This window comes from Lepus europaeus, chromosome 10, assembly GCF_033115175.1.
Source record: "Lepus europaeus isolate LE1 chromosome 10, mLepTim1.pri, whole genome shotgun sequence".
In the NCBI taxonomy this organism is placed as follows: domain Eukaryota; kingdom Metazoa; phylum Chordata; class Mammalia; order Lagomorpha; family Leporidae; genus Lepus; species Lepus europaeus.
The window spans coordinates 65,571,139-65,643,227 of record NC_084836.1 but is presented as its reverse complement, the minus strand read 5'-3'; the positions used below and the strand labels follow the sequence as shown (position 1 = coordinate 65,643,227).

Sequence of the window (72,089 nt, the reverse complement as noted above, 5' to 3'; positions counted from 1 at the left end):
AACTACTGTTAAGAAATACTTAAAAAGAAATTGTAATATTATCAAAAACTTAATAAGCCTTCAGACTAAAAGGTTGGTAGAATATCCTATTCTATTCTTTGTTTAAACTCTTTCTACTTAAGCCTAACAAATACCATGCCTCTGAAGGAAAATCGGGGCTGTAGACCATGACTCTGATGATAGAAAAACTGTTACTAAGGTGATAGACAATTGGTAAGAATAATGCAAAATGTTCCCTTTTCCTTCATTATCTTATTGTAAATATTCTTTCCGCTTCAGAGAAACCGAACAGTGAAACATCTCAAAACAGATGTGTGCTCTATGGATTTTACAAAGGTCATTTTTGAGCTTGTTTCCATACTGATAGAAGATGTTTTGATACACGCTCTTTGAAACTGGCCTGAGATATGGTCTGTGAAAATCACACTAGAGTCACTGAATTCATTCTTCTCGGATTTACAAACAATCCCAAGATGGAAGTTTCCCTTTTCACCTTGTTCCTGGCCATCTATATGGTCACTTTGTTGGGCAACTTTCTCATTGTCACGGTGACCAGTGTGGATCCTGCTCTCCAAACACCCATGTACTTTTTTCTCCGAAACCTGTCCCTTCTGGAAGTCTGCTTCACATTGGTCATGGTGCCCAAGATGTTGGTAGATCTGGTGTCCTCAAAGAAAACCATCTCTTTTGTGGGCTGTGGAACCCAGATGTACTTCTTCTTCTTCTTCGGCAGCTCCGAATGCTTCCTCCTCTCTATGATGGCTTATGATCGCTTCGTGGCCATCTGTAACCCTCTCCGTTACTCAGTCATAATGAACAGGTCCTTGTGCTGGTGGATGGCCATAGGTTCTTGGATGTCCGGTGTCCCTGTGTCTATGCTACAGACAGCTTGGATGATGGCCCTTCCTTTCTGTGGACCAAACGCTGTAGACCATTTTTTTTGTGATGGTCCTCCAGTGTTGAAACTAGTCACCGAGGATACAACCATGTATGAAATGCAAGCACTTGCTTCCACACTACTATTTATCATGTTTCCCTTCTCCCTGATTTTGGTCTCCTATACCCGCATCATTGCAACCATTCTGAGGATGCCATCGGCTACTGGCCGCCAGAAAGCATTCTCCACTTGTTCCTCACACCTCATTGTGGTATCTCTCTTCTACGGGACGGCCAGCCTGACATATCTACGACCCAAATCCAGTCAGTCCTCTGAGAGCAAGAAGCTTGTGTCATTGTCCTACACTGTCATCACCCCTATGCTGAACCCCATCATCTACAGCCTGAGGAACAATGAAGTGAAAGGGGCAGTCAAAAGGGCAATCACTCAAAAGGTCTTGCACAAGTCAGATGTGTTTTGAGTCCTGTGGTAGAGAGTGTTCTAAAATAGGAGCAGCAGAACCCACTGACCAAAGCTTACTAAGAGTGGAGGAGTTGCCATCAGTGTCACTTTATTGTAGTCAGTGCATCTCAGTGGGTCATTTTGGGTCTCAGGGAGAAGGAGACAGTACTCTCACACCGGGATGATTGAGAAAAAATGCCATGAGAGGACTATTTAAAAGTTGAGGACAAGGCCGACACTGCGGCTCAATAGGCTAATCCTCCGCCTTGCGGCGCCGGCACACCGGGTTCTAGTCCCAGTCAGGGCACCGGATTCTGTTCCGGTTGCCCCTCTTCCAGGCCAGCTCTCTGCTGTGGCCCGGGAAGGCAGTGGAGGATGGGCCCTGTACCGCATGGGAGACCAGGATAAGCCCCTGGCTCCTGGCTTCGGATCAGCGCGGTGCGCCGGCCGCAGCGGCCACTGGAGGGTGAACCAACGGCAAAAGGAAGACCTTTCTCTCTGTCTCTCTCTCACTATCCACTCTGCCTGTCAAAAAAAAAAAAAAAAAAGTTGAGGACAGGGTTCGGTGATATTGCCACCCAGGTCACACCGTGGAAAGTCCTTGGCCTGAAGGGGCAAGTAGAGGGAGTGTCAACTGTGTATTTATACAACTACAGATGCTGTTTGACTTACGGTGGAGCTTTGTCCTGATGAGCCCATTCTAAGTTGAAGTGTGACAAGGTAAAAAAGAATTGATTCCACCTAAGCTACTGGACATCCTAGCTTAGCAACCCAGTGCACTGTAGAGTGTTGCTTGATTACCTCCAGGGTCGTGGCTGACTGTGAGCTGTGGCTCACGGATGCTGCCCGGCTGCCCATTGCACAGAGTACGCTGCCTTGTACTGTTATATCAGCCTTAGAAAAGACCAGAATTCAGAGTGCAGTTGCTACTGAATGTGTATGTTCTTCACAAATTTATAAAGGAAAAATTAAAAAAAAAAAACAGACGTTGAACCATTATCAATCAAGAACCATATGTATTAAAAAAAAAAAGCCACCTATTAGGAGCTCTGTTGTTCAGTAGAGGAAGGTAGTCACCCCAGCCTTATTCTGTTTTGATTCTCTCAAATCTATTGCTGGCTTCTGCTCTTGGACAAACCAAATCTGAGACAGATGGCTTTAGGGCACAGGACAGGGTGGAAAGGGTAAGAGAAGTTATAGAGGGTAAATAAAAATCCCACTACAAATCACTATATGTATATTCTGCAACTGATACGATGCAAAGATGGAACATGTACTGTGCTTTAATGACTGAAAAAGTTGAAAGTGCAAGAATTTACAATGCAAATTCTTCATATTGCTTGAATGTTTAAATTAGATTATTTAATAAACTTACTTTGGCATTAATATTTGGTGACATGATTCTGCATAATTTTGGTCATTGGCTAAATTAGTTACTAATTAATTAATAATCAGCTATTCTTAGACATTATTTTATTCTTATATTTAAACAGGAGGCATTCTCTTGATATAGTAAAGCAAAATAGAAAACATGGTTTATTGAGGCACTACCTTAACACAAGCCATTATGACAATTTTAGAGATAGATCCTACTGTATTTTTATTTTGCATAAAAGTCAAACTAGGATCAGAAAATGTAAATAACTTGACAAGATGAAGATAAGTAGCCACAATAAATTTAACTGGGTGGGGGGGGGTGGTCAGCATTGTGGAGCATCAGGATAAGGGGCTGCTTTTGATGTTGGCATCCCAAACTGGAGCACCAGGTCTAGCCCCAGCAGCTGCACTTCTGATCCAGCGCCATGCTAATGGGCCTGGGAAGGCAGGGGATGATGGTCCAAGTACTCTGACCCCTGCCATACAAATAGAGACCCAAATGGACCATGCTCCTGGCTTCAGCCTGGCCCAGCTCCAGCCATTGTGGCCATTTTGGGAGTGACCAGTGGATGGAGGATCTCTCTTTCTGTCTCCTGCTCTTTCTCTTTCAATCTGCCTTTCAAATAAATATAAGTAAATAATATTAAAAATAATCTGGATTAAGATCCTTCTGAATTTGAAATCAATTATAATAAACCTTTACATTTTTGTCATGGTAAAATCCTAGCTTATGTGGGAATTTTGGCTTTCAAAGCAGTGGAGGAGACAAAACTGAGATTGAGTAAAATTTAATTTTGAAAAATATCTTGTATGTCCAGTAGCATGATATATTGGATTTGAATGTACAATGTGTACATAACAGTATATCTTCCTTTAAGTCTTCATTAATCAAGGTTTCCTGTAACTATAAAACTTCTTCAAGCAGTAAATACTCTCCATCATTCTTTATCAAATTTCAGGAATTTACTTATTTATTTATTATTTGTTTATTTTTAAAGATTTATTTATTTACTTGAAAGAGTTGGACAGAGAGAGAAGGAGAGGCAGAGAGAGAGAGAGAGAGAGGTCTTCCATCCGCTGGTTCACTCCCCAAATGGCCACAATGGCCGGAGCTGTGCCGATCTGAAGCCAGGAGCCAGAAGCTTCCTCCAGGTCTCCCACGTGCAGGGGCCCAAGGACCTAGCCCATCTTCTACTGCTTTCCCAGGCCATAGCAGAGAGCTGGATCAGAAGTGGAGCAGCCAGGACTCAAACAGGCGCCCATATGGGATGCTGGCACTGCAGGCAGCAGCTTTACCTGCTATGCCACAGTGCCAGCCCCAAATTTCAGGAAATTTAAAAGCCACCACAAGTGTGCAACTTGCAATGACTATTTCAGTTTAATTGTGATGTGTTGAGGTGCATATTTTTTGAGTGAGAGAAGAGTTTGAGGAAGGTTGTTTCTATTCCTCTAAATCTTTCTCCTTAGGGTGGCATTTGGCACAACAGCTAAGACGCCCTGTGGGACGCCTGCAGCCCATGTCAGACTGCCTGGGTTTGAGTCCTGGCTCCTCCTCTGATTCCAGCTTCCTGCTAATATGCATCCTGGAAGTGATGGCTTGAGTATTTGGGTTCTGACCCACATGGGAGACCTAGACTGAATCCCTGGCTCTTGGTTTCAGTCTGGCTTAGCTTGGCTGTTGCAGGCATCTGGAGATTGAACCAGTGAATGGAAAGTTGATCTTGTTCTCTCTCTCCCTCCCTTTTAAATGAATGAAAATTATTTAAAATTTTTATTTTAAATAAAAAAGTATTCCTCCTTTGTCTTTCAATTTTTAAAGCCTAATTCAAATATTCTTGAATTAATGTTACTAAGTTCAGTGATAACCTGGTGAAATTCTACTGCAGTGGTTTTCTGCTATCTGTATGTGACTCAAGAGCAGATTGTGGAGTTGCAAAATCAGTTTAGCAGTGCAGCTTAACAAACTAGTCCAGAAAAACATAGAACAAGCAGTACATGAAAAGCTGAAGAGTGCACGTCACACGTAGCTCACACTCTCTGGGAGCCTTAAAGATGTGTTACACTTTCACCACGTGCCCTGGTATAAACTGCATGGAGAAGATAACCACTTCTGCACACCCAGGCTGTCCGCTACGTGCTGGGGTGGATCCAGACACCAGTGCATTTTAAGGCTCCCAGCTGCCTCCCATGTGCAGACAGAGCTGAGAACCACAGACTCTGCTTACTAATGGAGAAATTGAGGTCCACAGACAATTAATCAGCAACCACCAATGTCACGTGGGCCCATAGTGGCAGGACCAGCCCTAGGACCCAGGTCCACTGCCTTCCAGGCATCCTGATACCCTGAGGGAGAAGGGAGGGAACTCACTTGGGATGCACTTGTGGCCATTGAACATGCGCCATCTCATTTAAGAAAGGCTGCTAGAGGGCCATCCCATATGGGTGCTGGTTCAAGTCCCTGCTGCTCCACTTCTGATCCAGCTCTCTGCTATGGCCTGGGAAAGCAGCAGAAGTTGGCCCAAGTCCCTGGGCCCCTACACCCACATGGGAGACAGGGAAGAAGCTCCTGGTTCCTGGCTTTGGATTGGTGCAGCTCCAGCTGTTGCGGCCAATTGGAGAGCGAACCAGCAGATGGAAGACCTCTCTCTCTCTTTCTCTGCCTCTCCTCTCTGTGTGTTGCTCTGACTTTCAAATAAATAAATAAAATCTTTTTTAAAAAAAAGAAAGAAAATTAAGCTGTTACAATCACAGACAGCACTCATCTTCCTGGTGAGAAGTCTTTTGGCTGGGCGTCCAGGCATGAACTCAGCTGGGATTCAAACCCCAAGCTCTGTGAGTACCTAGGGATGCTGCTGACTTTCAAGTGCACTCAGAGGCTCTCCCTTCCTGGGTGGTCCCTCGTCTTGGGTTCAGCTGTTGAACACATCCACCCACCTTGCCCTGTCCAGCTCCCAATTATAGCTGAGCTGAGACTCCCACACCCTCCCTACTTTTAGGTCCGTTACATTAATTTTACAATTTTCTGGAATGAGTCAAAAGCAAAAGTTTATGTGATATGATTGCACAAGGTGAATTGTTCTGGATCTGTTTAGTGAAACAGGTGCTATGTTTAATGATTCTGAGGGGAATTAAGTATAGCTGAACTTGGCCGGCGCCGCGGCTCACTAGGCTAATCCTCCTCCTGTGGCACCGGCACACCGGGTTCTAGTCCCAGTCGGGGCGCCGGATTCTATCCTGGTTGCCCCTCTTCCAGGCCAGCTCTCTGCTGTGGCCTGGGAATGTAGTGGAGGATGGCCCAAGTCCTTGGGCCCTGCACCCGCATGGAGACCAGGAGAAGCACCTGGCTCCTGGCTTCGGATCAGCGCGGTGCGCCGGCCGCAGCGCTCTGGCCGCAGTGGCCATTGGAGGGCGAACCAATTGAAAAGGAAGACCTTTCTCTCTGTCTCTCTCTCTCTCACTGTCCACTCTGCCTGTCAAAAAAAAAGTATAGCTGAACTATTAGTCAAGACCTGATTCTTCCCATTGACAAGAGGACGAAGTGGAGACTGGCTGACCTGTCCCCTGTTAGCTCACCTGTATGGCAATTCTGGAGAAGCCCGCATACATTACCCCTGTTCCATGGCTCAAGCTGCCATCACTACTTGATTTACAGGCAGCCAACGACCAGGAATCCTGAGCTTATGGTGGTTTTTACTTTAATTTTTAAAGACTGATTGATTTATTTGCATGTTAGAGTTACATAGAGAGAGAGAGAGGAGAGAGAGAGAGAGAGATTCCATCTGCTGGTTCATTCCCTAAATAGCCTCAAAGGCCAGGGCTGGGCCAGGTCAAACCCAGGAGCTTCTTCCAGGTCTCCCACATAGGTGCAGGAGTCCAAGCACTTGGGCCATCTTCTGCTGCTTTCCCGGGACATTTGCAGGGATCAGAAGTGGTGCAGCGGGGACACAAACCTGCGCCCATATGGGATGCCGACATCCTAGGCAGCAACTTAACCTGCTACTCCACAATGCTGGCTCCTGTTTTTAATTTTTATTCTTTCCAGGGAGGTAACTTAGGAGCTTCAAGTAAGAAAATTTTGCCATAGTGGGGAGGATGGATGTGCACCTGCTATTGAAACAGTTTTGGTGTCTAGTGTGTTTTTGGAGAGATGCTATATTCAAAATGATGGGGGAATGTGGGGTGAATCAGGAAATGTGGTGAAGTGGTTTTATCATAAATAATATTAGCAGGAATCCACACTTATCAAGCACCTCCTATATCCCAGGCATTGTACCAAGATCTTTGCAAATTTTATTCCATGCCATGTGCACACCATCACGAGGTAGGTCTCATCAGGATTCCCATTATGCAGATGGGTAAACTGAGACCAAGGATATCAAATAACATCCCCCAGGTCACACAGCTCATGTGGAGAGGAGCTGAATTTTGATTGCCCAGCAATGTGACTGCCAAGTCCTCTACGAACAGGCTCCATGTAGAACAGAGGAGGGATGGAGTTAGGTGGACCTGGAGCAAATAAGAGGGCCAGTGTTGACGGGATCAGGCATTCTTACAGGGCTAGAGCTGATGGGATCAGGTACTCTTGCAGGGTTTGTAGAGGTGTCAGGAGCCAAGCTTTGTTTAATGATTCTGAGGGGAATTAAGTATAGCTTAATTGGGGTGGATGTGGGAAGGGATTCTGCCTCAGACACACACTTTGTGGTTGTGGCCAAATTGCTTCATGTCCCTGCACCTCTTTGTCTCTGTGTCTCAAATGGGCCCAGACATTCCTACTCTGTAGGCGTCTAGAGATCAGGACATGGATCACATATGCACGGGGCCCAGGGTAGCCCTCGATGCCCAACAGGTGCTCAGGCAGCACACCTTCCCATCCTGCTCTTCAGACAGGGGAGCCTGGCATCCCGCAAGGCTGCAAGGACTCTCTGTCACCCCATCCAAGCAAGGGAACATGGAGGACACAAGGGACCCCAGTCTCCACACAAATCAGCCCTTGCTTTCTCTTGAGGGCAACCACAGGCCTCTTTCAGCAAATACTTGAGAACTGTGGATCTGTGCCTTGCAGATGCACATCTCCTGTGAAGGCCCAGCTGACCTGAATCGCCAGGGATGCTGGGAGATGATGCAGCAGTAGGAAAATTCTGAGCAAGTAGAAGATTGTACTCATGCTAGAATTTTTCTAATCATGCAGATTCATTTGTTCTAAATCCATTATAACAGGGCGAGCTCAAATAACCAGGCATATTGAAAATAATCTGTTTTCAGAATTAAAAATATCCTTGTCATCAGCATAAATATTTCCCAAACAGCAAGGTGTTCCTGGGGCGCATGGGAGGGCAGGAGTTCTTGCCACAGATTCTTATGTGTTTGCAAAGAAAGAAAAGGGACCCTTGATCACATTTCAGTTTGGTGATTGGGGATTTCACTTTTGTTCAACATCCATTCATTGAGCCCATGCTAAGCATAAGAGGCTCTAGATCTAGATCTTACACTGTCACAAAATTTAACTTTAAATGGATTACAAACATAAATGCAAAATGACACCACGTGCAGAATATAGGAAACATAGAGATGATGTTGGGTGTGCTGAAGGCCTTTTAGATATGACCCCAAAAACACAATCCCTGAAAGAAAGGATTGAAAAGTTAAATTTTTTTAAACTTGAAAATTTCTACTCTGTGAAAGGCAGTGTCTGGAGAAAGGAAAGACAAGTCACAAACCAGGAGAAAATATTGGAAAAGAACACGTCTGACAAAGGACCGTTAACCAAAATATATAAAGAACTTTTAAAAGTCAACAACACGGGCCGGCGCCGCGGCTCACTAGGCTAATCCTCCGCCTTGCGGCGCCGGCACACCGGGTTCTAGTCCCGGTCGGGGCACTGATCCTGTCCCGGTTGCCCCTCTTCCAGGCCAGCTCTCTGCTATGGCCGGGGAGTGCAGTGGAGGATGGCCCAATTGCTTGGGCCCTGCACCCCATAGGAGACCAGGAGAAGCACCTGGCTCCTGCCATCGGATCAGCGCGGTGCGCGGGCCGCTGCGGCCATTGGAGGGTGAACCAACGGCAAAAGGAAGACCTTTCTCTCTGTCTCTCTTTCACTGTCCACTCTGCTTGTCAAAAATAAAAAATAAATAAATAAATATAAAAAAAGATGGTAAAAGTCAACAACAATAAATAAGCAATGCAATTAGAAAGTAGGCTAAGAGCGTAAATCATTGGTGATGCCTCACAGAAGAAAATATATGGATGATTTATACACATATGAAAAGATGCCAAACATCACAAGTCTTAAGGGAAATGCAGATTGAAGCAACAATAAGATAACAATAACCTCTTAAAATGACCAAGTTCCAAAATGTTGAAAATAGCAAATGATGGCAAATATGTGGAGCAGCAGGAACTCTCACTCATTGCTGGTAAGGATGTAAATGGTATTGCCCATTAGGAAGACAATAAGGTTGTTTCTTAAGAAGCCATTTCTTTACCAAAGAAGACAAAACCATAAAGGGAAATACCTGAGCCTTAGTCAGTTTTAGCAGCTGGGTCTTCAGCCAACAATAGACTGAAGGCTATTTCCAAATAAGGCAAACACTGACCTGAAGCCAATCTGACCATTTCAGAATGACATTTGCAATTCTTTTGCTATAAACATAGCCTGCACACAGTTGCAGGAGAGATCGTTCTGTTAAGACCTGATCATTAACTGGTTTATGAATCTTTTGCTCTGCTCAATTAAACTCTGTTACATTTAAGTTCTCTAAAGTTTTCTTTAAACACTGTTCTTCCTATCTTTCTCCAGATATCACCTGACTAACTTCCTCAGGGGACACTTCCCTGAAAACAGATACAACATAACTACTGCTCCCTCTCCACTTGACTCTTAAATTGCATATTTTGTACATGACACTTTCACACCATATGTTATACATGGTACCTTTAATTATTATAATATTTCAATTATATTATTTCATTAATATGTGCTTATTCTCACTGAATTATAAGCATTATTATGCAAAGAACTTTATCTAGCACTGTATATTTAAGACTTAAGGAATGAAAAGCACATATTTGGAATTTTATGAGTATACATTGAGTGAATCCCATATTTTATCTGAATCTTACGCTATATCAGCTTTCTCTAGGCTTGAGTTATCTGAGCATGTAATGTTACCTTGATCATGTTTATAGGATCAAAAAGACTTGAATGAATTATTTCATTTCTCAAAGCAATTAAGAGATACTTTCTTACAGAAAAAGATAAACTTGACAAAAAAGTGATTTGACCAAACTTTAAATAAATACTTTATATGTATCAAGCTTTTCAAATATGCTTAGCTGAAAGGTCCTGCTTATGGGTTCAATTAAGGAAAGATTTTACTTTAACATTTCCTACTTGCAATTTGTTTTTCTTCCAGTTTTGCTCATACTGATTGATATACTTCTGTGTTTCAGAATTCAACAACTTCTAAAAGTAATGATGACCATGTAGGGAACACAGCCGTTGGTGGTGACTGGAAATTTCCAGCTCGTGAAGTGGATTTATCAGATGGGACAGGAAGATATTTCCAGACCTGAGAGAGGCAGAGGCTGTATCCATGGTCAGCAGGAAGTAGACACAGAAGATATGATGACTCTACATCCTTCAGCATCCTCTTGAGATTAGGGATCAGAATCTCTGAGGGGGAATGATGTGGGAAAAGTCAGGGAGATGGATAGTTCATGAGCTGGAGGCTACACCTCTCCCACCTCCGTGAAATCCTATTAACACATATGTCAATCATATGACCCATCCCAGGATGAACCTCCTCTTACCTGGAACCAGGGGACAGTACTATGGAACCACTCTCCCTTTTCAAAGCTCTTAACAAGCTTGCTGGAGGAGGATGCTCTCTCTCTCTCTCTCTCTGCCTCTCTCTCTCTCTCTCTCCCTCGTGGACCTAGGACAAGCAGAGCAGGGCATGAAATTCCATTTTTAACTTTCTTGGCCCACTCTCCCTAAATGAAATGTGCTCACTTTGTAAATACAACTTATGCTGAAAAAAAAAAAACAAAGAAGAAAAAAGAAAGAAAGAAAAAGAAAAAGAAAGCTTTCTGGGTCAGCACCGAAGCATAGCTTGTTGAACTGCTGCCCATGATGCTGGCATCCCACATGGGTGCCGGTTTGTATCCCAACTGCTCTTCTTCTGATCGAGCTCCTTGCTAATATACCTGGGATAGTAGCAGAAGATGCCCCAAGTGCTTGGAACCCTGCCATCCCATGGGAGACCAGGAAGAAGCTCTTGTTTCCTGGCTTTGGGCTGTCCTAGCCCTGGCCACTGCGGGCATTTGGGGGAGTGAACCAGTAAGTGGAAGATCTCTCTCCCTCTGAATCTCTCCCTCTTTCTCTGTAACTCCGATTTTCAAATAAATAAATAAATAGGTTTTTAAAAAAGAAAAAGCCTTAAAGGAAACTTATAATTTCTGCCTAAAAACATTATTACTAACATTTCTGCTTAAATCATGAGGATTCTATGCAAAAAATCACAAAAATATTTAATCGCAGAATAAGCATTTCCAGTTTAGACATTATAAATAAAACTTCTATGAATATTTTTCAGATCTTCTTGTACACAGATATTTTCATTTTTCAATAAGAGTAAATTTATTTAAAAAGTTTAGAAATCACTGTTGAGGGTCAGGAGTTGTGGCACAGCAGGTCAAACTTCCACCTGCAATGCTGGCATCTAATATCAGAGCACAGGTTTGAATTTCAACTGCTCTGCTTCTGATCCAGCTCCCTGTTAATGCACCTGGGGAAGGCAGGTGCAGATGGCCCAAGTACGTGGGGAACCAGGATGGAATTTCAGTCTCTTGTGGCTTCAGCCTGGCCTAGCCCAGACCATAGTGGCCATTTGGGGAGTAAACCAGCAGATGGAAGATCTCTTTCTGTCTCTCTCTCCCTCTCGCTGTAACTCTGCCTTTCAAATACGTAAATTAATCTTTAAAAAAATAGAAGTAGTCACCAAAAAAATAAATTGCTATTGATAATATATTGAATAAATTGCTATTGTTGATAAATGATAGTAAACATTCCTGTCTGAGATAGAAGCCTCCAGACGTATCTATTGGTGCAGTCATAAGTGTCCTCTGGTCTATTGGAATTAAGGATGGTGTTTAACATTAAAGGATTAATGACACGAAGGGATTAGGAGCAAGTATTTACAATTACTGGTTAATATTCTGTTTCTTCTTCTGAGTGCTATTCACATGGGTATGTTCAGTTTGTGAAAAGTGACCATGCTGAATAAGTATGATCATTGCATTCCCCGTATGCTCTTTTAACTTCATGACATTGTTTTCAAACTGTCTAGTGTGTAATGCTCCGATCACTTTAAAATTTATCTTCCATAAGTAGCTAGTATTACTTTAACCACTCAGCAGTAGAAATGTCGAAAGATAAATAAATGCACTTGAAACATCATTTTTACGTGGAATAAATTTTAATATTTTTTCTGAAGATTAGATGTGACCACTTGGAGAGCAGAAGCAAACACCTGTGCCTCTCATGTATCTTCCTGAGACTCTCAGCACTGTGCCTATTTTCCTGACGTTCGGATCTCTGATTCTAATTCTTAAATGGAAATGTCATCCTCCTTACTATTGTCTTTGACAATGATGATTAAATTCTCTAAATCTCACTCCGTGAGAAGATCTTCAGAGACTTAACACAGAGAAGCACACTATGAGCCCCTTATTAAATCAATTTGAGTTAGAAATTCTAGCAATGTTTGTATTTCCAAACTCCACCTAGGATTGCTATATTGGTCTATTATGCTATATTATATGTGTGTACATATTGTATGTCCACATGGGGAAATTTTATTAAGAGTTTTATTTTAAATGGCTTATAGATAAGATTGTCCATAAATTTAAGCTGCTAAAATCAATCAAAGATACATTTTAATTTGTGGGACTTGAATCTGTGTATCATATGTTTTAGACTTGTTGGTAGAAAGAAACTAAAAACATTTTAGATGGTTGTGCTTAAGTTTACTGGCTAAACAAACTACACCATGTTAGATATTTAAGAGGTGTTTTCAAATACATGATTCTTAAAATTTATAGAAGGCATTGGACCTTCTGGTAAATGTTTTCTTAAGTTGTTATCTAATGGTTGAAACGGTTTGCTAAGTATTCATGTGATATTGCTATTGTCAGCAAGCGATCTAGGACTTGCTCCCTCATTTCTCTATTCTAAGCCCAACTTGTTCTTTCATTTCTCTATTCTCTTCAAGGTAGGAAACTAATTCTATTATGAAGGAATCTGTAGGATGCACAATTTAATCTTTAGACCTTATAAAAGAGATGGCTAACATTTTTCTGCAATAGCATAGCCAAAATAAGAACTCAAATAATAATCTCATAGCTAGATTCACTTCGCCATCAGCGAAGTATACAGTAAGTAGAAAAAACCTCCCTTTCAGACCAAAGGGAAAGAAAGTTTTAAAGTGAGAATATAATTTTCCTCATGGGCATTGTCTACCTTAGAAAAACTACTACAGAACATGCCTGTGACTATAGACTTGTAGTTCAGGCCACCGAAGATTAGAGATGGGAAACGGGCACTCCCTTGACTTGCATCCTCTGGTCTGCTTTAACACAAACCAGGAGGAAAAGAAAGCTCGGCATCAGAAGCAATGGGTGGCAGGCCTATTAATGGCTGATCTGTACAGTGATCTGCCCTCAAGGAGACCCAACAGGCCAGTCCACTGCAGTGGCTTTCAATGTGGTAAGCCTGGGCTTCAGCAGAAGTCAACTTGTGAAGAGCCCTGGCAGCTCTGCCAAGAGTTGGATCACTGGAAATGGACCTGCCCTGGAGTCGAAGGATGCCCAGGTGAGAGCCACAGATCTTATTGGCTCTAAGCTGAAAAGCCCTTCACTCAGCCCAACTTCCAAAGTGACCACTGCAGCTGAGGGGATGGTCAAGTAGGGTCAGCAACATTGCAGGCAGAACTGTAAATTTCTTGTTAGAGATGCCACCTGCCTTTACCTGGCCAGCTCTCCTCCCAGGCCAGCCAAGTAATGAAAGTCAACAGAGTGCCTTCCCCTAGGAGGTTCACACCTCCCTTAGGATATACCCCATGTGAAGAGATTGATAGGTCTGGGCCTCTTAACTTACAAGGCCTAAAGCCCACCAGATTATTATCAAGCCCCTTCTGTCAGGTTCTATTTGCCTCTCAATCAGAAAACTTCATTGTAGCTTAGACAGCACCTTTCTTAGCTCCTCTAATAATGACTCTGTCCTTTGTTCTAGGCCCTGTCTAGTGCACTTGGGCCTCATTCCTTTGTAATCATAACCTCTACTCTACCACCAATGGCTCTACTCCCAACCTGTGTGTACTGATGGTCCTCTTCCCCACTTAATGCTGTATAATTGTTCAAACCTGGTAAATGCCACTCTTAGGATCATTGGTTACTATCCTCACTCTGTCTTTTATGACCTTGTCTAAATATGATCAGAGTTGGCAAACTTGGAAGGCTTCCATAGCCTTGGCAACTCATGACGACAGCCTAGGATGGTTACTGGCGCCATAAACTAGAGTGTCAATTTGTTGGGTCAACAACAGGAGCCACTGTGCACTTGCTCCTCATGTGGGATCTCTGTCCTTAATGTGCTGTACATTGTGATTTAATGCTATAACTAGTACTCAAACAGTATGTTTCACTTTGTGTTTCTATGTGGGTGCAAACTGTTGAAATCTTTATACTAAATTGATCTTCTGTATATAAAGAGAATTGAAAATGAATCTTGATGCAAATGGAAGGGGAGAGGGAGCGGGAGGGGGGAGGGTTGCGGGTGGGAGGGAAGTTATGGGGGGGGAAGCCATTGTAATCCATAAGCTGTACACTGGAAATTTATATTCATTAAATAAAAGTTAAAAAAAAAAAAAAACTCCACCTAGGTGAGTTTCATTTCTCTTGATTGAAATGTGTATTTCTCATAGACATCTGAACTGGCAGATCTCCTCCTCAAAACCCCTTTAGGTCATTCCACACTTTACTGCCTTAAAAAGTAATTTTGTCTCCTGTTTAAACACAAATTTTTGGATTACAGTTTTAACAACTCAATAAACTATTAACAAAGGTGCATTTTTAACGTCCCAGCACAGTGGTCTCATGGGAAATACTTCTTTCTTTAGAAGTGTTGAAGTCATCTCATCCTCTTGAGACAAGTTCTGCAGTGTCAAAAGAGATTACAGTTCTTGCAAATCTACAGAGCAAGCCTCTGTATTGCTCATGTAGGCTAGAAACGTCAGAGTAACCATAACTGACATTCTTTTTTTCTTTCCATTCTAGTTAAAGATAAATATTTTTATAATTCAGTCAAGGAAACTATGCTTACAATGTAATATACATTAGAGAACATTGCCTGTATTTTTTTAAACAAAAAAATCCAAGAAGAAACACAACTAGACTGTCGTGAATAAATCTTTGCTTAAACATCCTAAGTGAACATTGCTGCTGCTAACGTAGCTTTAGATGAGAAATCAAGATAAAAATATGGGTTGAAGCAGCATAAAATTAGATGATGGATATGCAACATTCAGAAATTGCTTCTCCAGGAGTTAACACCCAAATAAAATCAAGAAAAAAATTACTGCTAAAGAAATTAAGGTTTGCATACAATGTGTCTTTATTTTAATCAGAGTAATGTTGTTGAATGGAGCTAGAACAAAAAAATTATTCTCTTGTAAAACTATAGAAATAGTAAAGCAAGCAGTTCGAACTTTTGTTTTGTTTTGCTTTGCTTTGGAAAATAAGCACTAAACTGGTGGTTTCAGAAGTAATATTGAAAATCAATTCTATATCATAAGAAACCTTTGAAACTTTCATTTTGTAGATGTTCTTCACAGCATACTGTAGATGTTTTATTAAGTGAATACATGCTTGCCCATGATAATTATCATTGTTTATGTGTGGAGTATGCACAGTAGTCTGTGGGGATGTGCATTATATCTGACATCTGAAATAGGGCACAAAGTATGAACTTTTCCTGAATATGAGAAATCATCTCTCATATTTGTTAAACACATTTACTGAGTTCCATAGTGTTCCATAAAGATTCCATGTAAAATCCCCTTTTCATACCCTGTAGGAATGTTTCGCATATAAATTACCATAATAGCCACAAAAATGCTGCTAAGATTATAGTTATGGTTGGAAACATAAGATTATTTTGCTATCATCTAACCAGAATTTAACTTTGGGAGTAAGAAACAGACCAATGATGTCACATAATTTATAATTGTTTTGCTTTGCAATTCAAATTTAGGCTTGACAGGATCTGTGTATTTGTATAAATCCACTCCTGACTTTTTGTACTCTGCCACACTATATAACTCATCTTTGTGGAGTGATTTTTTTTTTTCAGTTTTTAACCTTAATGTAGACTGTGCCTTGAATCTGAGAATAATTTTGGTAATGAGTATGAATTATATTTAAATGACTGGGATAGAGACATTAATAGAATGATCAATTGAAAAGAATGGAAAAATAAGGAGAAAAAGTAAAAATAAAAATAAGTGAGGTTAAGACAAAAATCGTAGTTATTTTGTAATCATCTATGAACTGTGGAAATGTTCATACTTTTTTTTTAACACCAGAGCTGGAATATGCAAAGTATAGTAAGGTTCAAACACAATTTAACATACAACCCAATATTCTTCATAGGGAAAGTGCTATCATTCTTTAGGAAAGACGGACGGTAGATTTTGTTGGGGATAAACGTGAGAGCCTTTGTATGATCTGAAAGAAGATAGAACAGTAAGAAAGAAATTAACAAAATTTTGAACTGCAATGTCTTAAATCTGAAAGAATGTAGAGGGGTGATTGATGTGAATAAGAAGAAAAGAGGCTGCTCTGGAGAGAAACACATGGAGCAGTGGTGCTAACGACAACTGCTAGGGATGGCCACCCAACATTTTAGTTTTTAAATAGATTCTTTTGTGAAACCCTCCTTTGCTACTGCAAACCTTCAGTACAAATCCTAGTACTTACATACTAGTTGAGTAACACAATCCTTACGTGTGAGGACATGCTTTATGTCTGTGGGGGACTATATCAGAGAAAAGAGCCCCATCAGGGTGAGATATATAGAGTTATGATTTGTCAACCAAACACAATATTAGTAATATACTTTGAAAAAGCTAATTTTTCTCAAAATAAAAGTAGAGACCAAAATATAGTCAAGACTCAGAAAATAGAGAAAGAAGTAAATGCAATTCTTCAGGAAAACCAGGCAAGCAGAATGGAAAGTGTTCATGAGGATGTAAATGTTCACGAGGGTTAAGAAGTTTGATGAGGAAATTCAGCTCACACTCTACACCTGGAGATGCTTACATCAACTTTTCATTGATTTTAAGACAGAAAGAACAGCAACGTCTATGAAAAAGAGTCATAACCATGAAGAAGGAGCTTTGTTTAGCAAGGAGGAATGAGTCACCAGGTGGTGTAAAATAATTCAACGTAAAGTAAATGTGTTGGAAAAATTTTGAAATATGGTAGAGAGGATAACATTTGCAACATGATAGATGTTCTGCTTCTTTGTTTTTACATTATAAGAGTTTATAAGAGTTTATCAATGCAATGTTATCCTTTTGCAATGGCTGGGCTTATGGACCTGGAGGAAAGAAAACAAACTCAAAGACTTGTGTTTATTTAGTTACTGAAATTCTGAACCAAGATTGTTACAAGGAAATGTTTATCAGCTGCTGCTAATAAGTAGCAGGATATTCAGGAAAGTCGGGTGTGGGGAGCAATGTGTGTGTGTGTGTGTGTGTGTATTTGGAGAACCTCAAGTGAAATGGATGTGTTGTGCAGGCCTTCCCCCTCATTTCTAACTGCTTCTTGTTTTCTTTAAGAAATAGAAGCCAACAATGAGAAATCACACAACAGTGACAGCCTTTATTCTTCTTGGCCTAACAAATGATCCACAGTTACAGGTGGTCCTTTCTCTTCTCCTTTTATTCACCTACATGTTGAGTGTCACCGGGAACCTTCTCATCATCACCCTTAGCCTACTGGATTCACATCTCAAGACCCCTATGTATTTCTTCCTCCGAAATTTCTCATTTTTAGAAATCTCCTTCACAACCGTCTGTATCCCCAAATTTCTTGTTAGTATGGCAACAGGTGATAGGTCTATTTCTTACAATGATTGTGCAGCACAGCTGTTTTTCACTATTCTCCTGGGAGCCACTGAGTTTTTCCTGCTGGCCGCCATGTCCTATGACCGCTATGTGGCCATCTGCAAGCCTCTGCACTACATGACCATCATGAGCCCCAGGGTGTGCAACTTGCTTGTCTTTGCTTCATGGTTAGCTGGTTTCCTGATCATTTTCCCACCCCTCGTGATGGGTCTGCAGCTTGACTTCTGTGCTGCCAACACCGTGGATCATTTCTTCTGTGATGTTTCTCCCATACTGCAGCTCTCTTGCACAAACACAGACACCATAGAACTGATGATGCTGCTGGCAGCCATCGTGACACTCCTGGTCACACTGGTGTTAGTGATTCTTTCCTACATGCACATCCTCGGGACTATTCTGAACATACCTTCTACTCAACAGAGGAAGAAAGCCTTTTCCACATGTTCTTCCCACATGGTGGTTGTGTCCATTTCCTACGGAAGCTGCATCTTCATGTACGTGAAACCCTCTGCAAAGGAAAGGGTGTCGTTGAATAAAGGGATAGCCTTGCTGAGCACCTCTGTTGCCCCCATGCTGAATCCTTTTATTTACACGCTGAGAAACAAACAGGTAAAAGATGCTGTAAAACACATGGCCAAAAAGCTCCAAGTCTTCTCACTGAAATGAACCATGTTAAGGATGTGACTACAGTTATGAGTAAAATAACACAAGGAGAGCAGCGTGTCTCACAGCTCTCTTCCATGTCTGTATTCAGAACAATGTTTCTTGACCTGTACTTTTCACTGTGGCTACCTAATCAACATAGCCTAACCCATACTCCCAATTTTCCCTCCTGCTGAGAGCTCATAGAAAAAATAATGCTTATTTTTGGTTAAAAATGCCTTTTTGTTTTGTAGCTCTATAAACTTCCTCTCAAAATTATCTCAGGTGGAGAAAAAAATGGGACTTCAGTGGTACTCATTAAATTTGTGTCATTTGTTCATGAAGTTTGTAACCCATTGCCTAGATTTCATCATCTAATGAGTTTATTCTCGGCAGACATAGAATCCAATTTTTCTTTCAGTAGAACCTAAGAGTAAATCACTTCAAAGGCATGTCTTTAATTATTTGACAGTTTTAAAATTCTAGCCAGATTTAAAGACATAGTGTGTTTTTGGTAATGGGATAAAGCAACTCCAAAGAAGTTTGTTCCTGCCAGAGTTATCCAGATAGAAATTATAGCTGACATTTACTGGTTCCCGCTAAACTGCCAACCTTTGTGAAATCTGTTAGTTACTTCTTCAAAACTCCATGAGTCAGGAATTGCAATGCTCATTTTGGAAGAAAAAATGTAGAGCCTACAGGGCTTAAACCAAAAGCAAAACAAAAACAGCCAGACACATAGATCACCTCACTTCTTTCAAAAAACAAGCCCTTGATGTCCATTAACCTCTTGTACTTCAAAGGAGATAGGAAATAGAAATCTCTTCCTGACCCCATGTTATTAACTTTTCAAATTAGGGACAGCTTACAGAACAGTAAGGTCGTGTGGGATTTGGTAGACTGCCTTATTTTTCGAATTATGTAGCTTAAACATTAAAGTGAGGGAGCTGCTGTCCCTTGCTCTCTTGTATCTTCATTCACCATCAGTGAAGATATGCTATCTTGGTCCTGCAGATATTCTAAATGTTGTCTTTAATCATTGTACCACAAACCACTGGTTTCTAGGTGGCTTCCCTACTTTCCTGCTGTCTTCCCACCAGTGGCTTGATTCACTGATATGGACCTTGCTGGTGAGAAAGCTTTCTCAGGCTTGTTGAGTCCACCAGAAGAATATCTTGCAGTAATACAGCATATGGATGCCTGTGCTAAAATCCTTTTTTTTTAAAAAAAAAAAAGATTTATTTATTTATTTGAAAGTCAGAGTTACACAGAGAGAGAAGGAGACGTAGAGAGAGAGAGAGAGAGCGAGAGGTCTTCCATCCGATGGTTCACTCCTCAGATGGCCGCAACGGCCAAAGTTGCGCAAATCCGAAGCCAGGAGCCAGGAGCTTCCTCCGGGTCTCCCAAGCGGGTGCAGGGGCCAAGGACTTGGGCCATCTTCTACTGCTTTCTCAGGCCATAGCAGAGAGCTGGGTTGGAAGTGGAGTGGCCGGGTCTTGAACCGGTACCCATATGGAATACCAGCACTTCAGGCCAGGGCGTTAACCCACTGCGCAACAGCATGGCCCCTAAAATCCTTTAAGTTACATTGTAGTTAACATTTTAACTTCATATACTGAGTAGATTCAGAAAGAGAAGACTCTACCAGCCCCTTGAGTTATTAGTTAGGCACAGAGGGTTTAATATATATGGATTAGCTTCCTATTACCAAGGAAGATTGTGCTTTGGATAATACCAGTTCAGCCAATTTAGGTTGGAGAAATATGTCAAACTAAACATGTATGTGGTGTTTCACCTAAAGACATTCTTAAACCATGCCCACATTCCACTACTTCCCTCACCTTTACTTACAAAGATAAATGTTAGGCATCTAAAGGGATTTCTAATGGAAAGGCTTGCTTCACAAAATCTGTAGAAATGTGTTCTAAGACAGGCATTGTGTAGATGCAGATAAAATATGAAAAACAGACCTCTACAGATCCACTCATTCAAAAAATAAAAGTGTATTATGCTCTTTCAAAGAACGTATTGTAGGTTAAGACCTTGATAGTGGAAGGAAAAAAAAAAGACTTTAGAGCTTTGAATGTTTCTGTTTGATCTTAAGAACAGGTGGAATTGTGATGAAATGTAACAGATTCCAGCTGGATGAGTTATGTAATATTTCTCATCCCTTGTCTAGCCCTTGTGTATTGTTCTAAAAACTAAACTTTAAATCTGTATGGTATTATCTGCTAGTATCTTTCTTTAGTTTAAAAAGAAGAAGAAAAAAATCCCAGTCTGTACTCAAGAAGTGCTGAAAACTGATTTGTGATGATTTTCAAGTGCATCTAATAACTTGTATCAGTTTTATAAGAGAGAAAGAGAGAGAGGTGGAGAGAGAGAGAGGATGGCTGACAGCGTGGGAAGCAGAGCACTTTAATCCTTTTCCTTTTTAATAACAACAGATTTCTTAACAAATGAATTTTTAAATCATAATGAAGTCTTCATTATTCATTTTATTTTGATTATTTCTCCATATTTCAATACTTGTATGTCAGACTACTGAAATCAAAATGCTTAAGTTAAAAATGTTCAAACATACTTTCTAGTTTTACTTTATGCAAAAAGACCACTATTGAGTAAAAATAATTAAAAATTAAAAAATAGAGACACTTAACAAGGCAGCAAACCCACTACTGGATATATAACCAAAAAAAATTAAATCAGTCTCTTGAAAAGACATCCACCTTCTCATGTTTATTGCAGCATCAACAGTGATCAAGACGTGGAATCAATAATAATGTTGAAATCTTGTCATTAGCCACAACATGGATGAACCTGGAAGACGTATGTTGGGTGAAATAAACTAGTCACTGAAAGGCAAAGACCCCATGGTCTCACTTACATACAGACTCTAAAAGTTTATCCCACAGATGTTGAGCAGAGAGTGAGTTATTATAGGGCGGTAAGGGGAGGGAGGGGAGAACTGTCTAGTACATAAGTAAAATGTTCCACTTCGATAGCAAGAAACCTCCTGATGTTGTTTTCCTCATCAGGGTGACTATAATTAACAATAATATGTTGTATATTTCAAAAGGGCTAGGAGAAGGGTTTTTAGTGTTCTCAGCATAAAGATATGATAAATATTTGAGGTGATTCATATACTAATCACTGTAATTTGCTAATGTATATTAGATATGTAACATAGACATTTTTGTAATTTCATATTATAGCCCCTAAGTATATATTTATAAGTGTTTCAGTCAAAAAATTAGATTATTTGTATAAAAGTTTGCATTTAAAAATTTTAATTGATCTTAGTGTCTGTAGTTACAGGTTCAGTAGTACAAGCATCTGTGAAGATGTATGTAACATGTAATGATCAATCAGGGTGATTAGCACTACCATCTCCTCAAATATTATCATCCCTTTGTGGGAAATCTTCAAACTCCTCTCCTCTAGTTATTTTGAAATGTATAACTAGTTGTTACAGGCTATAGTTAGCCTGTAATAGTGATGCTGTTAGAACTACCCTCACCACCATGGCAACTTGGTACCCATGATTCCCCCTCCTCCCTCTTCCACAGAGCTTGTTACTCACTAGTGACTCATAGTTGACTCTTGACTTCCATGTGATGTACTTTCCTAGCTTCCACCAATGGGTGAGAGTGTGTGGTGTCTGTCTTCCCGAGCCCAGCTTACATCACTGTTCATGTTGTGACAAATGAAAAAAACTTTATACTGCTTGTGGCTGAATAATATTCCATTGCATATATATGCCAAGATCACATTATCTGTAATTTTGACATTTTGACTTCTTTTCAATTTTCATCCATAATTTGGTCAGGGTTTTTATCAAGAAGGGAAGCTGAGCTTTGCCAGATACTTTTTCTGCATATATTGGAGGGTGGGGCCCTGTTATAAGGTCTTTGAGTGTGGGCCAGAGTCCTCATGACCTAATAAATACTGTTATCTGGGTAATGAGTTGGCAGCCTTGGAGTTCAGCCCTCTTTTATCTGTTCTACATCAGCCCTCAGAAGCCAAAAGAAACCTCTTTTTTTAATAAATTACTCAGTTTCAGATATATAGTTATAGCAACAGAGAACAGACTAAGAAATAGGCCTAAGGGCTTCTGGCTTAAGTCTGGTTAACTTATTTTTTTTTCAAGATTTATTTATTTACTTGAAAGCCATAATTACACAGAGAAGGAGAGGCAGAGAGAGAGAGAGAGAGAGAGAGAGAGAGAGAGAGTTATTCCATCTGCTGGTTCACTCCCAGATGGCCGCAACAGCTGGAGCTGCGCCAGTCCAAAGCCAGGAGCCAGGAGATTCTTAGGGGTCTCCTATATGGGTGCAGGGGCCCAAGGACTTGGGCCATCTTCTACTGCTTTCCCAGGCAATAGCAGAGAGCTGGATTGGAAGTGGAGCAGCTGGGACACGAACCGGTGCCCACATGGGATGCTGGCACTGCAGGTGGCAGCCCCATGTCTGGTTAACTTTTATAAAAATGTCCTTGTGCCTCATTTTCCTGATCCTTCCATATGAAATGTCTGAATACAAGCAGATATGACTGGGGAACAAAAAGCTGAAACCACAGCTACAAGAATTAAGCATCCAAATTTGGTGCAAACCAAGGCAGAGAAAGACCTGGTATGGTCTCAGAGGTCAAGAGGAATGGGCAGCGGGGTGCAATGGGATCAAGGTCGTGACTATGTTCTGTCTTGTTGATTTGCCATCTGTGTGTGTTGTCTCACTCGCGACTCCGATTGGCTTGCATTCATATCTGCTTTGAAACCTTAGTAAGCCTACACAGGAAGGAAAAAGAAACCCTCATTTACGATGTGACAATTCTCAGAATTTACGTGAATTATCTCCACTTACATAATTTTGCCAGAATCTAGTCCCATAGCAGAAATAAGGGCAAAGAAGACTAAAGGAAGGAACTTTCCATTCTATTGAAGATGGAAAGAGTGTTTGCTTATGCGAAACATATGTTTATGAATTCCGCACAATCTCACAGACTGCAGAAAAGAAACTGAAGTGTATATGGAACACGAAATGCTTAGGTGTACACGACAAAGCTAGTAACGGTCCATTTACTCTGAGGTTCAAATTTGTCTAAGAATTGCTAAACTCTCCATTTTATATATTCTCGTCTTTTATTCTGACATAGAAATTTTCTTTCTACTTATAAATCCTCAGCTATACATCAAAACATGAATGTGTTGAAGGGCAAACACATATAAGGGCAGTTCATATGAGTTCTCACTTTAAGAATTTCTCAGTGAATACACCTTTTGCTTTTTCAAATGCTTAGTGCTTGGGGAGAACAGTTGTGTAGCAAATAAATTGGTGATCCTTTGGGAGGTTGTGGTTTGGGATCTCATTTGCTTCTGAGAGTTCTTTAGGGTCTTCAGATAATTTCAGGGTACAAAAAGTGTACACAGCAGTAGCTCAAGGGCTGATACGTTTTATATGGCACTGTGCACAATACCTAGACATGGAGTCAATCCAGAAATAAGCAAATTACAGTAAAGGGGGAACTTAATGCACTAGGATAACTGCAATAAAATAGCTAATGAAACCACTTCCTGGACTGCCAGTCACAAGAGGAAAAGCGATCATGGGTTGTAGGTTGGAATGGAGTCGGCTCAGAGAAGAGAGGAGTAGCAGTGTGCTCTGCTCAGCACACAATAAAATCCTTCATTGTTGAGGTGCAGATGGTTTTTTCTGTGTAAATCTGTATCGTGATCTTTTTAAATACATTTTGTGGTTAAGATAAATATTTGCATTTGAAAACATTTTGACAGACTTCTTTTAGATTCAGAAATGAAAACAATATTTTTAAAATGAAAGATAGCACTTCTTAATAGATATATTGTAACTCGAGTTTGTTAAATTTTTATGTGTTAAGCATTAACTTATTTTCCCTATCTTCTTCATTTAGATTTAGCAAACATAGAGAAAGAAGATAATTGTAATATGATGATAATTTCAATTTGAGAAGCTTTTATATTTTTTAAATTAATCTGATATTCAGACTATTTATCACATCTAAGCATTCGTATGCTCAACTTCTAATTTTTTCATCACATGAAGGTTATTTATTTTTTGTGGTATGTGTTGGGAGGTAATTGTTGTGTGTGTTTGTCAAAGTTGGACAAAGGAGTGATATGATGCGATAAAATTATGATTTAGGTGTTTTGGATACACTGATTCCTATGATTGTTGTGGCTGGGTAATTGGTACAATGAAAAACATTCTATAATAGATTGCTTAAAAATATATGAACTTGAAAAGAATGTCCAAGAAAAAGAAAAGGCAATGCTTTGGCCAGTGCCACAGCCCACTAGGCTAATCCTCCATCTGTGGTGCTGGCACCCCAGGTTCTAGTCCTGGTTGGGGCACCGGATTCTGTCCCGGTTGCTCCTCTTCCAGTCCAGCTCTCTACTGTCGCCCTGGAAGGCAGTGGAGGATGGGCTAGGTGCTTGGGCCCTGCACCCGCATGGGAGACCAGGAGGAAGCATCTGGCTTCTGGCTTCGGATTGGCGCAGGAGCAGTGCGCCGGCCATGGCGGCCATTTAGGGGTGAACCAACAGAAAAGGAAGACCTTTCTCCCTCTCTCTCTCTCTCACTGTCTAACTCTGCCTGTCCAAAAAAAAAAAAAAAAAAAAAAGAAAAAAGAGAAGGCAATGCTTTTCGCTTATGAATGTCTATACTATACTATTATATTACGTATAAGCAAAGACTTTAGGGATACATAAAAGACTCCAAAGAAATTTTGACATTTATGTCTATGAGAGATCTTTATAAGTCATGAAAATGTGCATGACCGAAAAACTATGGTTGGATTTCAATTTTTGGCATCCAAATAAAATCATCGTTTCTGTCCATTCTTCGATGAGCCTTTGAAGTTCCCATGTGGATGTCTAGTGGCAGAAGTGCCTTTGGTGCCAATGAAGCCTGGCGGACGTCTGAGCTCTGCTCCTGCTCAGGCTGTTGCTCCGCCGAGGAATCACACACCTCTTTTACCTCCCTTTAGCACCTGTCTTAGAATCCAATTCTTCTATGTACGCTTCTTTCAATACTATTGGAAACAACTTTTATTTGTCCCTAGATGTTTCTTATTTGTGCATATGTCTACTTGATTATATGTTTTACAGGTTGAAATAATCATCCTGACATCCCCAAGTCAGAAAACATTGTCTTTGATGATAGTACCGTTCCCAGCACACACACACACACACACCTTAATTATTTTATGTCCTTGATGGTGACCATATGTGGGAAAGAAATTGGCCTTAGAATTACCATTGATCTTAACTCCCAGTCCACAATTTACTACCTGTGCAACTTGAACAGCTTTTCTCTGAGTCTCCTTGTCTCACTTAATGCAAGTCAGAGGTAGGAAAGCTACCCACTGTGGATATCTGTTTGATGGACATTTGAATGTCCTTATGATAGGAAATGTGTACTTCTAACATTTTAACATTGTGCATCTGCAATTTACTAAATACTGCTCATCTCTTTTAGGCCACACTGAGCTCAAAATTTTTTCTGTTCTCACCTCGTATATGGACAAAGAACAAAAATGTAAGAATAAGGAATAAAAGCAGGAGAGAAATTTCATTGGCAAACATTTCCTGTTCATAGTATGTACTTACCAATTTTAAACTTATTTAATCTTCTTTTAACTATTTTCTTCTCATTATCCTATTTCTAAAAAATCCTTCTGTTTCTTGAGTTTTCCATATAGGTTGTCTTTGCATCTCCTGCTTCATACCATTTCCTGAACCCGTTTCTCACTTCTCCTATATCCCCACATCTCACCCATGTGTCATTTGCCTATGCCATTGTCAGAACTGTAACCTCAGTGGAAACTGGAAGGGCTTGCTACACACCCACTACCTCACTGTTGCTCTTCACTTGGTCTTGAGGCACAGAGTGGAAAGGGTGGGAAGTGACAGCAGCAATCCAGGTGGAAGAGGGGCAACCGGGATAGAATCCGGCACCCGAACCGGGACTAGAACCCGGTGTGCCGGCGCCGCAAGGTGGAGGATTAGCCTGTTAAGCCACGGTGCCGGCCAAATATTTTTATTCTTTTATATGTACAAATTAGAAGCAAATTAAAGAAACTTAGAAGAAAGAAATGCTTGTTTGCTCTTGATAATGCTCTTGATAACTTTAGGGTGATATGCCATTTAATGTTCCTTTGTAATAACTTAGTATTATAAAATTAAATATGTTTGCATACAAAACCCATGATGACACCTGTTATTCCAAGTACATCAATCCACATTTTGCACACACATGCACACACACACAGACCCAAGCTATCATTAATGAACAGTATTAGTATACATTTACCATTTTACTTAACTAAATCAGAGTGACCAGTTGTGTATTTTCTAATTCATGGATGATGAGATCCAATTTCAGATAAATGAAAATGTTGCACAGGTTTAACTTCAGAGAAGTTAAACCTTTCTCTCTGCCTCTCTCTCTCTCACTATCCACTCTGCTTGTCAAAAAAAAAAAAAGAATACAAATATTAGAATAATATGCATTATTCTTCGGTACGATTTCAAAATTAGATTTGTAGTCTATATCTAGATACCCTGAAAACACAAACTGTTTTTAGTTCTCCTCTAACCATCTTAAAACAATGATATTCATCATATTCCTGTCTCTGAAGTATCACCTTGTGAATGTTAATCGTAATATTTTAAATAGACAGTGGAGATAATTTCAGATGTTTCCCACACACAGAAATGATGTTTGTCAGTAGGGATATTGAATCTCACTGCTACTTTTCCATAGAGTTCTTTCCCTATCTATTCACACCTGATGAACAGCAGAGGACCATCATGGGAAACCACACAAGACTGACAGCGCTCATCCTGGCAGGTTTGACTGACGACCCAGAGTGGAAAGGCGCCCTCTTCGCCTTCCTTCTTCTCACCTGTCTGCTAAGCGTCACGGGCAACCTGACCATCATCATCCTCACGCTGGTGGACACTCATCTGAAGACGCCCATGTATTTTTTCCTTCGGAACTTTGCTTTCTTAGAAATTTCCTACACTACGACGTGCATCCCCAAACTGCTCGCTGTGATGGCCACCGGGGACAAGGCCATTTCCTATAACAGCTGTGTCACCCAGGTGTTCTTCGCCTTCCTGCTGGGAGCGTCGGAGTTCTACCTGCTGGCGGCCATGTCCTGCGACCGCTACGTGGCCATCTGCAAGCCGCTGCGCTACACCACCCTCATGAGCAGCCAAGTCTGCACGGCGCTTGTCCTCGGCTGCTGGGTCGCTGGCTTCCTCGTCATCTTCCCACCGCTGCTCCTAGGACTGGATCTTGACTTCTGCGGCTCCAACGTGGTTGACCATTTCTACTGCGACACCACTCCCCTCCTGCAGCTCTCCTGCACAGACACGCGGACCCTGGAGAGGATGGGGTTCGCCTCGGCTCTGGTGACTCTCTTGGTCACGCTGGCCGTGGTGGTGGTGTCATACGTTTGTATCGCCCAGACAATTCTAAAAATCCCTTCAACCAGTCAGCGGAAGAAGGCATTTTCCACGTGCTCCTCGCACGTGATTGTCCTATCCCTGTCCTGTGGCAGTTGCATCTTCATGTATGTCAAACCATCCATGAAACAGCGGGTCTCTGTTGCAAAGGGGATTTCAGTGCTCAATACCTCAGTCGCTCCACTTTTGAACCCTTTCATCTACACGTTACGCAATCAGCAGGTGAAAATTGCCTTCATTAATGTGATGCATAGGGTTGTCTCCCTGGCAAGAAAATGATTATTCTCTGACTTTATACAAAGGATACGAGGAAAGGGTCTGAAACATCATTAATAGTAGTTCCAAGACAACAATTTCGCCTTTTTTATTCCCTTTTGGTGCCTTGATATGAAGTTTAGGTGTTTTCAAGTTTTATTTTTAAATAAAATATTTCATCTGCAAAGCATTTTTTAAAAAGTTTGAGTCTTTTTGTTTTATCATTTTATTTTACTTTATTAAGGTTGCCGGTATGAGTCCCAGCTGCTCTACTTCTGATCCAGCTCCCTGCTAATGGCCTGAGAAAACCAGTGGAAGATAGTCCAAGTGTCTGAGCCTCTGCCTACGTGGGAGACCCGGATGAAGCTCCCAGCTTCCAGCTTTGACCTGCCCCAGTGCTGGTTGTTTCAGCCATTTGGGGAGTGAATCAGTGGGTCAAAGACCTCTCTCTCTCTCTCTGTATGTGTGTGTCTCCTTCTCTCTCTGTAAATCAAAATAAACAAATCTTTTATAAAAGAAAGAAACTTTTGAAGAACCAAACGCAAATCAAATATGAGAGGTCTTTCTGGTGTTGTTTATGGATCTTTCTAGGAAAGTACATCTGATTTTTGTGGATATTTAAGCAGGTTCTCAAAGGACAGGAGAGATGAGATGGGTATTCCAGGCAGATGGGAGGAACCGAAATAAAAGTGAATGGCTCAAGCATGGCTTGGTTGGAAACAATTAATTGAATTCTTCTATTTACTCATCTTTATAAAATCATAGACGAGTGGAAAGAAACAGTCCCTCTGCTTGCAGTTGTGGATTCTAGCACATCTAGGTCATCACGAAGAATACATTATAGAATCTTGTCACTTACACAGACCATCTCAGTGGAAACATTGATACCAATGTAGGATTTCACAATGTGTTCACTAGAATTTTAACAAATCAAACCATTGATTTGTCCTGATTCAACTATCACATCCACCATCTATCCCTGTAGGAAAGTCTATCAAATTATCCCCTTTTCTATAATTTATACTGATTTACTTATGTTGCATATTATAACTTTTCAAATTATGACATAGTACAATATGAAAATCAGCCATGGGAGATTTTTGCTTTCTGTATCTTGCAAAAAAGCATCAAACACGAGCAAAGAATTCTTATGGTAACTGGAATTCAGGAGCATCATTTCCCAAGGGATTGTAAAATTGTATGTTACATGTACACACACACACACACTTTTGCTTCTTTGAAATATTTCTCCAAGGGCCAGAGCCGTGGCTCACTAGGTTAATCCTCTGCCTGCAGCACCGGCATCCCATATGGGCACTGTTTCTAGTCCTGGTTGCTCCTGTTCCAGTCCAGCTCTCTGCTGTGGCCTGCGAGGGCAGTGGAAGAGGCCCAAGTGCTTGGGACCCTGAACCCGCATGGGAGACCAGGAGGAAGCACCTGGCTCCTGGCTTCGGATTGGCACAGTACCGACTGTGGAGGCCATTTGGGGGGTGAACCAACGGAAGGAAGACCTTTCTCTCTGTCTCTCTCTCTCACTATCTATAACTCTGTCAAATAAAAAAAGAAATATTTCTCCAGAGAATCAGTGTGTTTTGCCATAATATTATTATGTATACCACATAAACTTCTTTCAAAATCCTATCTGTATAGATAAGAACTTAGAAACAGAAAAAAATGATATTTTAAGTGAGTATGAAAGTGGGAATATAGCATTTGCAGCAATTCAGGTGCAACTGAATACTAACAAATAATTTAGGCAAAGAAAGACAAATAATGCATGTTCCTACTTATATTTGGAAACTAGAAAATTGATTATCATACAAGTATAGAACCAAATAGCCATTGTTAGAATTTGAAAGGATGTAGAGGAGGAAAGGATCGAAAGCAGATGGTTATGAGGATGGCGCTGGGGAGCACTAGGTTGATCCTCTGCCTGTGGCACTGGCATCCCATGTGGGCGCTGGTTCTAGTCCCGGTTGCTCCTCTTCCAGTCCAGCTCTCTGCTGTGGCCCAGGAGTGCAGTGGAGGATGGCCCAAGTGCTTGGGCCCTGCACCCGCATGGGAGACCAGAAGAAGGAAGCATCTGGCTCCTGGCTTCAGATCGGCGTAGTTCTGGCCGTTGCGGCCATTTGGGGAATGAACCAATGGAAGGAAGACCTTTCTGTCTCTCTCGCTCTCTCACTGTCTGTAACTCTACCTGTCAAATAAATAAATCTTAAAAAAAAAAAAAGAAAGTAGATGTTTAATGGGTAAACAGTACAGTAGAATAGGATGAATAACTCCCAATATTCTATATTACACTAGGGAAACTTGTTGACAATAATTACCTTTTTTTAAACATATTTTATTTATATTTGATAGAGTTACAAACAGTGAGAGGATGAGACAGAGAGAAAAGTCTCCCACTCTCTGGTTGACTCCCCAAATGGCCGAAATGGCCAGAGCTGTGCCGATCCGAAGCCAGGAACCAGGAGCTTCTTCCAGGTCTCCCACGTGGATGCAGGGGCCTAAGGACTTGGGCCACCTTCAACTGCTTTCCCAGGCCATAGTAGAGAGCTGGATCATAAGTGGAGTAGCTGGGACTTGAACTGGTGTCCATACGGGATGTTGGCCGTGCAGGCAGAGGCTTTACCCATTACATCATAGCGTGGGCCCTGGTCCTATATTTTTCACAGGATTTATCTTTTTATCCACTTGTTACCTTTGTAAATTCTTCCTCATAATTTCACTCCAGTAATGGCGAAAATAGCAGAAATGAATATCAGTTCAACACCCGGCTAGGTTAAAATGTTTAGCTTACCAATGTCTAGAGCTTTCTCAGCTTATTTTTTATTGCTGGTGTTGTTGTGATTTGTTTTTGTTACCATCATTGTTGCTTAGTCAAGGGTGAGAGATGTTTGGAAATGTAATGTTTATCTTTAGTTAGCTTTTTTTTTACAGAGCTTCTATATGATCTGCCAGCACCATACAACTTTCATAAAAAGCAATCAGTAAGTCTGATTTTGGCCCATTTACATTCAGTATTGAAGAGCTCTGCAATAAGAGATTATTTCTTTTTTTTTTTTTTTTTAGATCTATTTATTTACTTGAAAGTCAGAGTTACACACAGAGAGGAGAGGCAGAGAGAGAGAAAGAGAAAGAGGTCTTCCACCCACTGGTTCACTCCCTAATTGTCCGCAGCAGCTGGAGCTCCACAGATCCAAAGCCAGGAGCCAGGAGATTCTTCCAGGTCTCCCACCTGGGTGCAGGGGTCCAAAGACTTGGGCCATCTTCTACTGCTTTCCCAGGCCACAGCAGAGAGCTGGATTGGAAGTGGAGCATCCGGGACTCCAACCAACACCCAAATGGACTGCAGGCGGCAGCTTTACCCGCTACAACACAGCAACGGCCCAACAAGAGATTATTTCTAACGCTGTCAGTTTAGTCTAGGTAAATATAGAAAGCAAGCCTAAGCGAGCAAGGATTACCCGTAGGGGGCCCATAATCAACAGCAATTATACTAATTTAAGTTCTCTCTGGACTGCTTTGGGTACAGAAAGGAAAAAAAAATAACCGTTTTTGGTTTTTAAATGTAGTATATATTTTATTAGTTTCCTGTATTACAAAGGCAAATTACTGGAAGAATCTTCCTTTTGATATTTGAATCATCTGGAATAATAAAGAGAACTACACATTAAAAAAAAAAAAAAACCTCATTTAAGTAACAGATAAAAGACAGGTTAAACCTGCTAAAGGGAAGGTACAGTTTCAAGGGTGACAAGGAAATTTTATGGCGAATGTGATGAAAATGACGCCACTGGTCCAGTAAAAATGCAGAAGAAACAAAGAACATGCATGAAAGCAACAGAGAACAGAAAATGGTGCTGGAGACCAATAGTTTATAAACAGACCTTTTTGTTCATCTTGATTAGCATGTAAGCTGCTTTGTCCTTGAGGCTTTTGAAAAGAAAACCAAATCAGTTCCATTTCAATGTCCACCCATAAGAAAGGAAAAATTTGTTGATTAAGTTGTCTGTTGCTCATTTCTTAGCTGGATTTCTTTTGCTGTTATTGAATTTTTTGAGCCTCCTTTTGAAATTTTTTAATAAATCATTTAATTTGGATATTTTATTAATAAATTATTAATTTGATATTTTATTAATGCATTTTTAATTCATCAACACAGATTTTCAGGGTCACAGCAAGGACATGATAAATATTACAATGCAATTCTCAGGTTAATATGATTTTTTTTAAGATTTTATTTATTTATTTGAGAGGTAGAGTTACAGACAGAAGAGAGAGAAAGAGGTCTTCGGTCTGCTGGTACACTCCCCAGCTGACCACCACAGCCAGAGCTGCACTGATCCAAAGAGAGGAGCCAGGAGCTTCTTCCGGGTCTCCGACGTGCTTTCCCTAGCCATAGCAGAGAGCTGGATCGGAAGAGGAGCAGCTGGGACTTGAACCAGTGCCCATATGGGATTCTGGTGCCACAGGCAGAGGCTTAGCCCACTAAGCCACAGCCTTGTCAATATGATATTAATGCAAAAAGATTATTCAATGTGGTTCATAGAAACAAGTTTAAAAATATGATACTTGCCTTTCTCCCTCTCTCTCTCTCTCTTTCTTTCTTAGATAAAATATTGTTAATTTACATTATAGACAAAGGTGCAATGCTCCACTAAATAAATAGTACAAAAAATAAAAATAAAAAGACTCTAGTTCAGAAGGAATCTAAGCAAGGGTTATGAATAATAATCAAATAGAAAGATCATACAGTAAATTGTAAAACAATCACAGGCCATTAAAACTATAGTCATATAGCATTCTTACTAATTGGTTTGACAAACACAAAACAAAATTTAACAAAACTGTATTGCAGCAATCCTGTCAGGCATTTCTGTCTTGTTTTTTTTTTTCTTTTTTAATTTTAGTTCCCACATGATGTCCTCCAGTTGCATTTATTTAATACAAACGGTAGAATTCCATTGCTTTTACAGCTGAGTATATTCTATTGTATATATAAATACCATATTTTCTTTATCCATTCATCTGGTGATGGGCACCTTGGTTGATACTAAATTTGCTTACTGTGAACAGTCCAGGTGTCTCTGTGATATACCATGTTTAAGACTTCTGGGTATATACTGAGAAGTGGATTGCTGTAACTCACATATTTTATAGATTATAGATTAATGCAAATGTAACCTAATTTTAAATTTAAAAAGAGAAAAATAGAACATAAAAGATCTCAAGTAAAAAGATTTTTTGCCAAAGATTATTTGTTAAAAAAAAAAAAACTTTAATAACTTCAGATGAGTGTCCACCAGCGTGAGGATGATGATGGTCAGGTTGCCTGTGACGCTTAGCAGATAGGTGAGAAGAAGGAAGGCAAAGAGGGTGCCTTTCCACTCTGGGTCGTCAGTCAAACCTGCCAGGAGGAGCGCTGTCAGTCTTGTGTGGTTTCCATGACGTCCTCTGACACTTACCAAGTCTGAACAGGTGAAATATAACAATAATCATCTCAGTGGAAAAGTCCCAGCGATGATTAGTATTGAAATGCAACATTAACAACGTGGTGTTTACCATAGTGCAATATGCTGCTGATGCACGTTTTAAATTGGATATGCCACAAAGAAGAATGGTTTGCTTGTTGAGAATATCTGGATATAGCCTAAAAATCCTTTTTTTACAATGTATTTTTTAAACTTTTGTTTAGTAAATATAAATTTCCAAAGTACAGCTTATGGATTACAATGGCTCCCCCTCCCCGTAACTTCCCTCCCACCTGCAACCCTCCCATCTCTCGATCCCTCTCCCATCCCATTCGCATCAAGATTCACTTTCAATTATCTTTATATACAGAAGATCAATTTAGTATATATTAAGTAAAGATTTCAACAGTTCTGAGAATGGAACAGGCAACATGATGAAGGAAATGCAGGAATATAGAAGCATGAGAAATATGAAATGGTATGAAATGAGAGATGCAAAAAAGACAAAACTATCTGGAAACCTAGACAGATGAGAATTTTTAGAGATAGAATATTGAGCTACAGGAAAAAAATTAATGTAAACTAGAAAAATAAATGTAAATTAATAAGCATAAGTTATAAGGACAAAATGCTTACCAATGAAATTTCCTTCTTATATTCTTCATACTAACTTTTCTGGCTGTTTTTCTATAATAAAGAGAGAAAATATGAATAATCGTGAGTTTGGCATGGTCTAAAACAGGAATATTGAAACATTTCAAATGCATAATAAATCAAAGTATATTTCTGAAAAGATTACCAGTGTGTATTTCCCTATTAGCAGAATGTTCAATTGTCCAGTTGGCATCCATTAAACATATATTTAAAAAATAGTAGATAACTTTTCTACAAAGTTATTCAGGTTTGAGAGCTAGTGAATTGAAGATGGGGATTAAGATTAACATTCATTCTAAAGAAATTCTTTTCAAGATATCTTCAGCATCATGTACATAAAACGATGAATTTTTTGTACTCCACACAGCACTATAAAAAACAACGTTTCCTTTCTTGAGGATGTAATTCGGGATGATTATTTCCAACCTCTAAAACACATTATGATTAAGAAGGCACACATATGCACAAAGCTAAACACATAAGGACAAATAAAAGCTATATCCAAAAGCATTGAGAGAGATTTACAGCAAAAAAAAAAAAAAATGCATTCTAAGATAGGTCCTGGAGGGAGGTAAAGAAAAGAGATTAAAATATTCTGCAGAAGAGGAACAGCTTGAAGAAATGCAGTACAGACCCCTGTGCGGCTTCCCCAGAATGAATGCACTGAGCTCTGCTATGCAAACCACATACAAGGGGGCTCAAAAAGCTCACAGAGAAATTGTGGAATTGTACCATGAAATACATGAAATCTGTTCTCTTTTTATTAATAACAAGTAAAATAAGAAAAAAATCAAAATAAATGGTAATTTATTTTGGTGCCAAAAATGAAACCTAACACATTTTTTCAAAATACGCATTTTCATGAAGACCCATCATATGAAATTATTACAAAATTTCTTCGCACCAAAATGAACATTTTTTTCCAATTCTCCATAAAGTCTTTTGAAGTACTCATATGTTAATAATATGGGCATACAGCAAACAGGGAAATCTATCACAAACGGATAGATTCCTGGACACATACAACCTACCTAAATTGAACCAGGAAGACATAGAAAACCTAAACAGACCCATAACTGACACAGAAATTGAAACAGTAATAAAGGCCCTCCCAACAAAGAAAAGCCCAGGACCAGATGGATTCACTGCTGAATTCTACCAGACATTTAAAGAAGAATTAACCCCAATTCTCCTCAAACTATTCAGAGCAATCAAAAAAGAGGGAATCTTCCCAAATTCTTTCTATGAAGCCAGCATCACCTTAATTCCTAAGCCGGAAAAAGATGCAACATTGAAAGAGAATTACAGACCAATATACCTGATGAACATAGATGCAAAAATACTCAATAAAATTCTGGCCAATAGAATGCAACATCACATTAGAAAGATCATCCACCCAGACCAAGTGGGATTTATCCCTGGTATGCAGGGATGGTTCAATGTTCGCAAAACAATCAACGTGATACACCACATTAACAGACTGCAGAAGAAAAACCATATGATTCTCTCAATAGACACAGAGAAAGCATTTGATAAAATACAACACCCTTTCATGATGAAAACCCTAAGCAAACTGGGTATAAAAGGAACATTCCTCAATACAATCAAAGCAATTTATGAAAAACCTACGGCCAGTATCCTATTGAATGGGGAAAAGTTGGAAGCATTTCCACTGAAATCTGGTACCAGACAGGGATGCCCACTCTCACCACTGCTCTTCAATATAGTTCTGGAAGTCTTAGCCAGAGCTATTAGGCAAGAAAAAGAAATTAAATGGATACAAATTGGGAAGGAAGAAGTCAAACTATCCCTCTTTGCAGACGATATGATTCTTTATTTAGGGGATCCAAAGAACTCTACTAAGAGACTATTGGAACTCATCGAAGAGTTTGGCATAGTAGCAGAATATAAAATCAATGCACAAAAATCAACAGCCTTTGTATACACAGACAATGCCACGGCTGAGGAAGACCTTCTAAGTTCAATCCCATTCTCAATAGCTACAAAAACAATCAAATACCTTGGAATAAACTTAACCAAGGACGTTAAAGATCTCTACGATGAAAACTACAAAACCTTAAAGAAAGAAATAGAAGAGGATACCAAAAAATGGAGAAATCTTCCATGCTCATGGATTGGAAGAATCAACATCATCAAAATGTCCATTCTCCCAAAAGCAATTTACAGATTCAATGCAATACCAATCAAAATACCGAAGACATTCTTCTCAGATCTGGAAAAAATGATGCTGAAATTCATATGGAGAGTCAGGAGACCTCAAATAGCTAAAGCAATCTTGTACAACAAAAACAAAGCCGGAGGCATCACAATACCAGATTTCAGGGCATACTACAGAGCAGTTGTTATCAAAATAGCATGGTACTGGTACAGAAACAGGTGGATAGACCAATAGAACAGAATAGAAACACCAGAAATCAATCCAAACATCTACAGCCAACTCATATTTGATCAAGGATCCAAAACAAATCCCTGGAGTAAGGACAGTCTATTCAATAAATGGTGCTGGGAAAACTGAATTTCCACATGCAGAATCATGAAGCAAGATCCCTACCTTTCACTGTACACAAAAATTCACTCAACATGGATCAAAAACTTAAATCTATGACCAGACACCATCAAATTATTAGAGAGCATTGGAGAAACCCTGCAAGATATAGGTACAGGCAAAGACTTCTTGGAAAATACCCTAGGAGCACAGGCAGTCAAAGCCAAAATTAACATTTGGGATTGCATCAAACTGAGAAGTTTCTGTACTGCAAAAGAAACAGTCAGGAAAGTGAATAGGAAACCGACAGAATGGGAAAAAAATATTTGCAAACTATGCAACAGATAAAGGGTTGATAACCAGAATCTACAAAGAAATCAAGAAAATCCACAACATCAAAACAAACAATCCACTTAAGAGATGGGCCAAAGACCTCAACAGACATCTTTCCAAAGAGTAAATCCAAATGGCCAACAGACACATGAAAAAATGTTCAAGATCACTAGCAATCAGAGAAATGCAAATCAAAACCACAACGAGGTTTCACCTCACCTCAGTTAGAATGGCCCACATTCAGAAATCAACCAACAATAGATGCTGGAGAGGATGTGGGGAGAAAGGGACACTAACCCACTGTTGGTGGGAATGCAAACTGGTTAAGCCAATATGGAAGTCAGTCTGGAGATTCCTCAGAAACCTGAATATAGCCCTACCGTACAACCCAGCCATCCCACTCCTTGGAATTTACCCAAAGGAAATTAAATTGGCAAACAAAAAAGCCATCTGCACATTAATGTTTATTGCAGCTCAATTCACAATAAGCTAAGACCTGGAACCAACCCAAATGCCCATCAACAGTAGACTGGATAAAGAAACTATGGGACATGTACTCTATAGAATACTATACAGCAGTCAAAAACAATGAAACCCAGTCATTTGCAACAAGATGGAGCAATCTGGAGAGCATCATGCTGAGTGAATTAAGCCAGTCCCAAAGAGAAATATCATTTGTTTTCCCTGATCGGTGACAACTACCTGATCACCAAAGGGAAACCTGTGGAAGTGTAATGGACACTATGAGAAATAGTGACTTGATCAGTTATGGTGCTGACTGTTGATGTACAATTTAATACTTTATCCCTTTTAGTATTTTTTTCGTGAACTCTGTAATTAACACACAATTATTCTTAGGTGTCTAAATCTTAACTGAAAAGTGATCCCGGTTAAATATAAGAATGAGAAAAAGAGAGGGAGGAGATGTACAATTGGGGACATGCTCAATTGCATTTGCCCCAAATGATGGAGTTAGAAAAGTGCCAGGAGATTCCAATACAATCCCATCAAGGTGGCATGTACCAATGCCATCTCACCAGTCCAGGTGATCAATTTCAGTTCACAACTGATCACACTGATAGGCCTAAGAGTCAAAGGGATCACACAAACAAGATTAATGTCTGCTAATACTAACTGATAAAGCCAAAAAAAGGGAGAGAAGGATCCAACATGGGAAGGGGGAGACACAGCAGACTCATAGAATGACAGATGTCCTAAATAGCACTCTGCCTCAGAATCAGCCCTTAAGGCATTTGGATCTGGCTGAAGAGCCTATGAGAGTATTTTAGGCATGGAAAGCCAAGACACTCTGGGGAAAAAAAAAAAAAAAGATGAAGAAGAAGAAGAAGACCTAAATGAAGAATCTCAGCGAGTGTGATCCCAGTGGAAAGACTGGGGCTATCAAGGTAGGAGGTACCTTTCTCTGAAGGGAGGAGAGAACTTCCACTTTGACTATGGCCTTGTCGGAATAGGATCGAAGTCAGCGAACCCTAAAGGCTTCCATAGCCTCGGCAACTCATGGCTAGAGCCTAGGGAGATTACTAACGCCATAAACAAGAGTGTTAAATTGTTAAATCAACATCAGGAGTCACTGTGTACTTACGTCCCATGTGGGATCTGTGGGTTGTCCAAGGTGAAGTAATGATATAGCTAGTACTGAAACAGTATTTTTACATTTTGTGGTTATGTGTGGGTGCAAACTGATGAAATCTTTACTTTGTATATACTGAAGTGATTTTCTGTATATAAAGATAATTGAAAATGAAAAAAAAAAAAAACACCTTGGTGTTAAATTGGAAATTACATAGAAAAGTAATCAATCTTTTTAAAAAAAATATCATGCAGGATCTCTGTCATTAATGTGCTGTACACTGTTATTTAATGCTATAACTAGTACTCCAACAGTATTTTTTCACTTTGTGTTGCTATGTGAGGGCAAACTGTTGAAATCTTTATATATACTAAACTGATTTTCTGTACATAAAGCGAATTGAAAATGAATCTTGATGTGAATGGAAGGGGAGAGTGAGTGGAAAAGGGGAGGGTTGTGGGTGGGGGGGAAGTTGTGGGGAGGGGAAGCCTTTGTAATCCATAAGCTGTACTTTGGAAATTTATATTCATTAAATAAAAAAATAATAATATGGGCATACATTAGTGAATGTGGTGTCTCTGTTTTCTTGGGCATTTCCTTCAATTTCAGATTACTGTAGCAATCCACTGTAGAATTTTCTGCATTACACAAAATGCTCTGTGGCAAAAATTAAAGGAATTCATGTACATAAAAACCTAAATAAAAGTTTTATCATGCTGAAACATTCCTTTGTCTGACTTCAACAATTATACACAGCAATTATCCCTTAATATATGCTACATAAATGAATAAAATTCACATTAGGAAACAAAATAATAGGCAAATTTATAGGAACTCATGTACATAAAAACCTAAATAAACTTTGTCACATTGTAACATTCTTTTGTCTGACTTCAACAATCATACACAGCAATTATCCCCTAACATATACTGCATAAATGAATAAAATTCACATTATGAAACCATTAGAAGTTGGGCCTGTGAAAGTTCAGTTGTATTAGATATTCTGAATTTCAGTTACATCTAAAAATTTTAAAGCTCTCCAACTGTAAATTATCATTGTATTGCATTTACCTTCTTTCTCCATTTTTCTCAAATCAAAATATAAAAGTTTCAGGGAAGAAAAACTTAACAGACTTGAGTTACAATACCTCTAACATGTTGGAAGTGCTATTTTTAATTTTAGAAACATCAGTTATTTTCATTTTTTGATTCCTTAGAAAGATATATAGTAAAACATAAAAATGCAATCATTTATCATAAACACAAAAATATCTTAAAAACATAGACACAAATTCACAAGAACAACATCATCTGTGCCCTGGTAATTCCTACTTTTATCTTGTGCTGAACTGAGTACATTGCTATGCATTGCCTCTCTGAATCAATCCCATTCCACCCCACAATCCTAATTTCATTTTCTTACCTATCTATCATTGGCAGTCCTGGAAGTGGTTTGAATAGCTATTTTATTGCAGTCAGACTAGTGCATTAAGTACCCTTGTTCCTATAGTTTACTTATTTCTGGATTGACTCCTCGTCAAGGTATTATACACAGTGCCATATAAAACATATCTGCTCTTGATCTATTGGAGTGTGTATGCTTTTGGTGCCCAGAAGGAAATTATCTGAAGACTCCAAAGAACTCTCAGAAGCGTGTAAGATCCCAAACCACCACCTCCCAAAGGATCACCAATTCATATGCTATACAACTATTCTCCCCAGACAGCAAGCGTTTTGCAAGGCAACATTTGTATTTGAAGAGAATCTAGTTTAAACTAAGATACCTGGGAATTCAGTATGAATGACCCTAATATGTTTGCCCTCTCACACACACTCTCATGCTTTGAAATCACGGATGTCTAAATTAAGATTTGGGAGTAGAAAAATAGTTAGTTTGTGTGGGAATAAATGGTGAGACTATAAAATGGAGCGTGTAGAGGGACTTAGACAAAACTGAGCTTTTAGCTAAACAGACTATTACTAGTTTGTTATGCACATCTTAGCATTTCACATTTCATATGGACTTCAGTTTCTTTTCTGCTGTCTGTGACACTGTCTACAGAATAGAAGCTTATATTTCTTTTTATTTTTAAAAAGATTTATTAATTAGGTGAAAGGCAAACTTATAGAGAACGAGGAGAGACAGATAGAAAGAGATCGTCCATCCACTGCTTCACTCCCCAAATGGCTGCATTGACTAGGGCTTCATCCGGGTCTCCCACGTGTGTGCACAAGTGCTTATATGGGATGACGGGCATCACAGGCAGTGGCTTAACCTGCTGTGCCACAACACTGGCTCTCAGCACTCTCCACTTCTTCCATAGAATAGATAGTCATTCCCTTCCCCATCCTCGCAGCTTGGTGCTTCCGGGGGACTAGATTCTGGCCACAGGATGTCAATGGAAACAATTTGTGCCCCTTCCAGCAATTATCCTTGCATAACAGAGGATTTCTTTTCTCTTCCTGTTTATCTCTGCCTACTGTCATAATGTAGATATGAATGGCGTTCAGAGTCATGAGTGAGCAAACACACTTGAGATGGCTACTTGATTTTTTATGTTAATGAGTCATCTAAAAATTCAAGAAAATAATTCCATTTTAAATGGTTACACACATAAAAATAAAATACCTGGGAGTAAATATATTCGATCAATTGAAAAAGAGTTAGAAAGACAACCTTAAACTATTGGCGAAAGGAATTTTAGAAGAAATGAAAAGACATTTAATGTTCATGAATTGGAAAAGCAGTATTGTTAAAATGTGTATACTGTACAAAGTAGTTTACAGATTAAGTGTAATTCCTAGAAAAATCTCAATGATTTTTTTTCACAGAGCTAGTTAAAACACTACTGAAATTTGTAAGGATCCACAAATCATCCCAAATGGCTAAAGTGATCTTGAGAAAAAAGACAAAGCAAGAGGCACTATATTATCTGACTTTAAATATATTATAAAGCTACAATAATCAAAGCAGCATGGTATGGCCAAAAAGCAGATCCACAGACAAGCTGAATAGAATAGATACCATCGATGGAAACCCATCCTGGGGTTTCCATCTGGGGCTAAGTGATTTTTGGCAAAGGTGCTAGAAAAAGTTGCATTGGAAAAAGAAGAGTCTTTTAAAATAAATGATATAGGGAAAACTGGACATAAACATCCATGAGAATGAAGATAGACCCCTATCTCTCACCATATAAGAAAACAGCTTGGGGCAGGTGTTGTGGCACAGCAGGTTAAGCCTCCACTTGGGACATCACCAGCTTATAATGGGGTGCTGGTTCAGGTCCCAGTTCCTCTGCTTCTGATTCTTCTTTCTGTCCATAAGCCTGAGAAGACAATGGATGATGGGCCTAGTGCTTGTTGGACCCCTAGATGGAGTTCCAGGCTGCTGGCTTCAGTCTGGTCCAGCCCCAGCTGTTGCAGCCTGTTGGGGAAGTAAACCAGCAGATGGAATTGCTCTGTTCTAATAGGGAAACACACTTGCTGTATTGTCCACTGTATCTCTCTCTCTCTCTCTCTCTCTCTCCCTCCTTCCCTTCCTCCCTACCCCTTCCCTTTTCCCTCTCCTCACCCCCATTATTCTGTCTTTAAAATATGTAAGTAAAGAAATCTTTAGAAAACAACCTCAAAAAGGATTAAAGACCTAAATGTTAGACCTGAAGCTTTTAAACTGTTGGAATAAAGAATAAGGACAACACCCCAGGACAATAGAATGGACAAGGATTTTCTGGATCAGTCTCCATAAACACAAGAAATACAAGAGGAAACAGACACTTGGGGTTTCATCAAACCAAAGCGCTTTAGCATAGCAAAAGAATAGATTGAGAGACTGAAGAGACAATCCACAGAATGGGAGAAAATGTTTGCAAGCTGTGCATCTGACAAGGGATTAATATCCAGGATATATATAAAGATCACAGATAACTCAATAGCAGAAATCAAACCATTCAATTAAAAACTAGCAATAGATCTAACAGACATTTCTCAAAGGAAGACACACAAATGGCCAAAAGCATGCAAAAACTGTTCAACATCACCCTTCATCAGAGAAATGCAAATTGAAGCTACAATAAGATATTCAGCCACGTTAGTGAGATTGGCTCTTCTCAAGTTTGCGTGGATGTGGAGAAAAAGGAAACGTTGCACACTGTTGGTGGGAATCTAAATTAATACAATCAATATGGAAAAGAGTATGGGATTCCTCAAGAAAATAAAGGTAGAGCTATCATATGATCCAACAATCCCACTCCTGGGTATGTGTTCAAGGAGAATGGGATCCTGTTGAAGAGAAATTGCACTCCCATGTCTATTACCACATCATTCACCATTGTAGCCCAGAAATGGAAACAACAGTAGCATCCATCAACTGATGAATGGATATACACACAACGGGATATTACTTAGAAATGACAAAACATGAAATCTTGTCATTTGCTCAATGGTTCAAGTTGGAGGTCATTATGTTAATTGTAATAAGCCAAGCACAGAGCAACAATTATCACATGATCTCACTAGTATGTGGGGTCTAAAATATGTTATCTCATAGATGTTAAAAATATAATTGTGGTTATCAGAAGCTGAGAGATGTAGAGAGAGATTGGAGTATGTTAAACAGAATGTTAAAACCCAGACATACAAATAATGACTCAGAAGCCTAGGAATGGTAACTTGATGTTCTACAAAGAAATGATAAAAGTATGAGGAAACGGCTATACTGAATATTCTGATTTCATCATTAGGCAATATATCCATACATACCCCATCACGCTGTTACCCATCCATATGTGTATTTTTTTACTTGTCAACTAAAAAGAAAGGGAGAAAGAAAACAGTAACATTTCTGAAACTCTCTTGGTGCTTCTTGTGAAGAAAATCTTTGGAAATTACTGTTAAGCAGATTTAAGTGCCAAAATATTCTTCAGTTTTAATGAGCAAAGTTGACATTGTGAGATTTGATTATTGTTTCAGCCCTTGTCTACACTCTAGAGGAACCGTGGTTTTCTATTTACTACTTGTTGGATTATTTATTTAGTGGCCCGATAAATGTGTTTATTAAATAAACTGAAAATATGTCATTGTAAAAATTAAACGAAAAAATAAGAAAGGAAGGAGGAGAGTGGATGGGAGCATGGGTGGGAGGGAGGGTAGGCTGGGAAGCACGTTGTGCTATTATATCCATATATATGGAATACATGACATTTCTTCACCTTATATGAATAAAAAAATTTAAATGCTATTCTAATGTGCAAAGTCTCCTCACAGTTTGAGATTTTGACTTCTCCAGACTTCTTGTTGCTTTACCCACATCACGACATCAAGCGCTGGTTGTACCACATTACTGAATTGTTCAGAATTTCACTGTCATCTTTTACAGAACAGGAAACACTTCTAATAACTGGTTTCTACTAAATGGAGAAACTGAGGCATAAAATTTGCATAACACCTACAGTGTCCCAGAAAGTATGTGGCAAAGCTTTTACTGAACCCAGCGGAGTATTTCAAAGCCCTTTGCTACTCATCAGATAATACTTATTCTGTAAATGTGTTGAGTTATCTAACACCTCTGTGCTCTTTTCAAATGTTTATGTATTACTCTTCTTTCTTCACGCATATTTTAGGCTCAGTATAATTTTTACTTTCTGTTGGATTCTTCAAAACTCAATAGCACTATTATCCATTGTTAATTGATTTTTGTGTAGCACATAAAGTAAGGGTCTTGTTTCAAACTTTTGCATGTGGAATCCAATTTTTCCAAAGTGGGAGGAAATGGGGCAAACAGTAAAAAAATGAGCTTAAGATGTATATAGACAATTCATAAATACATCAATATATGACTATGTATTCAATTCATATATAAATTTAAAAATTTGTACTAAAATAAGCTTATCTTTTAATTACATTATGTCTGTATTTTTTTTTAACTTTTATTTAGCAAGTAAGAATTTCCAAAGTACAGCTTATGGATTACAATGGCTTTTCCTCTCCATAACTTCCCTCTCACCCACAATCCTCCCAACTCCCACTCCCTCTCCCATTCCATTCACATCAAGATTCATTTTCAATTCTCTTTATATACAGAAGATCAATTTAGTGTATACTAGGTAAAGATTTCAACAGTTTGCACCCACATAGAATATAAAGTGTAAAATACTGTTTGAGTACTAGTTATAGCATTAGTTCACAATGAACAACACATTAAGGACAGAGATCCTACATGAGGAGAAGTGCACAGTGACTCCTGTTGTTGACTTAACAAATTGACACTCTTGTTTATCGCGTCAGTAATCTTTTTTTTATGTCCTTTCATACAGAGAACAGCTTAGTAACGGCTTAAAAAAAGTATACAGGGTATCCTTTTGATTCATCAATCTAATTATAGAAATATACCTTGAAGGATTAACATTATGACTTTCAACGTCATGAAAACTGTTTTATAAAAATACATATGTGGTTTTATTCATTTGTACTTTTTTTGTAATTCTCCAAGTTGGAATCAATCTACCAGCCTACATATAAGCAGCAGTTAAATAAGGTCTGGTATATCCTCACAAAGAAGGACCATGCAGTTACAAAAAAAAATTTTATAAATTGGAGTGTTTCAGAAAATGTATTGTAAAATGGATAAAATAGTATTTATAACACATTTGGCTTGAGATAGATTTGTCTTCATCAGGTTGTATTTTCTGTCTTCTACTCACACTTTTTATATCCATGTAAAAAATCCTTCTTTCTTTCTGTTTCTAAATCCTCAGCTATATATCTGAGATTTCCAAAGAATGGCATGTGATAGGCAATTAAATCTCACGGCATTGTTTACTGAATCCTCTAGAAGTATAGTTAACAGAAGGAAATGTGTGCTTGCATTCGTGTATGTTTATGTCTGCAGACTGCCCTTCTGTAAGACACAATTCGGCAACCCCTAAGGAAATGATGTTCTTGAATCTCAGTTGCCCTGAGAATTCTTTGTTGTTAAATATTTTCCTGTAAGATGCAGGAAGCATACATTCTCCGCAGTTTTAGCAGACAGTTAATTTTTGTATTGCACAGTGTCTTATTCTGAAAGGTATGCAATACTTAACATGAGCAAATTGTAGTAAATTGCAAAAAGGAGGGAAATTTAATGGTCTCCTACTATTGCATCATGATTTGCTCAAAGAAAATATTTGTAAGACAACATGTAACTCAGTCACAGGTTTTATAGTAGAATGAAAAGACATCAGTGTCCTGTGTTTACCACAATGGTGAGTTCAGTGTTGATGGGAAGATAGTTTGCCCAAATGTGTGTATGTACAGAATTGTATATTTATACATGAAACACATGAAATCTGTTCTCTTTATAGGGATAAATATATTTATTTTAAAAAGAATTTATAATAGGAGTTGCTAAGCTATTAAATGTTTAATCTTATTACCACCTTTCACATTTTGACTTATAGATGCTGGTTGGTGAAATATTGCAAATAATATGCAATAATTATTTAAATTCAAAAGACTTTTTATCTTAATTATTGATCAGATATTTGTGATATCTAACAAAACTAAATATAATTAAGTTCTTTGGCTTGTATTCTGTTGATTTCATAATGTAATTTGCATTGTTTTCCTATACAGTGTACGTAAAGGTTCAGATGGCAGAAATAATTGTTGAATCAGGGTGAACCAATGGCTTGATATGATGAAACTGTACTTGATGCATTAAATAATCATTCATTTGTGCCAATGTTGCCATGGGCTGGTTGGTGCAAATGAGAACGTGTTGTAATGTATTGCTGCACAATGACCTAAGTGTGCTAGACTAAATAAATCCAGGCAGAGGTGCGCTGTATTTTCCATTAGTCTATGGTTCTATCAGAGATGATTAAATGGAAGAACCCTAATACTGTTTTCAAACAAGCCATGCTTGAGCCACCCGCTCCTCTCTTGTTCTTGCTGCTCCATCCACCTGGAATATCCATCTCATCCCTCCGTATCCTTTTAGGAACCGACCGAGGATCCGTTGAATCAGGTATCTCCTCCTAAAATGTTGGTACTAACACTGGAAAGACCTTTCACATTTTTTAGCTTTTGGTTCTTTATATATTTATTTCTGCATGTGATATGTTTTCTAAACAATTATATTTCAGAAGCTGGAGCTAATTTTGTGAATATCTTCAGTGCATAAACACATGATTTTACAGTTTCCATTTTTATATGAGCTTAATTTTAAATGGCTTTTTAAAAAATGATTTGACTTGATGATAGAAACTCTTAAGAAGCAATTTTTCCTAGAGTTGATGCTAATTGCTTTTACAAGAAATGTCCCATAACTTGTTTTCTAAACCATGTCTTCTGAAAATAGCTTCTCTTGATCTGTTCCCCTGATCTAAATGCAAACCTCAATACAGGTCTACTGTTTGTATTTAATCACTTTGTCCAGCATAAAATATATAAATAATTGAGAATAATGGTTGTTAAATATTCAGTTCACAGTAGATTCATGTATTATTATTATTATTATTATTACTTAATTTTAATTTATTTGTCTGGTATTTGAATATCGTTATTTTTGTAAGACAGTATATACTCTCCAAAATGTGTCTCAGTAGTGAACCCACCACTCATTGTGAATTTGAAACTTACTAAATTTTAAATTTCTCTGTTTTGCCTTTGGTGGCTTAAAATATTTTTGGTGTGTTCATTCTACACTTTAGGAAATGATTCTGTATTAAATTCTGTATGAAATATTTTCTCTATATTACTCCTCTACTTACAAGTTTACTTACACAATTTAAATCTTTATTTTTTCCTTGAACTCATTCTCCGAATTTTAAAAAGCATATATAAAGACTCCCAGAATCCATTATCTTCCTTTTTCATTTTGTTTTTCATTTCTCAAAATATGTCCTAGAGTCATTTGTACATTTATCTGCTTCTACAAAACATTATCTTTCTCTAAAGGTTACCAGGCCCTATCTGTATTCAAAACTGTAACTCTATAACAAGCAATTATTTCTTGTTATCTCTGTAGCATTGCTAGACTATTCATAATGAAATGGTATTGGGCAGAAAGTGATGTATCATCAGAAATGAGGGGATGAAAATCCTCACAAGAAAAGCAAAAAGATTTTCCCTATTTCTGACATTGACAGATATATTTAACAATCAATTTCATTGAATCAAGAATCAAGTTGTTGAGCTTTGGTTCATGGAGTTAAATAGTAAAATAGAGAAATTTTTGCTTATTGACTTAATTTAGATTTATTTCTCTGGATATAAACCATATCCATTAAATACAGATTACTACAATGTATCCTTTTGGTTCTACTTTACAACTAAATTTGATCAGGAAATGATACACTATTTCAACTTTTGTAAACTATGCTGTAAAAAGTGCATTTACAAGCTTCTTGAGTTCCCGAATTATTCAATGCAAAAATGATAAATTGTCACTATTCTTATGTAATCATCTTACAAGCACAATTTTCTGAAAAATATGACTTAGCATTGCATTGCTATATGTCAAACACCACTTGGCTCATTTTCAAAAGTTTGTTTTTTAAATTTTTTTTTTTACTTTTATTTGAAATGAGTGTGTGTGTGTGAGAGAGAGAGAGAGAGAGAGAGAGAGTAAGAGAGAGGGAGAGAGAGAGGAAGAGAGAGAGAGAGGAAGAGAGAGAGAGAGAATCTCCCATCCCCTGCTTCACTCCACGAATGCCCACAACAGCCATGGTTGCACCAGCCCAAAGCCAAGAGCCAGGAACCCATCTGGGTCTCCCACATGAGTGGCAGGAACACAAGTACTGGGATGGTTATCCACTGCCTTCACAGGCACATAAGCAGATAATTGGATAGGAAGTGGAGGAACCACATCTGGACTGAGTGTTCCCATAAGGGATGCGAGCACCCCAAGTACTGGCTGAGCCTAGGGCATGGAGACGTCTGCCTCCAGTTTGTGCAATTTAGTGTACACACTACTTGTCATTACTGTTTTCTATAATGATCTTGTTGTTTTTGTTTGTTAAGACCGTGTAGGAGTCAGAATACAAAAATAGGAAACTACAAAAGAGAAGCAGTCTTTATTTCAGCGAGTAAATGATTACTCGCTTTTTAAAGTTGTCATCTTCTTTATTTTCGATTATATTCACAAACCACCACTGGTGATGGGACCACAATCATCCTACAGCAGAGACTCGGTTTAAGTTCCTTTGTAGTTTTCTGTTCGAACTGTTCTCTCTTAGAATTTTCTTGTACTACTACATTAATCCTTAAGTTGCTAATTATTATGTCAAATGGGATAAAAATTATTTCCTATATCTTTTGTGTTGTTCAGGCAATAAATTACTTGAGATATCACTTAAATTCAGAAATTCAAAAAATTTAATACGTAAATGATCTATTGAAATAAAATGTTTAAAATATCACAAATTAACGCTAACCAAAATGTGGAACTATATTTCTTCTTTTTTTAATTATTAAATTTTTATTTAATGAATATAAATTTCCAAAGTACAGCTTATGGGTTACAATGGCTTCCCCCTCCCAAAACTTCCCTCCCACCCACAACCCTCCCCTTTCCCGCTCCCTCTCCCCTTCCAATCACATCAAGATTCATTTTCAATTCTCTTTATATACAGAAGATCAGTTTAGTATATATTAGGTAACGATTTCAACAGTTTGCCCCCATATAGCAACACAAAGTGAAAAAAAAAAATACTGTTGGAGTACTAGTTATAGCATTAAATAGGAGTGTACAGCACATTAAAGACAGAGATCCTACATAATATTTTTTTAAAAAATTAATTAATTTTCTATGCCATTTCCAATTTAACACCAGGTTTTTCCATTTCCAATTATCTTTATATACAGAAGATCGATTCAGTATATAATTAGTAAAGATCTCATCAGTTTGTACCCACACAGAAACACAAAGTGTAAAAATACTGTTTCAGTACTAGTTATAGCATCACTGCACATTAGATAACACATTAAGGACAGATCCCACATGGGATGTAAGTACACAGTGACTCCTGTTGCTGACTTAACAATTTGACACTCCTGTTCATGGCGTCAGTAATCTCCCTAGGCTCTAGTCATGAGTTGCCAGGGCTATGGAAGCCTTTAGAGTTCGCTGACTTTGGTCTTATTCCGACAGGGTCATAGTCAAAGTGGAAGTTCTCTCCTCCCTTCAGAGAAAGGTACCTCCTTCTTTGATGGCCCCGTTCTTTCCACTGGGATCTCACTCACAGAGATCTTTCATTTAGGTCTTCTTCTTTTTTTTCTTCTTTTTAAAAAAAGACTTATTTATTTATTTGAGTTACACAGAGAGAGAAGGAGAGGCAGAGAGAGAGAGAGAGAGAGAGAGAGAGAGAGAGGTCTTCTATCCACTGGTTCACCCCTGAATTGGCTGCAACAGCTGGAGCTAGGTTGATCCGAAACCAGGAGCCAGGAGCTTCTTCCAGGCCTCCCACGTGGGTGCAGGGGCCCAAGGACTTGGGCCATTCTCCACTGCCCTCCCAGGCCATAGCAGAGAGCTAGATCAGAAGTAGAGTAGCCAAGAGTCTAATGGGCACCTATATAGGATGCCGGCACTGCAGGCGGCAGCCCCACCCACTATGCCACAGCGCCAGCCCCGGAACTACATTTCTAATGACTGATACCAAGCATTCTGGAAAGTGGTAAGGAGGACATATGTAATTCGGAAGACTCTCTTGCTGTCCTTATAAATATGATTGATGGGTTCTAGGACATTGTGGTGATCTCTAGGTTGATTTACAAAAGTATTTGCTCATATGTAAGCTTCTGTATAGGAAATTTTCTGTGGCTTAAAGTTAAGAAATGTCTTTTTTTGCTGGTGATATTAGTTTTTATGTTCTGTAGATCTGACAAGACAAAAGAGAAATGAAAAACCAATCGGAGGAGATAGAGTTCATTCTACTGGGACTGACAGACGACCCTGTGCTACAAATTGTGATTTTCCTGTTTCTGTTTTCCAATTACATCTTGAGCCTGATGGGGAACTCAGCCATCATCCTCCTCACCCTGCTGGATCCCCGCCTCAAGACTCCTATGTATTTCTTCCTCCGAAATTTCTCCTTCTTAGAGATTTCCTTTACTACAGTCTGCATTCCACGGTTCCTGATAAGCATTCTGAGTGGGGACAGAACCATTTCCTACAATAGCTGTGCAGCTCAACTGTTCTTCTTTTTTTTAATAGGCATTACAGAGTTTTACCTCCTGGCTGCCATGTCCTATGACCGCTATGTCGCCATCTGCAAACCGCTGCATTACCCAATCATCATGAACAGCAGAGTGTGCTACCAACTTGTACTCAGCTCCTGGGTAACTGGATTCCTGATCATCTTCCCTCCGTTAGTCTTGGGGCTCAAGCTAGACTTCTGTGCTTCCAAAACTATTGATCACTTCCTATGTGACACTTCTCCTATCCTGCAACTCTCATGCACAGATACACGTTTCCTAGAATTGATGGCTTTTGTTTTAGCTGTGGTGACACTTGTGGTCACGCTGTTGTTAGTGGTCCTCTCCTATACCTACATCATCAAAACCATTCTAAAATTTCCTTCTGCTCAACAAAGGACAAAGGCCTTTTCCACCTGTTCCTCCCACATGGTGGTCGTCTCTATTACTTATGGGAGCTGTATCTTCATGTACGTGAAACCATCAGCAAAGGAAAGGGTAACTTTAACTAAAGGAATAGCTGTGCTCAATACCTCCATTGCCCCGCTACTCAGCCCCTTCATTTACACCCTAAGGAACCAGCAGGTAAAAGAAGCTCTCAAGGATATACTTCAAAGGGTTTGTCATGTTCACACCAATGAGACAAAATCCGCATATAAGTAAGGTGCTCCACAGTGCCAGACTCAATTTGCACATCTTACCAGTTGTTGTTTTCTGATACCATCATTGACTTCTAGGCTTTCATTCTGATTGCTTATATTACCTTATAGGCTCTGAAGCCTACAATCAATTGATAATAATCTATGAAAGAGTCAAAGTATAATTTACCTACAACTGGAGTATTTCTTTATATATGGGGTATTTCCCATATATTTAAATAATTTGTAAACTAGAAGTTTCTTTAGTACTTCTGCTTTTATCATGTTTGACAAATTAATTATATCTTATATAAAGCAGAATATAATCATTTTGAACCAATACTTTTAAACACATATTCACTCTCATGTAGCAATCTACAGAACATTGGCATTGTACTTCTTAGTCCACATTGTGTCTTCATAGTCATTTCCTTGCCCACAGGCCACCTCCATATGATGTTCAACTAGGGTACACATTGATGTTTCCACTCATAATAGATCAGTTTTGTCTTTTTTTTAAAGATTTATTTATTTATTTGAAAGTTAGAGTTACACAGAAAGAGAAGGAGAGGTAGAGAGAGGTGGGGGGGGGGGAGTCTTCCATCTGTTGGTTCACTCTCCAATTGGCCCCAATGGCCAGAGCTGCGCCAATCTGAAGCCAGGAGCCAGGATCTTCCAGGTCTTCCATGCAGGTGTAGGGGCCAAAGGACTTGGACCATCTTCCACTGCTTTCCCAGGCCATAGCAGAGAGCTGAATTGGAAGAGGAGCAGCCAGGACTTCAATGGGATACCAGCACTAGAGGCGGTGGCTTTACCGGCTACAAGACAGCGCTGGCCCCAGTTTTATCTTTTAGAGAATTTCTTGTAAAAGAAACCACCTAGTAGGAACTTGAGGTCTGGTTTCTCTTACTCAGTATCATATTCTTGAGGTTCACCCCAATGATTACCTGTGTCCGTGCTTGTTCATCTTTTTACTGATGTCATTTAGCAGTGTGTCTGGTGTCTTTGACAGCCAGTTTCCCCTCCTTTCTCCCAACGCCTTGGTATAATTCTCTAAGTAATCTCTCCAAAAGACAGTCACTGACCCTCATCAGGATGAAAAGTGAGTGCATCCCTTGTTCAGAAATGCCGATCCCTGAAAGTGCCTGTCCTTCAATAATGTCCTTTGGATGTAAACTATCTGACAAAGCTGACTCAATTGAAAGGAGTTGCTGTCTTATGTCTTGGTGACGCTCTTCCTGAACTCCCACCCTGCAAGGCCACGAAGCTGCAGAGTGTGCTCAAGGGGGAAAAAAGGGCGCAGGGAAAGCAACATGCCTTTTGTTCCTCATAAAGGGGCACAGCTCAGTCCAAATTAACTCCTTCTATTCATTTTTTTGAATGCAGTAGGAACTAACAATCATCCTGCTCTTGACTTAACAATCTTTTTTACTTTACATTAATCCAAAGCCGTAATGCTCCACTGAATAAAGTGTTCAATAAATAAAAAATAAAAAGACTGTAGTTGTACAGGAAAATGGGCAAGGGCTATAAACCATAATCAAATGAAGAAATGTTCAACTTCACTCATAGAAATTTTAAAATTTTTATTTAAAATTTTATATTTAAAATTACTTTAAATTTTTAAGTAAAAAATTATAATATATAATTTTAACAATTATTTGACATTTAAAATATAGTTTAACAAAACACTATAAAGCAGAATACCACATATTCTCCCTTAGGGATCACATGTCCAAAGACCAGACAGAAATCCGAGCACACTAACACTAAAGATTTCTTGGTGAAACTCTGGAAAGAAAAATTCCGGTAAGCTTAGTGGGAGATGGAAGTGACTTTCTATGATTCCTGCGAAGGTGTGCACCACTAGTCTTTGTGGTAAAGTGGGTCCTTCTCACTTAGTGCAACTAAGTGGATTTCACATTTGTTCGCCAGTCTGAATACAGAGACCTTCAAGAACTACTGCTTCCATTTCTCTTCCAATTTTGGGTTTTTGCACAAAATTGTCTACTTGATAAACTAAGCTAGACTCATGCCAGGAAGGGTTATCTAGGAAGTGATAGCCCCTGTGATGTTAACTTAGCATCATATAATTCAGTGCAGATTCACTGAAAATAATCAAAGCCATGGCCTCAGAAACTGCAAGTCATTGCTTCTATTACTAGCTCTATCCCAAGGGTGACGCCAGTGTTGGGGAGAGTTAGGAGGGATGAAGCGTATTTTGCACCTGCTGGCTCCGTGTACTTCCGTTATATATGAGTATTTTTTGTTCCAGGCCATCGTCAATGTGGAAGTCCATGATGTCCAATTATGTCGCTCCAGATTCCTCTGATGGTCCAGCTGGAAAACATGATTTTACCGGGCCCTGTAGACAAGTTCTGACTGGAGCAATAGTTAGGTTTTTTCTTGGCTAAAAGCCATTTTCAAGAATAAAGAGTTTGAATTATGTTTTAATTAGTAAATTCCACATAAGCACTTACTAGTTGTCAAAATATACTTCTGGTTGGGGCCGGTGCCGTGGCTCACTTGGCTAATCCTCCGCCTGTGGCACTGGCATCCCATTTGGGCACCGGGTTCTAGTCCCGGTTGCCCCACTTCCAGGCCAGCTCTCTGCTGTGGCCCGGGAAGGCAGTGGAGGATGGCCCAAGTGCTTGGGCCCTGCACCCGCATGGGAGACCAGGAGGAAGCACCTGGCTCCTGGCTTTGGATCGGCATTTGGGAGGTGAACCAACGGAAGGAAGACCTTGCTTTCTCTCTCTCTCTCACTGTCTTAACTCTATCTGTCAACTAAAAAAAATATATACTTCTGGTCTACATATAAACTACTTTGGTCATCACTAAGCATACAAACTCCTGTCCAGGAATTATAATACTGTACAACACTGTTACTTCTCAAAGCTGATAATTAGCTATAAAAATTATGCCTATAATTATTATATTACAACTAAATTAATTTGTATTTTAATTTTCAAGTTGTATTTGATCCTGTTACTGAAACAGAATCATAAGAATCAACTTAGCAAATGTCATCATCCACATACCTAATATAACTATCACTTTCCTATTTCATAATAATTCATCATATTTCACAAACTTTCATAATAATTCATAAAAAGGAGTGATAAATGAATTAAATATAAATTAAGGCTTATGGTAACACGGTGGTAAAAAAGGACTAAACCAAAGTGAATCAGAGGATGCATAAAGAGAGGTGATAATAGCATTCAAATATCACTAAGAAATTCAAATTACTTTCATTTGTTGCTTGGTACATTCGAAAGTCTTAAAAACATGATAATAACAATAAAGGCGATGATAATGGTGCTGGAAGTGATGCTCCGTCGACATCCTGGAAGAGAATGGGCTGACGTCACCGCCACTTACAGGTCTGAGGAAGTTTGAGCCCAGGGCCCGCCTTTCCTAAGAGAGGAAGTGCGCCTCTGAAAGGACTGTTCTGCACTGAAAACCGAATAACGCCGAGATGTATGTCACGAAGATGCGACCCAGCCCTTCAGAAAGCGGGAAGAGATTTCTGTACAGAATGAAAAAGAGCTAATGTGGACACTTAAATCAACCTATCTCAGACTTTCTCAAAAAATTAATTTTTTCTAGTCAGAATCAAATTCCTCCGTATGGGGGGAAAGGAGTGTCTGTCGTTTCTCTCAGCCTCCACTCTTTTTTTTCCTCTTTTAAAAATTCTTGACATAACAATCTTTTTTACTTTACATTAATCCAAAGCCATAATGCTCCACTGAATAAAGTGTTCAATAAATAAAAAAGACCATAGTTGTATAGGAAAATAGGCAAGGGCTATAAACCATAATCAAATGAAGAAATGTTCAACTTCACTCATAGAAATTTTAAAATTTTTATTTAAAATTACTTTAAATTTTTAAGTAAAAAATTATAATATATAATTTTAACAATTATTTGACATTTAAAATATAGTTTAACAAAACACTATAAAGCAGAATACCACATATTCTCCCTTACACATGAGTGCTTAAATTTTAAAAATAATAATTAAAACCAAAAAAGAGAAATGCCTGTTTGTGTCAGTTTTGCAGCCAATACGATATTTTCTCACACTCTTTCTATCTTGATGCATGGATTTCACAATATAACATTTAAATTGGGGCAAATTGTTTATTGAAGGACATGAATAAATTGTCCTTATTCAAAAGCAAAACTGCATTGCCAGATCGCTGCATACCTTAGCAAAAATGACCAAGATTAAAGTAACAATTGATCCAAGCTCTCATGCACTGTGCTCTACCTCCTGAGTTGTGCACCTGGAAGATCCAGTTGTTTTGTACAGTAGGGGGGGCCATGCTGGGGCTTAGTAGGTTAAGCATCGCCTGCACTGCAATCCAGTATGGGCAGCACTTCCGATCCAGTCTCTGCTAATGGCCTGGGAAAGCAGCAGAGCACAATTAAGTCCTTGGGCCCCTGCACTCAAGTGGGATACCCGGAAGAAGCCCCTGGCTCCTGGCTTCTGATCTGCCCAGCTCCAGCCTTTGGGCCATTTGGAGAGTGAACCAGTGGATGGAAGACACCTCTCTCTCTCTCTCTCTCTCTCTCTCTCATCTCTTTCTCCCCCTCTCTCTGTCTGTAACTCTGCCTCTCAAGTAAATAAATAAATCTTTAAAAAAAAGACAGAAAGAAAACGCACAGTCGGGCGTAAGCTTACTGAAGACATGAGAATAAAGCTCTCTTTAATCCGTTTAACTAGGGAATACTCCTTGATGGAGCTGCCAGACAGTAGGTGAGTGAAGTGCAGAGCCTGGGGTATGAGAACACCATTCATGTGTCATATTCTAAAGCGTTCAGATTCTGTGTTGCAGAGAGGAATTTAAAAGGGGCAGGAAGATCGGATTTATATTATATTGTTATATTATCTTATGTTACATTATATTACTTCACAAAATACTCAGGAGAAATGAACTAGAATATTGGTAATTAGCTGTTGGTTAAAATTCATAGCATGAATTCTAAAGCTCTGATAAAAGCAAACACTTTTGTTCTTTGCTTTGGAATCCTAGGAGGAAGTTCACTCAGAGGTGAGAACCAGTGTCTATGTGCATAATAAAATGAGGGAGATGTTTCTAAAGGTTTGTATCCATGTGTAGAATCAGAATCAAAATGAAGTGAGTGTAGCTAAAAGCTAATTGCAGATCTCTTGTACATAATACAATGAGGGAGATGTTTCTAAAGTTTTGTGTCCATGCACCTGTTTATTACATTAAACCAGGACCCCAGGAAACCTTGACTGCTGAAATGAGTGGGGAGGGCCAGTAAGGAAGAGGGTTTGAGAGATGGAAGGAAAAACAGGGTTTACAGCTTTTTCCCATGGGAATAAGTAGATGACTTAAGGGACTATTTAAAAATGAGTAATTAGACTGCAAGTGAGATCCCAGTGGAAAGAACGGGGCCATCAAAGAAGGAGGTACCTTTCTCTGAAGGGAGGAGAGAACTTCCACTTTGACTATGATCTTATCAGAATAAGATCAAAGTCGGCGAACCCTAAAGGCTTCCATAGCCTTGGCAACTCATGACTAGAGCCTAGGGAGATTACTGACGCCATAAACAAGAGTGTCAAATTGTTAAATCAACAACAGGAGTCACTGTGTACTTACATCTCATGTGGATCTGTCCTTAATGTGTTGTCCAATGTGAAGTAATGCTATAACTAGTACTGAAACAGTATTTTCACACTTTGTGTTTCTGTGTGGGTGCAAACCGATGAAATCCTTACTTAGTATATACTAAATCGATTTTCCGTATATAAAGATAATTGAAAATGAAAAAAAAAACTTGGTTTTAAATTGGAAATTACATAGGAAATTAATCAATTTTTTAAAAAATATCATGTAGGATCTCTGTCCTTAATGTGCTGTACATTGTGATTTAGTGCTGTAACTAGTACTCCAACAGTATTTTTCACTTTGTGTTACTATGTGGGGGCAAACTGTTGAAATCGTTACTTAATATATACTAAACTGATCTTCTGTATATAAAGAGAATTGAAAATGAATCTTGATGTGAATGGAAGGGGAGAGGGAGTGGGAAAAGGGAGGGAAGTTTGGGGGGGGAGCCATTGTAATCCATAATCTGTACTTTGGAAATTTATACTCATTAAATAAAAGTTTAAAAAAAAAACAGAAAACTTTCAGGTCATAGATGAGTCTGTGATTCATGATATTAAAGTATTCCTTTCTCCAGGAAACATCAACTCTACGAAAAAAAGTTATGAAACTGACATTGTTTTGACAGAAAAAAAAATGAGTAATTAGAATTTAAGACATACCTCAATATCTACCAAGGCAGAGATGAAACAGATAGTAATTACCTACAATACAACATCCTAAAACACAGTTGCTGCTTAATTTGCCTATTTGATAAGAAATATAGCTGTTTGGACAATATACTCATTTCAGTAATTTCTATGTGCCCCAAAACTTCTATGAGATGCTTATAAAATGCTTCCTTAAAGTCGTTTAATGTATATGAGGGTATTCCATAATGTTCCTGGAAAAGGGAATATAAAGATGTTTATTTTGGTGTAAAAGATTTTGAAATGAGGGCAGAACCTGGAAGACATCAGTGCTGGCTTTGGTGCTTGGGTCCATCTACCTACATGGGAGACCAGGAGTGTACACCTGGCACCGAAGTTCCCTCCAGCCCGAACTCCATGTTACAGGTGCACGTGGAGTTCACCAACAGATGGGAGTTCTCTCTGTCTCTCTTTCAAATAGAAAAATAAATAGAAAAAGTATGGCTTCTAAAATAATCTTGGCTATTGTTACAAACAAAGTGGAAGTTATGGATATAGCAAGTTACAGTCCACAATACTATTCTACTGAACGAGACCCTTGGCGATTGGTCCTTCCACTTCTCCAGACTTACTGCTGTCTCTATCTACATCAGCGCATCAAGAATTAGCTGCAGGGGCTGGTGCTGTGGCATAGAGGGTAAAGCCACCGCCTGCAGTGCTGGCATCCCATATAGGCATGGGTTCGAGTCCCAGCTGCTCCACTGAACCAGCGGATAGAAGATTCTCTCTTTCTGCTCTCCTTCTCTCTGTAACTCTGACTTTCAAATAAATAAATCTTTTTTTTTTTTTAAAGAATGAATTGCCTCACATTTTTGAGCTGTTCAGAATTTAAATGCTACCTTTTATTGGGGGATGAACAGTTCTACTGAACAATGAGTTATAGATCGCACTTCTACTTTCCCTATGTAGAACCTGAGGCATGAAAAGTTTGCATAATCTGTTCAGTGCCCCAAAGAGTGTTTGGTAAGTTTTATGGCCCCTAGCTGAGTGTTTCAAAACCCTTTTCTAACCATTAGGTATACCAATTCTCTAAATGTGTGAAGTTGTCTTAACACCTCTGTTTTATTTGCCCTGATTCATATTCCAGTCTTTTTTCCTTACACATATTTTTAGTCTCAGCATTATTACTACTTTCCGCTGAAAGTCCTCTCGTCTCTAAAAACTGCACGGAAGCCAATTTACCTGCCCCATGCTATTTTGCAGGCCTTTTTTATGCCCTGAATCACATGCCATAAGCAATATTTGGTCTGTATGTTTGTGTCCCTTAGGCAGTGAAAGCTTTTTTTTTTTTTTTTTAAGATTTATTTTATTGGCCGGCGCCATGGCTCAATAGGTTAATCCTCTGCTTGTGGCACCGGCACACTGGGTTCTAGTCCCGGTTGGGGCGCCGGATTCTGTCCCGGTTGCTCCTCTTCCAGGCCAGCTCTCTGCTGTGTCCTGGGAGTGCAGTGGAGGATGGCCCAAGTGCTTGGGCCCTGCACCTGCATGGGAGATCAGGAGAAGCACCTGGCTCCTGGCTTCTGATAGGTGTGGTGCGCTGGCCAGAGTGGCTATTGGGGGGTGAACCAACGGCAAAGGAAGACCTTTCTCTCTGTCTCTCTCTCTCACTGTCCACTCTGCCTGTCAAAAGAAAAAAATTATTTTATTTATTTGAAAGACAGAGTTACAGAGAGATGTAGAGACAGAGAGAGAGGCCTTCCATCCGCTGGTTCACTCCCCAGATGGCCTCAATTGCCGGAGCTACACCGATTCAAAGACAGGAGCCAGGAGCTTCTTCCAGGTCTTCCACGTGGGTGCAGGGGCCCAAGGACTTGGGCCATCCTCCACTGCTTTCCTAGGCCATAGCAGAGAGCTGGATTGGAAGTGGAACAGCCAGGACTAGAACCGGCGTCCATATGGGATGCCGGTTCTTCAGGCCAGGGCTTTAACCTGCTGTGCCACAGCGCCGGCCCCAAGTGAAAGCTTTTTATAAAGATAAGGATTGAGCCCCACAGGGTACCTGGGAAAAGGCAGCTACATAGTTTCAATATATTCAGTTACCCAACAAATTCCATACAGCCAGTTATAGTTGCACCAGGTGGGCTTTATTCAAGTCATGGTTTCTAGAAACAGATAGCAAAAGGGAAAAAATAAAATAATATATGTGTAAGAACATGGCAGGTACTCAAAACACTGAAGTTAGTTTTACCGTATGACCCAGCTTCCCACTTCTGTGTACATACCTGAAATTAAATCAGCATATAAGATACTTGACCTCCCCAGTCCATTGCAGCAATATTAACAGCCAAGACATGGGATCAACCTACGTGTCCATTGAGGGAAAAAATGAAAAAAGAAAATATGATGTTGGAAGATTATTTTGCCACAAAAATGGATGAAATGAGGACATTTGCAACAAAATGTATGGAGCTGGACACCATTATATTAATTGAAATAAGCCAGACACAGGTACACAGAGACCTCATGTTAGTTACACACACATGCACACACACACAGAGCTCAGAAAACGTTATGGCAAGGACGTCACATTAGTGAGAACTGAAATATTTCATAAGAAAGAGTAGACTGTAAAGGAGTGCAGACCATAAAAGTGGAACAGAGCCACAAGGTTCTTCAAGAGAGTTTCCTACATGAGATCATTGACAAGGTAGAAAGACATGATGGAAAGAAACGTATGAAATGTCTTTTTTTTTCCCATATTTTATGGTAAAGTTGTACTTGGGGTGATATCCCTAAAATGTTTTTCTTGAAAAACTCAAGATTTTTTGTTTTACATCCCAGAAGACATCTTTCACCTGCTGGTTCCTCAGGGTATAAATGAAGGGATTCAGAAGAGGCGCAATTGAAGTATACAGCAAAGCAACACCTTTGGATATAGTCACCCTTTCTTTTGCTGATGGTTTAATATACATAAAGATGCAGCTGCCATATGTCATGGAGACAACAATCATGTGGGAAGTACAGGTGGAAAAAGCTTTTTTCCTTTGCTGGGCAGAAGGAAATTTCAGAATGGTCTTAATGATGCAAGCATAAGAGATAATCACCAACACCAATGTGACCCCAAGAGTCACCAGAGCTAAGACCAAAGACATCAACTCTAGCACATGGGTATCCGAGCAAGATATTTGCAGGATAGGAGAAGTTTCACACATAAAGTGGTCAATTATTTTGGAAGCACAGAAGTCTAGCTTGAGCCCCAAGACTAAGGGAGGGAAGATGATCAGGAATCCAGTTACCCAGGAGCTGAGTACTAGTTGGTAGCACACTTTGCCATTCATAATGATCAGGTAATGCAGCGGTTTGCAGATGGCGACATAGCGGTCATAGGACATGGCAGCCAGGAGGTAAAACTCTGTAACTCCCAGTAGAAGAATAAAAAATAATTGAGCTACACAATTATTATAAGAGATGGTTTTGTCTTTAGTCACAATGGTTATCAAGAATCTTGGGATGCACACAGTTGTAAATATGATCTCCAGAAAGGAGAAATTACGGAGAAAGAAATACATTGGAGTCTTGAGGCGAAGATCCAGAAGAGTGAGGAGGATGATGACCACGTTTCCCATCAGGCTCAAGGTGTAGTTGAGAAATAGAAACAGAAAAATCACAACTTGCAGCTGTGGGTTATCTGTCAATCCTAAAAGAATGAACTGGATTTCCGTTGATTGGTTCTTCATTTTTTCTTCTGTGAGCGTTGTCAAATTTAGATTGGGAAAAAGGAGAAAAATTAAATATATTCATATACACATGCAGATGCTCATATATATCTATGCATCGAAGGAGACTTCAAGAAGTTCATGGAAAAAGAATGCTATGAGAAATATAGCCACAGGGTTCAAAATGTTTTGTACAAATGTCATATTTTAATTCCATTTTCCTACAAAAATTCTAAAGTATCCTCATAGGTATCAGTACTTACTTATCTTAACACAGAAAAATACATCTTCTCAAATATATCCATTTAGAAATATTTTCTATAGCTTAAAACTAAATATGACACATATTTACACACTATAGATTAATGCAAAATCCCTTCTAATCTATGACTTCTTTTTGTAAAATTCCTAAGAATTTGCCCCCCAGAACCTGAATTATAGATATTATCAGTAAATATTGATTTTTGCTATCAATCCTAAATGGATGCTGCTTTCCACGTATAATTTAAACCAAACCACAGTGATTATTTAAAATTCATCTTTCTATTTTTTGGATTATAGCTAGAAAAATTGCAGTAAATTGATTTGTCTTTCCAGGATAAGCATCAGGATGATGTTTGAAAATGAAGATTTATGACTGTATTACAAGTCTTGTGCTTTTCAGTGACTGAAGATATATCAGTGTCTAACAGGTAAATATGTTAGTTTCAAGAGTTTTGAAATTTTCTCTGCAGTGAGAGTACACCATTATTATTATCAAAGTTCTTGATTAGCTTTTTTGTATTAAAATGACAGTGATTACCACCAAATAAGGCAAATAAAGCATAATAAAGGCTGAAATATCAATAAGTTGTAATTTCTTTTTCTTTTTCTTTTTTTTTTTTTTGACAGATAGAGTTAGTGAGAGAGAGAGAGAGACAGTGAGAAAGGTCTTCCTTCCGTTGGTTCACCCCCCAAATGGTTGCTACGGCCGGCGCTGCACCGATTCGAAGCCAGGAGCCAGGTGCTTCCTCATGGTCTCCTATGTGGGTGCAGGGTCCCAAGCACTTGGGCCATCCTCCACTGCCCTCCCGGGCCACAGCAGAGAGCTGGACTGGAAGAGGAGCAAGTGGGACTAGAACCGGTGCCCATGTGGGATGCCGACGCCACAGGCAGAGGATTAGCCACGTGAGCCACAGCGCCAGCCCCAATAAGTTGTAATTTCAATAAAATTACTATGTGCTCTTCTCATTCACCCTTTTGAAATTTATTTTTATGTGTCTATGTAATTTTGATAATTTTTTTTTTTACTTCCTCCATATTTTTTAAGCTATTCAATATCCTGGTAAAAATGTTAACTTCTATATTGTTTTCTGCAGATAGCAATTCGATTTTTTTTTTTTTTAGGAGCCCAAGGATTTGGGCCATCTTCTTTTTTTTTAATTTTTTTTTGACAGGCAGAGTGGATAGTGAGAGAGAGAGAGAGAAAGGTCTTCCTTTTTGCCGTTGGTTCACCCTCCAATGGCTGCTGTGGCCTGCGCATCGCGCTGATTCGAAGCCAGGAGCCAGGTGCTTCTCCTGGTCTCCCATGCGGGTGCAGGGCCCAAGCACTTGGGCCATCCTCCACTGCACTCCCGGGCCATAGCAGAGAGCTGGCCTGGAAGAGGGGCGACTGGGATAGAATCCGGCGCCCCAACCGGGACTAGAACCCGGTGTGCCGGCGCCGCAAGGCGGAGGATTAGCCTGTTAAGCCACGGCGCCGGCCAGCAATTCGATTTAGTCCTGTGTCGAGCTCTCCTCATTACTTTAACTATGTCACCTACTTCATCATGTGCCTTGTTTGTGGACTTTTAAAAGAAATGTTCACTATTCTCTCTTCCTTATCTTTAGTCTTTTCCATTTCTTTCATTTATATTGCTATCTTTTCCATATACTGCTTTTAGAATTTTTGATTTGGAAGAAGATAACATTTATATTTTTATGTACAATATTATCTTCTAAACAGGTATTACTGAGTGTTTTAAAATGACAGCACACATATATTTCTGATACATATCTACACACACGCACACACATACACACACGTCTCTTTCATTATATTAAAACTTCCACTCTTCCTCTACTTCTTATTTGAAAGAGTTTCTTGGAGTTAGTCAAACAATTTCTATACCACGAGAGTTTAGTACTCTGATCTAGAACAATTATCTGATCTTAGCTTATAAGCAAGAGTTCCTCAGTGTTTTTCTGCATCACATCACTCATGTGAACAGAATCTACCTACTTCATGAATAGAATCAGAGAAAATGAAGCATAGGTGCCATAGTTTGTGAATACATTTTCACGCCTATTGACACATACCAATAAAACTAACTTATAATTTATAAAAAAATAAAAATTCCATGCTCAAATGCAATACTCCAAATTGAATTTACAGTTCATATGTCTTAGTTTCTGGATTTGAAATTAAGTTAAAATATAATTAACTTATCTTTTGGCTTACCGTTCATTTCTCTTTGTGAAAGAGATGTATACTAACATAATTGATGACAATTTTACCTTCTTTCAATGCCCCTATTTTGCTATCCAGTCGGGAGATCTACTCCCAGTGAGTTTTCTTTGGAGAGGCAACACGCACACTGTGCTTCTGTAAGAATTTCCACGTTCTCTTAAATTCATGCTCACTGTGTAACTTGGAACTCAGGTATCAATCATTTTAGTGATGATCTCCCTTTCATTCTAGGTAGGTTGAACTTCTTCAAATTTGTGCTTATGGTTGAAATAATGATCATTCAAAAGCCTTCTGCTAAATGTTCTCTCTAAAGTAAAATAACTGTAAAAAAAAAAAAACAAAAATAAAATCAAGAAATCATCTGCTGAAAAATAAACACTTTCTAAGAAAGAGATTCCACGTAGCCAACTACACACTTTGAAATGCTGCAGCCTTATCCCTTTCTACTTAGTATAAACTCAAGGGAATCTATTGAAATAAAACAAAACCAAACTCTTCTGTGGGGATCAGTGTTATAAAAGTACTAATTATTTTGGTGACAAAAAAGCAAAACACTGTAGTCTACTTTAACTAAGAGCTAAAGAGAATGTGTCCCAGAGGTGTATCACAAGTGGTTTAGAAAAATCAAGAAATACTTAGCACCAATAACAACAGCTGAATCTCCCTGGAAAGAATGAAAAACCCCAGGATGATTTCTATAAACAGTGTAATGAACTACTGATACACAAACACATGAGTGATTCTTAAAAGCAGAGTACCAAGTATAGGAAACATGTATAAAACTGCTTCATAATCATGCAACAATATTGTACAGAAAACTGCAGGGACAGAAATCTGATCAGTGGCTCTCCAGGCTGAGAGTGAGAGAAGAGATACAGAGATGCTATACAGGAATTACTCAGTGACGAACATGTCTATACCTTGATTATTCTGTTAGTGCCTAGCTATACATGTTTTCTAAAGTTCATCAAACCATGTAGTCACAGAAGGGAACTTCGTTGTTAAATTCAACTGCAGTCATCTTGTATCAAGAATATTTAGACATCATTTGCCTTATTTTTGACAGGCTATTTAGAAGGTGATTTAAGCTTTGAAGATTTCACTGCTTTTAGTTAAATGTGGAGATATATATATATATATATAGTTAAATGTGGAGATATATATATATATAAAATCTATTTATGAGCACATAGTACACTCATAAATGTAAATAAATTTAATATATACTATATTTAGTATTAATTTTTAATTTTATATATACTATTTAATATGTATAATATGTATTTCAAGTAATTAAAATTGAATAAAATTAAACATTCCACTAGCCACACTGCAAGTGCTAAATAGCTACAGTATCAAATGTTTACCACTATTACACAGAATGGCCTTAATAATTTTCATTATGATAAGAACACTTAATATATCTACCCCATTAGTAAATATTTTGTGCACAAACAGCAGCATTAAATGTATGCACTAGGATACACAGCAGATCTCTAGGATCCATCTCGCATAACTGAAAAGTTATACCTTATGAAATACAAATGCCACTTCCCAATATACCTACTTCCCAGTAAACATCTTCCTACTCTCTGCTTGTAGAAGTTGCATTATTTTGGATCCCTCATAAATGGAATAACATAGTAATTGCTTTTCCCTGACTGGCTTACTTCATTAAGCAAAATGCACATCTACATTCATGCTATTTCATGTCAGGATTCCCATCACATTTAGTGGTGAATAATACTCCATTGCTGTACCATATTTTCTGCACCCAATCATTCACTGATGGACACTTTCTTTAGTGTGAAGTTCTCTATTTTTCATTTTTTTTGTTAGTAAAGGGATATTACTATCCAAAATGAGAGATTCATTACAATTCATAATGTGGGGGAGGAAGGCTATATTGTCCTGCACACGGTAGAATTCACTGAAGCAATATTTATAACTAAATACCAAATGAAATGAGAGCCACACAGTTTTCATACTCTCTGTATGTCAACCTCCACAAAGAGAAAACAGGTGATATTTGTCTTCCTGGGTGTGGCATATTTCATTTAGCTTAATGACCTTCAGTTACATCCATTTTGTTGCAAACATTAGGATCACTCTGGTTTTAGCTGAATAATAGTCCTTAGTGTACACATACCACATTTTTATTTTATTTATTTTTATTTATTATTATTTTTTTTTTTTAGTGGGAGGTAAAACAGCAAGGTTTATTAGGAAGGAACATCCATAAGGACAGATGGGCACCTCTCCAGACAGAGCCTGAGAGACTGGGGGTGGGGGGGTGGGAGGAAGGAGGGAGGTTACAGGTTACATGTTGAGTGGAGAGATTACACCTGACCAGGCCAGGCGGGCGGCTCAGCAAAGATGCAAAGAGCTGAGCGTGCAGTCCAGTTGAGGTTGGGGGTTTTTAAGGAGATGGGTCTTGCTTCCCCACCTCTGCTCCTCTTGGAACAAAGGGCTTTTTGGATGTAAATAGAAAAACTTCTCGTGAAGGTCTGAAACAAAGGACTTTATGGATGCAAATGTTATCAGACCAGAGGAAGGGAGCAGGGTGTTTGAGATGCAGATACTAGTGCACCTGGGAGATTGTGGAAGGCAGAAGGGGGCAGGGCAGGATGCGAGGGCCAGGCTGCCCCTGAAACATTATGGGGATGACTTTGAGATGCAGGTGCATATGCTGGACATAGATGTCTTCTCTTTAGGCCTGTTACACACACATAAGCTCATAACTGACTACCTACCTAACACTCCTCCCTCAAGAGGTAATACCCAAAATTTTTTTTGGATTATGGATGGAGTTCCGTCTTCTGTAACTTCTTCAAAGCTGGCATGTGGGCATCGAGGGAGATTTGGGTATTTCCTCTTGCTATCTGTCTTATGGTATGTGACAGTGGCCTTGGAAAGACTGTGCTGCTCAGTCCAGGGGGCTTCTCAGGTCGTCCAGTGGAATGGGCTGAAAGCCTTGTCTGACGACCATTTGGAGTTCGTTCGACAGCTTTTAGTCTCCGATGTCTTCTCAAAATCCCTTCGTGGTCGCCAAAAATGTTACCGGAGAAATTGCAGGGTTCTTGTCTTCGTGCAAGAAAGAATTCAGGCGTGAGACAGAGAGTAGTGGGAGGTAAAACAGCAAGGTTTATTAGGAAGGAACATCTGTAAGGACGGATGGGCACCTCTCCAGACAGAGCCTGAGAGACTGGGTGGGGGGGGGGGGGGAGGAGGGAGGTTACAGGTTACATGTTGAGTGGAGAGATTACACCTGACCAGGCCAGGCGGGCAGCTCAGCAAAGATCCACATACCACATTTTTAAAAAAACCCATTCATCAGTTGATTCCATGTCTTTGCTATTGTGAATTGATTCCATATGCACAGTCAGAAAGACAGCACAGGACTGTTTCTCTGGACTCAGTGCCAAGCTGGTTTAAAATCCAGTGCTGAACAGATCCTAATGAACTCTGCCCTAGGTTGGCTCTATGTGCGGAGCCCCTGACATGCTACAGTGCTATATGGAATCCTATGGTCTCAGCTGATCCTTTTTATCCTCCAACCAGCCACACATCCAGTTGGTAGCAGCAGCCTTGGGCTGTGAGTCCACCATGGTACCAGAAACACCATAGCAGTGAGGGCTTTGGTTCTACTCCCATGCTGTACCTTTCTCAGTAGGCTGTGAGCTCTGGACATGGTCTAGAATTCTGTACTGGTGATCACAAGACTAGGTGCCAGGGCCTACCCCAGCCACAGTAACAGGGTTGTAGGAATGGACGATTCATTTGTAGGCACTCCCCAGTTCATCCTGCAACAGAACTGAAGATTTGAACATATCTGAGCCCGGGGCATGTTCTGTTATGAAATAATGACAACACCCTGACAGCAGATCTGTAGAAAACCTCAAAATTAGAGAACATTTAGAGCTAAAAGACAAGTCTTAGAGGCTCAAAGAAAATTAGCAGACTGCTTAGAATTTCAGAAAGGACAGTCACAAATGAAGCCAGATATATTATAAATAACCCTTCAATATGAAGACAACGCCGTACATCAACAAGCATCAAGAATATTCAGGGAATCGTGACTTCCCTAATGAACAAAATAAGGTGCCAGAAAACAACCACCTAGGACCTGAAGTTTCCAAATGCTCAGATGCAGAATACAAAATAGCAATTTTAAGGGAACTCAATAAGCTTCAAGAGAATGCAGAAAATTATTTAATACTCTAACAGAAAATCTTGACAGAGAGATGGAATTAATTCTTAAAAAGTTAAATAGAAATCCTTAGATGGAAAAGTACACTAAGTGAAACTTAGAACATGATAGAAGTCATTAATCTTTTAAAAGATTAAGCAGAAGAAATATTCAGTTTTCTCTGACTATTTGAAAATACACAATGGAGGAGAAGGACTGGAAGAAAGGAATCAGGAGGAATGTTGAAAGTTTACTGGAACTTTGGGCAAAAAAGAACAAATGTCCAAGTTACTGGAGTTAACGAAGGGCTTGAGAATGCCAAAGTGATTAAAACTATATTCAGTGTGATAATAACAGAAAAATTTCCAAGTCTAAAGAAAAAGTATTCATGAACAGGAATGTCAGAAGCCAACAGTGAGATTCAACCCTACTAAATCTGTCCCAAGACAAAGTATGATTAAACTCTCCGACCGTAAAAATAAAGACAGAGTTCTCGAAGATGCAAAGAAAAGATGTCCCAGTTCTCCTTGTGGAAGACTCCAGCAACATTACAGGCCAGGGGAGAGCGGGGTGAGACTCCCACTGGACTGAAGACTAGCCTAGAAGACTGTGTTCAGCAAATTGCTTAATATATGTAGAGGCATACAGGCATTCCCATACTACCAAAAGCTGAGATGATTTATCATCACCGGAATTGTCTTACAAAGAAAAGAAAGAGATGATAATGAGGAAAAAGAATACATCAGAAGGTAGCAACCTCACTGGCAAGAGTAACTGAACAAACAAGGTTGGAATGCTCTAATATTGTAAACATGGTGCGTAGATCACTCATATTTTAGTATGGAGACTAAAAATCAAAGGAATTCAGAAAATATTGACTAGATTAGTATGCCAACATATAGGCAATTTTTATGGCAAAAGGTAAAATGTGATATCAAATATCGAAAATGGGAGCCTGTGTTTTGGGGAGACAGGGTTAAGCCACCACTTACCTGCCCAGCCTCTGGTATCCACCATTATATTTTTAATTTCTATGAGATCATCTATTTTTCTATACTCCAGATATGAGTAAAAAATATCACAAGTATCATGTGGTGTTTGTCCTTCTGTGTTTGGTTTATTCAGCTTAACACAATGATCTCTGGTTTCGTTGATGTGGCTGCAAGGGACAAGAAGTCATCCTTTTACAACTAAGTAGTATTCCATTGTGCCTATGTACCGCATTTTCTTTATTCATGCATCAACTGATGGACACTAAATTTTTTCTTATTTCTGGGCTATTGTAAATAGTGCTGCAGATGTCCCTTCAACATACTGATTTCATTTCCCTTGGATACATACCAAGAAATGAGATTGCTGGGTCATATGTTAGTTCTATTTTTAGTTTTTTGAAGAATCTCTATACTGTTTTCCACAATGGATATATCAAATTACATTCCCATCAACAGGGTACCAGGGTTCACTTTTGTCCACAGCCTTCCCGGCCTTTATTTTCATTTGTCCTGTTGATAATAGCCAATTGAGCTGAGGTGAAGTAGTGTCTTATTGTAGTTATCATTTGCATTTCCTTAATGATTAGAAATGTTGAGCAGTGTTTCATGTACCATTGGTCATTTATTTGTCTTCATTGAGAAATATCTGTTCAGATCTACCACTCATTTTTAATTGGATTATTTGTGTTGTTGGGGTTCCTTGTGTAAACTGGTTATCAACCCCTTGTTACATGTATAACATGCAACTATCTTCTCCCATTGTTTAGGTTGTCTCTTCACTTTCATTTTTTTCTTTTTCTATTCCAAAGCTTTTTTTTTAAATTTTTTTTTTTTATTTATTTCAAGACAGAGTAACAAAGAGAGAGGGAGAGACTGAGAGAAAGAAATCTTCTGTCTGCTGGTTCACTATCCAAATGGCTACAATGTCCGAGACTGGGTCAGGCCAACGCCAGAAGCTAGAAATACTTTCAGGATCTCCCATGTAGGTAGCAGGGGCCCAAACACTTGGGTGCCATTCCACTGCTTTCCAAGGAGCATTAGTAGGAAGCTGGATCAAAAGCAGAGCACCTAGGACTCAAACCGGCACTCTGATAGGGGACGTTAGTAACACAGGCTGCAGCTTATCCTCCTAGGTCACGATGCTTCCCTCCCTCAAAGGTTTGGAATCTGATGGAATTTCATTTGTCTACTTTTGCTGGAGATTCTTATGCTTTTTTGGTCTGATCCAAAAAACATCCTAGCCCATTCTAATGTCCTAAAACATTTATCCTATATTTCCTTCTAGTAGTTTCTTTTTTTTTAACTTTTATTTAATGAATATAAATTTCCAGTGTACAGCTTATGGATTACAATGGCTTCCCCCCCCCCCATAGCTTCCCTCCCACCCGGAACCCTCCCCTCGCCCGCTCCCTCTCCCCTTCCATTTGCATCAAGATTCATTTTCAATTCTCTTTATATACAGAAGATCAATTTAGTATAAAGATCTCAACAGTTTGCACCCACATAGAAACACAAAGTGAAACATACTGTTTGAGTACTAGTTATAGCATTAAATCAAAATGTACAGCACATTAAGGACAGAGATCCCACATGAGGAGCAAGTGCACAGTGGCTCCTGTTGTTGACCCAACAAATTGACACTCTAGTTTATGGCGCCAGTAACCATCCTAGGCTGTCGTCATGAGTTGCCAAGGCTATGGAAGCCTTCCAAGTTTGCCAACTCTGATCATATTTAGACAAGGTCATAAAAGACAGAGTGAGGATAGTAATCAATGATCCTAAGAGTGCCATACCACCCTGAACGCGCCCGATCTCGTCTGATCTCAGAAGCTAAGCAGGGTCGGGCCTGGTTAGTACTTGGATGGGAGTCCTTCTAGTAGTTTCAAAGTTTCAGGTCAGACATGTAGGTCTTCAATATTTTGAATTGGTTTTTAGTTATTTATAGGGGTCTAGTTTCATTCTGCTGCTTGTGTATATTTAATTTTCCCAGCATTATTTATTGAAAATGTTGTCACACTACTGTGTGTTCTTAGGATGTTTGTCAATGATCAGTTCTCTATAGCTGCACGGATTTATTTTGGGGTCCTTATTTTTAATTACTTTAATTACTTTGGGGTCCTTGTTTTAATCACTGTGGCTTTGTCTAATCTGTCTTTTGTTATTCCACACAAATTTCAGCAATGTTTTTGAGGGTCTTGTCAAAAATATCATTGGCAATTTGATAGAAATTATATGGAGTGTATAAAAAATTATATAGTTTTTGTACATGGTAGAAATAACCCTTTTTAAATCTGAAAATTGAGAAGTAGGAGTACCTCTGATCAAGGTTGTATTTCAACAGATTCAGTTCCATCCCCAGACTAAGGGTTCTATATTGATCTAATTAGAGAGAACTCTGGACTAGAAATATTAACAGAAGACTTTTTAAGGTTGGTGCTCTTGGTAAGTCGTTGTCCAAATTTCATATGCTATTAGGGACCTAGGCTATTCAATGAAAAAGCAATACAAATCATCCTATATCTCACATAAGAATAAATTATGGACAAATTAAAGATGTGAAAGTCAAAAACAAAATCATAGGAAGTGTTAAATAAAGATAAATATTTATATAAATTTGAATTATGTAGGGACAGATCTTATAATAAAAATAGACTTCCAAGAATTCATGATAAACTGTTCAATCCTTTTCAGTTAAACTACACCATAAAGAAGTCAAGTAATAAGGTTAAGCTTTGGGGCTAGCACTGTGGCGTA

General features: G+C 39.1%; 4 protein-coding genes across 5 annotated transcripts; 3 read left to right on the top strand and 1 right to left on the bottom strand.

Moving 5' to 3' along the window:
• The first annotated feature begins 407 nt into the window (after positions 1–407).
• LOC133767708 (olfactory receptor 10A7) lies at positions 408–1,358 on the top strand. Its single transcript, XM_062202145.1, has one exon. The coding sequence runs from the start codon at positions 408–410 to the stop codon at positions 1,356–1,358; it is 951 nt and encodes a 316-aa protein (XP_062058129.1).
• A 16,270-nt stretch (positions 1,359–17,628) lies between these two features.
• LOC133767707 (olfactory receptor 6C74) lies at positions 17,629–28,327 on the top strand. Of its 2 annotated transcripts, none has more exons than XM_062202143.1 (2): positions 17,629–18,510; positions 28,271–28,327. In XM_062202143.1, the coding sequence occupies exons 1-2, from the start codon at positions 17,629–17,631 to the stop codon at positions 28,325–28,327; spliced, it is 939 nt and encodes a 312-aa protein (XP_062058127.1). The 2 variants fall into 2 exon arrangements, with proteins under 2 accessions (XP_062058127.1, XP_062058128.1); XM_062202144.1 differs by lacking the exon at positions 17,629–18,510 and adding an exon at positions 27,202–27,231 and having other exon boundaries at positions 27,377–28,327.
• Positions 28,328–50,738: 22,411 nt separating this feature from the next.
• Positions 50,739–51,701, top strand: LOC133767706 (olfactory receptor 6C6-like). Its single transcript, XM_062202142.1, has one exon. The coding sequence runs from the start codon at positions 50,742–50,744 to the stop codon at positions 51,699–51,701; it is 960 nt and encodes a 319-aa protein (XP_062058126.1). The 5' UTR covers positions 50,739–50,741.
• A 9,041-nt stretch (positions 51,702–60,742) lies between these two features.
• Positions 60,743–61,696, bottom strand: LOC133767705 (olfactory receptor 6C6). Its single transcript, XM_062202141.1, has one exon. The coding sequence runs from the start codon at positions 61,685–61,687 to the stop codon at positions 60,743–60,745; it is 945 nt and encodes a 314-aa protein (XP_062058125.1). The 5' UTR covers positions 61,688–61,696.
• Between the last annotated feature and the right edge of the window lie 10,393 nt (positions 61,697–72,089).

Bases quoted from the DNA above. Each gene is read 5' to 3' on its own strand.
- LOC133767707 (XM_062202143.1), top strand. From the start codon at position 17,629: ATGAGAAATCACACAACAGTGACAGCCTTTATTCTTCTTGGCCTAACA. The intron at 18,511-28,270 runs GTAAAAGATGCT...CGCAATCAGCAG, and splicing joins ACACGCTGAGAAACAAACAG to GTGAAAATTGCCTTCATTAA.
- LOC133767705 (XM_062202141.1), bottom strand. From the start codon at position 61,687: ATGAAGAACCAATCAACGGAAATCCAGTTCATTCTTTTAGGATTGACA.
- LOC133767708 (XM_062202145.1), top strand. From the start codon at position 408: ATGGTCTGTGAAAATCACACTAGAGTCACTGAATTCATTCTTCTCGGA.
- LOC133767706 (XM_062202142.1), top strand. From the start codon at position 50,742: ATGAAAAACCAATCGGAGGAGATAGAGTTCATTCTACTGGGACTGACA.